Source organism: Lampetra planeri, chromosome 72 (assembly GCF_965212315.1).
Source record: "Lampetra planeri chromosome 72, kcLamPlan1.2.h2, whole genome shotgun sequence".
NCBI lineage: Eukaryota > Metazoa > Chordata > Hyperoartia > Petromyzontiformes > Petromyzontidae > Lampetra > Lampetra planeri.
Window position 1 is genome coordinate 1,808,867 of NC_136177.1, and position 72,089 is coordinate 1,880,955.

The window sequence follows — 72,089 nt, forward strand, 5'->3', positions numbered from 1 at the left end:
TTGGCAGCCGGGACGGCTGCAAGCTATGCGGGGGGGGGGGGGGGGTGATGTAGGGGTGTTAGAGAGAGAGCCGTTATGCATGGCAGCTTATGGGAAACAAACACAGTGGGCGGGGCTACGGGGGGGGGGGGGTGCTCTCAACGACGTCCGCACCAGGCAGCCCGGGGCCCCACCCCTCAGCGGGGGTTGAGTATAAAGGGGGATGTGTCAGAGGGCTCGGGGCAGAATGTTAAAGCTAAACCAGTGAAGACCGAAGATCGTCTAGCTAGAGCCCTGGACTCCTCTGGGACGCCGCCCTTGTCAGGGCCGCGCAGGACCGAGCCAGCGGCGTGGTCCCGAGAACCAGAGCTAGTGCTCTGGGACTCCGGGTACCGTAGCCCAACTTACCAGTGTCGGGCCAGACAGCCTCCCCTAGCCCGTTAGTGGAGGACTAGGAGGTAGGTCAGAGATAGCTAGCAGTGTATTCCCAGCTAGCCGGGTGAGGGGGCCGATACCCCCTCCAGTGTTGTATGTCCGCGGTTGTGACAACTGTTGCGGAATAAATACGTGTGCCTCAACCCCGGCGTCCAAGAGTCCTCAACGGTATTACACATGTTCTGAGCGTGTATGGAAAGGAATTCCGACCTACGCTTAACTGATCAAAGAACTCTGACCTTACCAAAGACCTGTTGCTCTGGTCGTCCATTATAGCGTACATCCTTACTGCCCTTTCAGGATGTCCTTTGGGATAGACTCGGACGAGGCATATCTTTGAGCAAAATCTTCATTTGAAGCCTTCTCCACAGACTTCTGTGCATTTGGTTGTGATTGACGAAGTGAGTGTGGCGGTCTCGCCTTGCTCCCCGCCGTGCTCTGCTTCGGGATCGGAAGCCTTAGTGCCACTGGGTTTCGAGTAAAATGTGTGCAGAGCAGTTGCTTGTTTGTCGCTGCCACATTCCTCGCACTTGATATCTGCCTTGCAATTCCTTGCAAGGTGGTTTGTAGAACCACAGCATTTGAAGCACACTCCAAATTCTTTCAGCATGTTCTTCCGCTCTTCCAATGGCTTCTTTTTGAACTCTCGGCATTTCTGGAGGGAGTGAGGTTTATCATTCAATGGGCATTGCTTCTCTGGATCCTCTATCTTTTTCTTTGTGGTGGTTGCCTGGACGGAGTTTGCGAATGTCGCAGGAGAGACCTCTGTCTTGTGTACGGAAATTGGCACTCTCGCTGTTCCTCGTTTCGCCATTGCTCTTTCCATTTTTGGGAGATCTGGACTGGAAATCCCCGTGGTGCCAAACATGAAACTCGGGTCATTTCTAGTCTTAGCCAGGTTGCGGATAAACATTGAGAAAAAAGAGAATGGGGGGAATGCAACCTGATGCTCTGACTTGTATCTTGAACCCGCTGTTCTCCATTTTTCCTGCACGTCAAATGGCAATTTCTCTACGATGGGGTTCACGCCATGGTAGGTATTCAAGAAAATGAGACCTGGTAAGTAGGGGTCAGACTGGGCTGATTCAAGCTCCATCAAAAGATTTCCAAGCTCCCGTAACCTTTTATTGTCTCGACCAGAGATTTTTGGAAAGTTCTGCAACTTCTTGAAGAGGGCCTTCTCAATGGTTTCTGGACTACCATAGCACTCCCCGAGCCTCTCCCACACCGCATGCAGGCTTGAGGTGGGGTCGTCAATGTTTGCTGACCGGATCCTCTTTGCGTACTCTGCAGATTCATTTCCTAACCATTTCACCAACAGGTCGAGTTCTTCACTTGCAGAGATGTCTGCATTTCGGATTGCATTCCTGAAGGTAGATCTCCAGGCTCGATAGTTATCAGAGTGGTCATCAAACTTAACGAGTCCTGTGTTGATTAGTTTGCGGTGAGCCAGGTACCTAGCAAAGTCCCCTAGTCCTGCTGATCCAGGGTGTGTCCATACTGGCGCTTGTGAGGTGGCATTATTGGCTGTATTGCCTAGCATGCCGTCATTTGCGATGGCGTTGGACTGTGGGACCAAAGGGTTTCGATCACGTTGGTTGGATCCCCTTATGTGACTGTCTGGAATGTGGGTCTGACTTGGTGCATCTGTAGTGGTGGTGTTGACGTGCGCCGACTGTGACAGTGATGGATCACGGGGCGGCGCGGGGTGCGGGGTTGGGCACGCGTTGTGGGCGTGGTGTGGACGCGCGCGCCGGGAGTGACAGATGACGGGGCGGCGCGGCGTGGGTGGTGAGGCACGCTGAGATGTAGGAAAACAGGATCGTAGCCAGCGCCCAGTGATTGGTCGAATAAGATGGGTGCTCGCAGCGACGTCCGCAGGTGGGGTATAAAGGGGGACGCGCGAGAGCACTCGGGGAGAGTTACCCAGTTGAAGACCAGAAGACGGAGCTGAAGACCTAGTGCCCCGAGACCCCTAGTCCCGCCGTCCTTGTGGGGACCGGGGCCTGTGTGGCTCGGAGGCGAGACTGTGGGACCCGGGGTCCGACGCCCACGTGGGTCGGGCTGGGGACCCACAGTCAAGACGGACACCCCGGGCAGGGAGTGTCCCGAATAGCTCAGTTGGCGTTAGTCGCCAGGGTAGCTAAGAGGGCGTTAGTCGCCAGGGTAGCTAAGAGGGTGTTTGTCACCCGAATAGCTCAGTGGGCGTTAGTCGCCAGAATAGCTCAGTGGGCGTTAGTCGCCAGGGTAGCTAAGAGGGCGTTAGTCGCCAGGGTAGCTAAGAGGGTGTTTGTCACCCGAATAGCTCAGTGGGCGTTAGTCGCCAGAATAGCTCAGTGGGCGTTAGTCGCCAGAATAGCTAAGTGGGTGTTTGTCACCCGAGATACTAAGTGAGTGTTAGTCACCCGAGATACTAAGTGGGTGTTTGTCACCCGAGATACTAAGTGGGTGTTTGTCACCCGAGATACAAAGTAGGTGTTAGTCACCCGAGATACTAAGTGGGTGGTTGTCACCCGAGATACTAAGTGGGTGTTTGTCACCCGAGATACAAAGTAGGTGTTAGTCACCTGTGAACGAGTTTGGTAAAATAAAGAGTGTGTTACCCGTGAAGTCGTCTCCCGCCGAGTTACTACATTACACATCCACGTCTGACCCCACGTGCGCGACGCTGAGTTGGCGACTAACTGCTACGGCAGGATATGCATTTCCACCATTCCTGTAGACAGCATTCATGTTCATTCGGTGTGGAGATGGCGATGCCTGAACGTCCACCCTTTGTTCAGTATCGTTTGGTGGAGGAGCATTGATGCATTGTTCAGACCAGTCCAAAATATTTTTTCTGGTGAGTTGATCACGGTCCTTGACAGGTATCTGCGTGCCAAACTCACTCCAATTCTCTTCCTTATTCAGGTTGGCTGCTGCTTCGAGCACCTCTGCCTGGGCCATTGCAGCAGCTGCTTCCTTTTTGAGTTGTAGGGTGCTTAACTTAGCATCCAGCTCAATTTTCTTCCGTGTGGCAGTAGCCACTAATGTACTCTCTTGCTCTTCAAGCTCTGCTTTTTCTTGCTCTGCTTTCTTCCGTGCGGCAGCAGTTGCTAATAGACTTTCTTGCTCTGCGAGCTCTGCTTTCCTCCGTGCGGCAGCAGTTGCTATGCTTGCTTTTTCTTGTATGCGAGCCTTTTCAATTGGCATGGCTTCCTCTTCAGCCATGTAGGCGATACGGGCGTTTGCTGCTTTCTGCTGCGGCGCGTGCCTGAGCTGCTGCCATACCAGTAGATGATATATGTGAGTGTGCTGAGGCTTTAGATCTTGTGGTGGACCTGAATGAGACAGAGTGCTGAGATTGTGTCTCTCTTAAGCCCTCCACAAGGTCCATTGCATCTTCTATCACTGCCTGCACATTATCATCGAGCAGTTCGAGGAAGTGCTCTTGTCTGCGCACTCCCTCAATGCCCTCATCTGTTTTCACCTTCATCAGGTGGGAGATGTATCTATTTGCCAGGAGCTTGTAGCTTGAGCTGCTCACATTCACTCGCTGGATGGCCCGCTGAATTGAGGCCACTGTGTCTGAGGCATTTGAAGCTTCAGATAAATCTGCTTCAACCCGGTTCCATGCCCGTTGTATCCTGGCATCCAGGTTCTGTTTCTCAGCCTCATAGCTTTCCAAGGCCCGTTGCGTCAACCTGACCTCTCTTTGGGGCCTTGAACTCCCTTGGTCCTCTTGAGGCAGGATGGGAGGTCCTGGATTGCTTAAATCACATTCTTCAGTATCTCTCCCTGTTGGACTGTGGCTGTCCATGCTGCGATGCTTGCAACACGATTTTAATGTAGACTCTTGCCGAGCTGGTTGCTTGCTGCAGGCTGACTGCTTGAGAGCACCTCTGCTTGCTGCAGGCTGACTGCTTGAGAGCGCCTCTGCTTGCTGCAGGCTGACTGCTTGAGAGCGCCTCTGCTTGCTGCAGGCTGACTGCTTGAGAGCGCCTCTGCTTGCTGCAGGCTGACTGCTTGAGAGCGCCTCTGCTTGCTGCAGGCTGACCGCTTGAGAGCGCCTCTGCTTGCTGCAGGCTGACTGTTTGAGAGCACCTCTGCTTGCTGCAGGCTGACTGCTTGAGAGCGCCTCTGCTTGCTGCAGGTTGGGAGCTTCAAGATGAGTGTCTTTTTACTGCTGCAGTATGCAATTATTTAATTTATTATTTTATCTTTATACGTGACTTTACCGAAAGAACCAAAGAATAATTCCTGCAGTCACGAAAGCTCCAAAATTAACAAACACCATGTTTGAATACAAAAATGTTCATAAGTGAATATTGTACCAAAACACCTTGGGCCGAAGGTCAATGATTGACTTTATAGTTGTGTAGTGAGTCCAACTGAGTCGCCGACGTTATCTTGGGAGCAACTCTTTATTTAACACAACAGTATGTAACATAACGCAACCTACGCTCGGGTCTCGAATACCCATCTAACCACGCTATGGCAGAACTAGACACGGTTCGCCATTCCCGGTCCGGACCACAAGCCACGCGGTCCCGGACCGCGTGGCTAGAGGCTTCTCCCTGACGTGGATCTTCGAACACCAACACTTGAAGAACCCCGAACTCCTCACGGAGTTCTTGTTATATGCTCCTGGGCTGGGGCTGGCTCCGCCCTTAGCCCTGCCCACCTTCCAGGCTCCTTGGGCTCCTTCTCGAATGTTCTCGAGAGCTCTCCCGGACCACGTGACTGCCCCTCGGCCCCCGTCCACTGGTGGCCCCCCTCCAGTATCGTCCAGTCACGTGACAACAGGTCAGCCAGAGTATCATGCCCCAGAGTAACCCTGACTGGCTGACACTCGCTCTCGCTCCCTCACTGGGAGCCGACACCCCACACTGCTCGCGGTGCCTCCGCGCTAACCAGCGCTCACCCAACCACCGCTAGTGTTGGTACTGCAGCCCGCAAGTCCCGGCACCACACAGTGATAAGTACAGTCACTACAGTTGTATCATCAGACCTAAGGACATATGTTCTGGAAATATGAGTGAAGAGAGGGGCAGAGTTGTCAACTGATCACCACCTGGTGTTAAGTTGGATCCGATGCTTGGGACACCGACCAGATAGATGTGGAAGGCCCAAACGAATAGTGCACATTTTCTGGGAATGTCTGGCAGAAGACTCGGTGCAGAAAAAATTCAACTTCCACCTCCGGGACAACTTCTCCTAAACTTCAGTGGAGGTTATGGACATTGAGGCCGAGTGGACAATGTTCAGGACCTTGATTGTCAATGCAGCTGAGAAAATATGTGGCCTGAAGGCAGTTGATACCTGTCACAGCGGCAACCCTAGGACCCACTGGTAGACACTAGTGGTGAGGGAAGCTGTCACGTTGAAGAAGGAGGCTCAATTGAGAGGTACTGGCTTGCCAATAGGGCGGCAACGGTAGCAGTCGCTGAAGGGAAAGCCCAAGCATGGGAGGAGTTTAGAGAGGCCATGGAGAGCAATTACCAGGCAGCCTCAAATATGTTTTGGCAAACCATCCGACACCTTAGGAGGGGTCGACGGGACGTGGCCCAGGCTGTTTTCAGTAAGGGCGGCATAACATTGACCTCAACTAAGGATATAGTCGAGAGGTAGAAGGAACACTTTGAGCTCCTCAACCCAGTGGACATGCCCTCCTCTCAGGAGGCAGCCCTGGAAACAGCTGGGGGGTCAGATCCAGCATGGCTGCTGAAGATTTCTGCGTCAGTCGAGGGCGTTCGGAGCGGCAACGCTGCTGGGGTGGACGAGATTCGCTCAGAGTTGTTGAAAGTGCTGGGCAGGGTAGGCCTGTTGTGGTTAACATGCCTCTTCAATGTTTTATGGAAGACGGGTACAGTACCTCTGGATAGGAAAATTGGGGTCGTGGTTCCTATTTTTACAAAAGGGGACCAGAGCGTGTGCTCCAACTACAGAGGAATCACACTGCTCAACATCCCAGGTAAAGCTTATGCAAAGAGTGCTGGAAAGAGGCTCCCTCCGGTGGTCAAGCCTCAGATTGAGGAGGAACAATGCAGGTTCTGTCAAGGTCATGGAACAATGGACCAGCTCTTTTCGCTCTCGTAGATATTTGAGGGGTTATGGGAGTATGCTTCTCCGGTCTACCTCTGCTTCGTCGACTTAGAGAAATAATATGACCGAGTTTCCTGGAATGTCATGTGGGAGGTACTGTGGGAGTATGATGGAATGGTGCCGCTTTTGTGTTTTGTCCGGTCTCTCTATTCCCAGAGTGAGAGCTGTGTCCATATTCTTGGTGTTAAATCAAAGTCGTTCACTGTGGGACTTGGACTCCACCAAGGGTGCGTCTTGTCTCCACTCCTGTTTGTGATTTTCATGGACAGGATATCAAGGTATAGCCGAGGTATGGAGACTATCTAGTATGGAGGCATGGCGGTGGCGTTGCTGCTTTTTGCAGATGACGTCCTTTTTGCCTCGTCAGTATGTGATCTCCATCGTGCACTTGAACTTATTGATGCTGAGTGTGAAGCAGCTGGGATGAGGGTCAGCACCTCCAAATCTGAGGTCGTTGTACACTCCCGGGAGATGGTTGTTTTTTTACATTCAGGTGAGGGGGTAACAGCTGCCCTTAGTGTAGAAGTTTAAGTACCTCATGGTCTCTTTCCCAAGTCATGGTATTTGGGAGCGGGAGATCGGCCAGCAGATTGGTGCAGCATCCGCAGTGATACAGGTGCTAAACGATTCTATGGTAGTGAAGTGGGAGCTGAGTTTTCAAAGAAAACTCTCGGTTTACAGATCCAATCTACGTTCCCACACTCACCTATGGTCATGAGCTTTGGGTAATGACTGAGAGGATGAGATCGCGGGTAAAAAGGGGCTGAAATGAGGGTTCTTCGCAAGGTTGCCGGGTTCACTTTCCGAGATCGGGTGAGAAGCTCGGTAATCCAGGAGAGACTCAGTCGAGCTGCTGCTCCTCCGGTTCGAGAGAAGCCAGTTGAGGTTGTTCAGGCATCTGGTGAGGATGCCCCATGGTAGACTCCCCCTTGAACTCTATTAGGCACGTCCCACTGGACAAAGACCCCGGGAAATGGTGGCAGGACTATGTCGCTCAGCTGGCCTGGGAATGCCAAGGAATTCCAAGCTGCCAGGGAAAGCGAGGTCTGGACTGACCTACTCAACATGCTGCCGCCGCGACCCTCACCAGGACAAACAGATTGATAAAAAAAATTAACGAACAGGAGGACGATTTCTCCACAACTCTGGCTGTTGCCAGAAAATGCTGCTTTTTGTTATTACTGACGAAGCGTCATGGTTATTCGACTTGTAAATGTTGTCGTGGGTTTACTCTCCAACACAACCGGTTAGTGCTGAACAAGTAACACATTGGCATGTTTTGTTTACGTGACATACCTCACTAATTGGTCATGTCGGGTGTTGGCGGAATTAACTAAACATATTTACGTGATCTAACCCAAAAACCTCTTATGCATCCGTAGGATTTCAGTTAAAGCGAGTCGGGAGAAAGGAGTGGGGCCCACAGTTGAATTTTGCATAGCCCCTCCCTCCCCATTGAATTAGGCACCGGTTGCACCGTTGTTATTGAGAGGTTACACAACACCCTAGGATATGAATAATAACGACATCCAAACACCTCGTGAATGAACACTTTCGAGTTGTGGAGCCACAAGATAAGGCAAAACCTGCCCCCGAATATATATTTTAACTTTGTATTTACCGTATGTTGGACTGCTTTCGCGCTGTATGTAGCCAACCGTGCTCATTTTAGCTGTTGTGGGCTCCAAACCCGTGATCTGCTTTTCCTCGGGTTAATCGCAGCCCTCATGCTGTCGTTTGTCGCCCCCTGCCTGTGGCTCGTTGAATGTTTGCGAAGTGACTCCGGCACCTCAGGGAGTGCCCAAAAGGAACCCACCGAGTCACGTGTTCACTGGTCACGTGATGTTGTATGTGCATCTTCTTAGGTTTTTTCGGTAAAGTCACGTAGAAAGTAAAATAAAATAAAAACAACAAAAAAAATTAACGAACAGGAGGACGATTTCTCCACAACTCTGGCTGTCTACGTGACTTTACCGAAAAAACCTAAGAAGATGATTCCTTGCAGTCACGAAAGCTTCAAATCTAGAATTAGTTGTATGTGCAGTTTATCATACATTTTCCGGCACACGATTATCCGTCTGCTTCCAACATTATCCGGCGGTCCCAGGCCGATCCGTCGAAACCGGCAAAACTGCTCCAAAGGCTTTAAGCAGTCCGGCGATCGGCACCGTGTGTGTGTGACAAAGAAAGTAGCTCCGTTTTATTTCAGTGTTAATTGTTACATACAGTACATTATACACTACATACAAAAACTTAAAAAATGAAAATACTAGACGTATATACATAATCCCATGCAGCGTCTTCGAGATTGGAGTGGTAAGTACGGTACAGTAATTAGGCACTTTTTACAGTAGGAAATTTTAGTCTATTTGTATGTTTATTGTTGCCAATTTCACATAGTAAACGAATATAAAGCACAACACCTAAAACATTATATGAGTGCAAAAACAAGCTATTTTAAATAATGATGATGGAGTGATTATCTGGCATTTTTGAAAATTCGGCGCCCCCTCCCCCCAAGCTGCCGAATAATAAATGATCAACCTTATGTAATCGATTATTTACAGTACTGTATATAATCGATGATCTACTAAAAATGGGACCTTTTTGGCAGTATCAAACTATAAAAAAAATAGAAATGGTGGTTACCATTTCTATGAATAAAACAGATAGTAAGATTTCGATTTAAAGCTTTCGTGACTAACTGGCGCGTTCTATTTATGTGACAAACCTTGCTAATTGACAGGTGGTGGCAGTTTTAACGACACTTACGCGATCTCACCTCAAAGAACACCTTCATGCATAATATTGGTGTTGAAAGCGTACTTCAAAGTGTTAAACCAGTTATATTTTTTGGTTAGCTTCAGGAAGCAACCGTAAAAGACGGAGGAAGTCCACCCAGAAACAAACTCCACAAAGGCACCCTCCGGTGAAGAATCGTAGCGCGTGATCTCCACCATACTGTGTGGCAATGTGCGTAACGTTCACGCGCTTAATTTAGAATTGAGATCACCATCTAAATACGGGTAAAACAAATCGTGGCCGTATTTTAAAACGGCAAACACTTTTGAAAAAAAATTGTCACTGTTGATAATGCGGCCATCGTCACCCACAGATGGATGTGCCTCACAAAATTTACGTGGCGAAGCCCTTACCTGATCGCAGTAGTTACAGGCTCATAACACAATAATAAGGCCACAATTTTAACTTTGTAAGTTGGTGCACGCAATGTGGTATTGTAACATGACAGCCGACAGTGGCAGCACCGATACCATGGCCAAATTTTTACGTTTTGCTCTAAATCATTTATAGAAACGTTAGAATCGATTATATATATACCTTAAATACGCGTGAAAATAAATTAAACTCCAAAAGTATCAGTAAATGACACAGACAAATCATAACTGCAATCCATTCTGTTCTTTTATTTGAAACGACACTACAGGGACTTCTACTTACGAACAGAACTCTGGAACCTAAGTCGATTTGTTTGTAAATCCAACTTACGTTTTGTCGCTTCCAAACACTTACGGCATGTACAGGAAACAGAGGGAATGGCTTTAGAAATTGTCTATCTCTTATAGATGCCGCTGGTTCTTGATGTTCTGCAGATATAGATGCCACCACCACCACTATCTATTGCGAGGCAGTTGAACATACGACCCTCGGTCCGAACATGCAACTGGACATACGGAGGTTTGTTCATATATATGCAAGTTCATTAGTAGAAATGTTCGTAAGTAGGAGTCCCCGTATTGTTTGCAACAAACAGGTGGCTTTGAGCGCTCTGGTCACAGCAGTAGCATTATGAGCTCTGAGAGTCGTTGCAGGCCAGCAGCAGAACGGTCTTCCCCACGATCTTCATTTCAGCAGAAGCTGCTGCGTTACCCAGAGTCTCTTTAACTCTGAAATGCAACGAGTAGACATTACTGACCTATTAATACCCATTGTCATATTTATCATTGATCTGTGAAGACGGATCCATATCAGTGTCCAATTGCGCAAATAAAAATCGCCTGCAGCTGCTTTTTCCATGTCTGAGCGAGGAGTAGTGCCTGGGCGTAGCTAAGCGACGTCTGGTTATGACCCTGTAGTGTCAGGGCACCGACTGGCGGCTGTAAGGGCTAATCATGGGTGGGAAAACAGCACACAGCCGAGTTATATGTGAGCGACCACGAGAGGGGGAAAACTAGGCCAAGGGTCAAAGGAGGGGATCTATCTGGAGCTCCGAGAACCCATGAGAGAGTTCTAAGAAAGGCATGGCCAGGGGCGGGGCATGGCATGGCCGCGCTCGGGGGATATAAGGGAGAGTGGAACGGGGTTTTGGGTGGTAGCCATCGCACTATGTAGTTAACATCGTCGTCGTCGCTATATAGTCAACCAGCTGTATAGTTAGACATCGCTGTTGTCGCTGTAGCTAGATAGTCAGTCAAGGGTAAGTAACAGTGACTGTCATTAAAGTCGTAGCTGTATGCCGACGAGAAATAAATAATAAGCACTCTACAGTCCGTGTCGGAAGTCATTACGTTACACCCCTTTACAGAGCCCGGCCGCATTTTAGCTCCACCCTTCCCCCACACACAAACGTCAAAAATTGTAACAGCCTATCAGTTAGCAAAACGCGAAGCATGCAGTGAAAATACGGGACTAATTTGTCCAGCAGATCGGCGCTTGAGGGTCGAGTATGCGTTGACAGTGGGCAGCAACCGGTTGTAGACGTCCATATCTAAGCGACTCTGTTGTGTACAACAGAGTTGAAAACATTCTTATTCGAGTGCAGAGCAGTTTTAAGCAGCTCTTCTAAAACGACAGGACAAAGTGTTTTAATTACGTTTGTGTGCATTCAGACTTAAATGAATACCTACATCAATGTGGGTAGGCAAATTACAGTTCGAGAGCCACAGAAGCGAACAGATGAACCAGGGAAGTCTCACCATTTAAATTCGGACATCCTCTCATTTCACGTAAAGTTTAAATGTATTCATGAAGGCAATTAGTAAAACAAATGAATATGCTATGGGTCTTTCGCTAAAGTCACGTAGATAGAAAAATTATTTTAAAAAAATATCACGACGTTTCGATCGCAACACAGCAATCGTTTTCAGGTTAATTAAAAAAAAAAATTTCTATCTACGTGGCTTTACCGAAAGACCCATAGAATATCAATTCCTGCAGTCACGAAAGCTTTAAGTCAAAACAATGAATATTAAACAATCAATGAAAAGTAAACATGGTTAAATCCAAAAATGTACATTATTCCTACCAGGGCTGGATCATGGTCCCGTGAGGCTCCTGGGCACATGTCTTTTGGAGCCCCCCCCCCCGCTTTCCTATATTGGTGTCTTTATTGCTTTCTCCCTCGCAAAATCATCTACTAGATCGTCAAAAAATAGCTGTCTGACAAGGTCGGACTCTATTGACATAAGTGACAATGAGCCGAGACGTGTTTGGCACATGCTACGCCGCAGCATATTTTTAAATATTCTGCTTAAAAGGGAAAATGTTCGCTCACCCTGGCAGTTTGTCACTGGCAAAGTTAGAAAAATCCGAAGTGCCACGAAAACATTGGGGAACACTGACTGCAGATTAAGTGCTTGCAACGTCTCAAGCAATTTAGTTGGGCACTTCTAACCGTCAGACAACAAAGACTTGAATTAGTTCGTTGACAAAGCGGTGCTTCTACAGAGATGTCAATGTCACTTTTCTGTAGGTGCATGCTTGTAGCGTGGAACCGGTCAAGTAGGACGTCCCAGAAATGTGCCATGAACACATCTCTAACGTGTCCAATTTAGCACAGGGTCCAGCGGCCTCAATTCGAGTATCTCTTCTCATTATCATCATTGCAAATACCACCAAAGGCCTCTAATGTCGGTGTAGTTTCTCCAGTGCCTCAGTTGACTCTGCCCGAGCACTCCACCGAGTACTGGACAGCGATTTTAATGTCAGTCTGACATCCGTCTGACTGCACCATGTTAAAAAAGACTCGTTAGCCTCTGGGCTACTGCCGTCGAAGGTGTTAACACCAACTAAGTTAAGTGAATGCGCTGCACAAGGCACATACTCAGGTTTTTTTTGTTTCAGGTGGGCCTGTAGCCCATTGTATTTTCCTGACATGTTACTTGCATTGTCATATGACTGACCTCTACAGTTTGAGTGGTCCAACCCAAGGCTCTCCACCATCAAAGTCACATGGTCTGCTAAACTTTTATGAGTGTCGCTTTCAATTGGCTCAAAGCCCAGGAATCGCTCCACCACATTCCCGTTGCTGTTAACTACAACTTGGTGAGCATATGTTTACGTTGATCTTTCATGGCCAAACTATTATGGGTTCTACAGTAGCGATATGTTAACTACCTTGCCTGGTATACAGGTTGTTGTGGGTTTGATCCGATCCCTGTATGTTTGGAGTCTGCGTGCTCACGTGGATTTTTCTCCGGGTACTCCGATTTTTCTTCCACATTTAGAAAACACACATTTAGAGTATTTGGCGTATTTGGACAATTTTAAATTCCACGTGAAAAGCCACTACGTTGAGCAATCATTTATGGACAGATCATTTCTGAAACATATCTAAATAGCTCAGTGGGCCTTAACTGGCAAAATTTTGTTGCTTTCGGAAGAAAACAGACGGAGGAAATCCACGTAGAAAAAAAAAACCTCCAGGAGAAAAGCACCCTAAGTGAGGAATCGAAGCACGCGATTCCCACCATACTGCGTGGCAATATACATAAATTTCACACGCTAACCTTAGAATTTAGATCACCATCATCAAAAACGGGTAAAAAAATCGTGGCCGTATTTTAAAACTGCACGCCCTTTGGAAAACGTGTCACGTTGACAATCCGGCAATTATCACCCAATGATGACTTGTGCCTTGTGGGGTTCATATGAATAAGCCTGGACGTCAATGACTATTTATATAATTTAGACTTCCGATTTTACTCTGGCCTATCGTGATTATATTTACTTTTATTATTCATGTTTCCTTCTCTTTACGAATTGTTTTTGCTCTCATGAGTGTTTCTACATGTCTTTGGAAATGTTTGGCTTTCTATTTCAACTTGTGTATAACTACTTTACCATATTCGCACTACCAAGACAAAGGTGAGTGGGGGAAAAAAAATTACGAAATGTGCAGTGGACACCTAACGGGCTATCTGCCCATAGATCGTGATGATTGTGTGGCTAAAGTTGCCTTGAGATTTTGTGGTGTGAACGGTGCTCTATAAATATTATTATTATTACTATTGCAGCTCACCTTTTCTCTACATCTTCCATGAAGGCCTGTGCAGCAAGAGGTTCTGCAGCCTTCAGCGCATGGTATTCGGCGAAGCTGCCAATTAACCCCATGAATTCCGGTAGTTTGACGAGTGCAAATACCCTGTCACCCTCCAGCCTGCGGGTGAATTAGAGAAACGCAGATGTCGATATTATTACTTCTACTTAAAGTCAACTTTGACTTTCCTGTCCACGCCAACACTGGCTTTTGTGTCGAGTTACAAAAACCTAAATTGTAATGTTATACAACAAAATGTGCGTGATAAGACGCAACTTGTTCTTTGCTCAACTTTAGTTAAATAACTGGTAACAAACTAACGCATTAGCTGTGGTCCACATTTGTTTTTTTGGGTTAGGCCACGTGGAAAATGTACACACCAGATCTAGAGCAGACATGCTTTGAATTCATTAAGGGGTTTTTAGTTATTTGCGTAAACATAAAAAAATGTCATTAACCCACCTCCCCCGCCAACCAACCAGTAAAGTTTGTCACGTGAATAACAACGTGCCGATTAATTTGAATAAAACCACGACACCATTCACAAATTATAACAACCAGTCTCATCAGGTCATTTGCCAGAATTGTGAATAAGCCTTCCTGTTTCCAGTCTTATATTGCTTTAACTGTCATGGTAAACATTACTCAGTGGCAGTGCGTGTGGTAATGTATGGCCCTTACTGTTTGAACCAGATGTCACTTGAAGGAATCTCAGAGATAGATAATTAAAATGGGGGATAAGAATGGAGAGAGACTCAAAGAGCCAGGCATCTTATACAGCATTTCCTTTCCAGCTACTTAAATTTTTAAAATGCTGATAAACCCCGCCACAGATTTGTGGTGCTAACCATAAAAAAAACTCGAACCTCTTCTTGTCCACAAACGGAATGGCTTCACACATGGCAGTATAATCTTCACGCAGGTGGTTCATCTTGTGATTCTCGTATGGGCGAAGATCTTCAAAGACCTAAAAAACAAAAGGCACCACAACGGACCATTACATTGAACGCGTTAGGACCGAGGGGGTTCAACATTTTCCTGCAACTGATAATACAATTGCCATTGGTTTGTGGGAATTGAAACAGACGTGGAATTTTCTTGTGGACGCTAATCTTTCAGATCTCACTCAGAACTAGAAGAATGCTGGTGAAGATTATGAAAACACTAACGTCCAGAATAAAATAGCTCACAGCTCCTGGCTTAAAATAATGTACATTGCAGGAGTAACTGATAATTAGCCAGAGTTTTGGAAAAAAAACAATCCAAGTGAGATTTCGCACAGATACGTAATATAAAACGAATATCCTGTACCAAACAAATTCTCGAACTTTTAAACAGGTGTGTACTGGATTAACTGCACTTGTGGCAAATGCTATGTTGGTCAGATGAGATGAATTATTTGCATAAAACTGCAAGAACAAAGTAAATATTTAATTCTCACAAACACACTTGTCGGCAGTTGCAGAACATGCTTGCCAACAAGGACATGCAGTTGTTTTGGTAACATTGATGTGTTGTTAAACACTAATTTTAATTACTGGTCAAGACCAATTAGATAATCTATTGAAATTGAAACAACTAAAAATAAATAACTATTCTGACAGCTGCAGTCTTAGTGGTGCTGGGAAGCATATTATATTATTAAGTAATACAACTTTAAATTGTTTGTCGTATCAAGGCATCGTATTAGTGATGAATTGCGATTAACCCATCTGTTCAATATTAACATAATCCATTTTTTATGATTACATGAACCCACCCCCCTTGTTATCTGCACCCGATTGGCTCGGTGATGCTACATTGCTCTATTTAAGACGGGGAAACAGGAAAACTTCTTAAATTCTGGCAAATCGCCCTCGAAACGTTTATCAACTCAAATTGGAAATGTTGTGTGTTTACTGTCCAAAAACACAACCGGTTAGTGCAGTAGTAACGAATTGGCACGTTTTGTTCACGTGACAGGTAGAGGTTTGCAAATGACATTTATATTTACGGGATCGAACCCAGCAAAAGCCTACCACTATTATTATGTATTTAACTGCACTCGCCCCCTTCATGAATGGAACATTAGAGACGCAATGGCAATTCGATTGTGGCCATGGAACCCAAAATATGGGATACACAGTAAACCACCAGTCTGCGCTCCTTCGGAGGTGGAGGAGGGTGGGTGTGTGGAAGAGGGAGGAGGACGAGCAATCTTACACCAGTCTCTTTCTTGGATGTGTGTGTGTATATGTATGTTGAGCTTCTTTTGTTACCATACATAACCAACCATGCCAATCGGAGGTTGTATATTTCCGAATGACTTACTGCTGTCTAATTATGGACGACACTTCATCACCTCTCCCTTAATTCCTCCAAGACCTAAAGCTTATTGTTTCCTGCTTCCAATTCCCCTCTCATCTATCCCACAATTTAATTTCCCCCCTTTTCCCTCACTCCGGTCCACTGTGCTCGAAACCTTGGGGGTCACCTTCGATCCCCCTCTCCACCAAACATACATGCCACTTTCATATTTTCAACATCTGCCAAAATACTAATTTATTTCCTCATCTTTGCACGTCTACTATAAAATTCCTCACCCTCATTTACAAATCGCTCCATGGTTCTGCGCCACCCTAGCTCGCTTCTCTTTTTTTTTAATTTCCCATCTAAGCCCCTGCTTTCACAATCTCTATTGTCCCTTACTACCCCCACTCCCTCACTGTGATCAGTTACGTTTCTGCTCTTTTTTTCCCTCGTGGCTCCCCTCCATTGGAATAAACCTCTCACTCCACATCAAGACAACTTCACCCAGTTTTCGTTCATCCCTTGAGACTTTTTTCAATAGTATACCCCTCCACCATTTCGTGTCCTCATCCTTAACATCTTTACTATCCTTCCCATTCCAAAACCTCGCCAGCCCTCCCCCTTTCCCCCCTTCCCCTCCCCAACACTCAAGCCCCATCCCTTTTACTCATCAGCCAATGCACCATTTATACTTCTTGGAAATCGCCTTGAAAAAAGCACTATAAATATGAATACATCAAGTCTAAAGAAATGAGACGAGTATAGCGATGTAGTATATACGTATATATGTAGAACTTTTTGCACCATACGTAGCAAACCATGATACATTGGAGCGGGGGAAGGACAAACTAATCACAAAAAGCATTTTAAAAGAAGAGTTTTCAATCTATATGATGTTTGAAAGTGCATGGCTCCAGTGGCTTCCTAATATCGTAAGGAAAAGCATTCCAGACGGTCGCAAAAACTCATCTGAAAGCGTGCGATTCTGTGACCGTTTTTGTCCAGTAGTTATTGAAGGCTGCTACTGCGAGGATGGCCAGAGTTGGGAGTGATTGATGGTTTATGCTCCTTGACGAGATCAGCAAGGTATTGTGTGGTTAATTTGTGGCATGCATTTTGTGTGTGTTGAGCGTGAAAGGTTGAAGTGAATGCAGAAAGAAAAAAATAAAATCGGGCAAAATGAATGAAGTACAAAACTCTGTTAGTGAAGTTGCATGGTATCACCTTCCACATGATTTGTGTGAGTTTCTCCGTGAAGGCTCCATACTCGACGTTCAATGGGATCATGGGGGAATAGATGACGAGGCAGCCATGTGGCTGCAGCACCCGCTTGACTTCGCGCATGAAGGCTGGCAGGTCAAACCAATGCGCCGACGTGAACGCGGTTAGCAGTGACACGGAGCCATCCTCTACGGGAAGGCTCTCGGCTGGCCCCACCCTACGATGTGGGAGGGGTGGGGGGAAGAAGGAAAACCAAAAAAATGTGCATAGCAGCGAGTTCATTTTTCACAAAGCGACACAAACAAAAATACAAAGATTCCCCTGTGTAGCCTGCAACCGACTGTTGGGGACGAGTGCTGTTAGTAGCGAGCGGCGATGCCTATGAAGGCCGGCACTGTGGCATATGAAGGGGTGGGGGTGACCAGCACAACACCCCACCGATGGCGATCTTTTTACACACCGCACCAGGTAATCATGAATCCTAGTCGACGTAGGGGGAGGCCCTGGACTGGTTCAGATAATATTCACCGTGATGGTCGTGAGCGGGAATCAAACTCGGGTTTGTAGCACAGGGCGCCCGAGAGACGATGTGTTACCATGGTCTCCTGGCTCCCCACATTCACACAGCAGGCTACCCTGTAGTAGTACGCCCCGTCGATGTTTATCCCGGACTGACAAACTGCCATCTCTTTCGGTGTCCAATCTGTCACCAATACATCGGAAGGAAAACTACTCTGCCTCATTACAGATTCTCCCCGTGAATTAAATTTCCCGCACGTGACAAGCGTGTTTTGGCAATGTAAACATACAACCAAGACTTTTTTTTGGGTTAGATCACGTAAATATGTGTCGTTAAAACCCGCCACCACCCGACATAGCCAACTAGTAAGGGTTGTCTCATAAACAGAACATGCCAATTCGTCACTAGTACAGCACACCGATGTGTTGGAGAGCCAAGCCACATATTTACACTTTGCGCAAGAGCGCAGAAGTGTGGTCACGACATCTACGCCTCTATATAAGGAACGAAACAGGTGGACTTCTCCACAAACCTGGCTGTTACCTGATGAAGCTAGTTGTAATTACTGGTGAAACGTCGTACTCAGATTGTAAATGTTGTGGCTTGGCTCTCCAGCACACCGGTGTGCTGTACTAGTGATGGATTGGCAAGTTCTGTTTACGTGACAATCCTTAATCATTGGCTATGTTTAGTTTGTATGGCATGATATAATACACAAACATCACCCTCCAAATCTGCCTCCAATCTCTCGACTCAATCCTAAAAAACACAGTATAGCCGTTTGAATGTGTCCCCATGGAAGGCCAGAGGGACTTTGTATCTGCGAGTGTGGGGTTGTTAACCTGTGGGCAGCGATTGGCACTATGAAACTGTTTACCCAAGTTCGATTCGTGCTCACGACCACCAACAGTGACGATTATCTGAACCAGTCCTGGTCCTTCTCTCGGTGAACTCAGCCTCAAATGAGTACCTGGTGCGGTGTGTAAAAACATCGCCAACGGGGAGGCAAAGGCGGTCGGGCGTGGTGCTGGCCACCCACCCCCTCCTGTACTGTACTGGCTTTCACTAGGTGCTATTCACTAACTTTGCTTGCCCCAACAGTCTGTAACAGGCTATATGGGGGATATGTATTTTGAACCTACATGTAGGTGATGTTGTTGGGATGTTTTGCGAGCATCGCTTCTTCTATCTGCGATGGGCTCACATCGATGCCCAACACGGTTTTGCTGATAGATGCCAGAAGCTCCGTGCCCTGCCCGCTTCCACAGCCAACGTCCACAACGAGGCTGGGCTTGCTCCCCGTCTACATGCATACACACACATGGGATTAGGAGGCTTAATAATATAGCCCCTTTCGCTCAGCCTTTCCACAATGGTTTCAGCTGGACGTCCGAGCGTTTTACCTGGCCATGGTTTTCAGAGTATGAGATAGAGAGAGGGGTGGGTAGGCAAGCTGGGATGTGACAGTGACAGAGCTATGGGAGAGCGGACTGTGGGTCTTGCAAAGTCGAGCTTGACGCAATACACATGAAACTTCATAACGCTGAAATGAATCCATATTATAAATCAAGCGATTGGAGGGACGCCACACCTTATATTATATCATGTATTTATATAGTGCCTTAACCAAGGTGCTATACAGTGACAGAGGCGTAGCTAGGATATTTTGCGCCCGGGGACGAACTATTAAATTGGCGCCCCCCCCCCGTTTAAATCACATTTTCCTATTACATCTGTAATGTAGTAACTCGGCGGGAGACGACTTCACGGGTAGCACACTCTTTTATTTCACCAACTATAGTTACACGGGTGACTAACACAAGCTATAGTTACTCGGGTGACCAACACCCACTTAGTTACACGGGTGGCTAACACCAGCCTAACCCACACGGTTCTCCTGGCTACACCAACACGGGCTCTTACGCCCCGTAGCCTCTCGAAACACACCCAGCCGGGGTGTCCGTCTCGACTCTGGGTCCCACAGTCCCGACCCACATGGGCGTCGGACCACGGGTCCCACAGTCTCGCCTCCGAGCCACACAGGGCCCCGGTCCTGACAAGGACAGCGGGACTAGGGGTCTCAGGGCACTACTTCTTCAACTCCGTCTTCAATCTTCAACTGGTTAACAACCCCGAGTGCTCCCGCGCGTCCTCCTTTATGTCCATCCTGCGGACGTCGCTGAGAGCACCCATCCCATTTGACCAATCACTGCGCGCTACCCACGATCCTCTTTCTCACCTCGTGTCAGCGCGCACAATCCCACACGTCGCGCCGCCCCGTACTCACTCACTCCCGGCGCGCGTGTCCACATCACGCCCACATGCGTGCCCAACCCCGCACCCCGCGCCGTGATCCATCACTGTCGGCGCACGTCAACACCACCACTACACATCGAATAAGGAATAACAATTTAAATTTTAATGAAACATTGTATTTAAAAAAGCAAATTTATAGAAATTATATTACATGGCTCACTCAGTCACTGTCGTAGACTGGTTGACAGTCTACAAAAGATACATTTTTCTTGATTTCACTGTCGCAAACTGGTAAATCACGTAATCAAAATCTGTTTTTTCCAATGTTTCTCTTTCAACGCTAAGAAGAGCAAGATCGCCGAGACGATCTTGTCCCATTGAAGCACGCAAATACGACAAAATAAGTTTCAATTTGCTGAACGACCGCTCACAGCGTGCAATAAAAACTGCTATTGTTAATAAAATTTGCAGTGAAATTCGCAAATTCGGAAATATGTCGTCTCCATAAACACAATAAAACCAAGAAGATCCAAAGGAGTTTCTGGTAGAACTTCATTCCGGTTACTGAGCAGCATTTTGCAATCTCCAATTTCTGTGAAAAGTTTGTGGCCATTGATGTCGGTGTCATAGAAATTTCCAAAATCTGTGCAATTTCGACGAATTGCATCGACATCTGTGTCGGATAGAAGAGTTTTGACGTCCAGCAGAAATCCAAATTTTGTGTTCAGGTCTTTTAGCCGTAAAAACCGTGTTGACATCTCCTGTTGATGTCGATAAAATACACTCTTCATAACGCGTACAATTTCTTCTTCTGCTGAAAGTCCTGCATCTCTTGCCAGTTCTCCTGGCATATTCCGATGTCGCCTAATTCTTCTGTCCACATCGATCCCCCAGGCTGTGCATCTTGTTTTGGCATTTTCTACAGCAACTTGGCTCAAATCATCACGATGCTTGACAAATGCATGCTTCAAAGATTCAAGATCAGTTGCTGTTTCCTTGAAATTCATAGTAGGATCATGTAAGCGTTTCTGAACACGATCAATTTTTCCAAGAATGACATTCCAGAAATGTAATAAAACTATGAAGTTAAAATTTAATGCGCATGCCTGTAACTGTTCTGCATCACTTCTGGTTTCAGGCGTCATAGTTACGTCCTCCGAGAATGTCTAGCAGCCCTACTAGTTCATCCAGTGCTTCACAGATAGCTTTAAAAGCTTCTGATCGTGCACTCCAGCGTGTTTCAGGCCGTCGTAGTTTCCGCCACCAACAAATAGGCCAGTGACTAAGGCTGAAAGACTGCGCCTTTGTTGTTTGGGACGTTCTTCCATGTAAGTTGTTAATAGGTGCGCGTACCAAAATGTAATTACATGACATGTAGGTTGTTTGTGGCGGGATATATAAACTTTTAGGTTGAGGTGTAGATTTGTGCAGTAGTTTCAGGCTGCCGCGCCTGCTGCAATAAGTTATAATGTAACGTTGTAAGCCTCATTTTGGCGCCCCTTTACCTTGGCGCCCGGGGACATATGTGCCCCCCTGCCCCCCCCCTAGCTACGCCTCTGTACAGTGAACTTACTACGGAACAAGATGGTTGGCAAGATGAAATGAGACGAGTTGATGGGATATATGCAAAATGATGGTGACGATGTGTGGAATAAACGAAGATGGAAATGAGACGAGTGGATTGATGATCGGTGACCATGGGGAGTTGGGGACAGTGATGGCGTTAGTACGAGTGGGGAGGACAGCAAGTGGAGAAGGAAGGGTGGGGCAAGAGAGAATGCATGGATTTTAAAAAGAGAATAGCATATGGTAGTGAGAAAGTGATTGTTTGACATGCAATGGTAGTTCATTCCAGTGAGGAGGGGCTAGGAGAGAGAATGAGCGAAACCTAGACTGTGCGCACGGAGGGAGAGAAAAGAGACGGCAAAGATTTAGAATGCAGCGAGCGGGCAGGAAAGTAAAGTCGGATGAGAGAAGAGAGGTAAGGAGGAGCCAGGCAATGAAAGAGATTTATAAACTCAGCTAAGGAAGTTAAAAGGAGGCAACGATATTGAACGGGGAGCCAGTGTCGCTGAATGAGGAGGGGCGATGTGTGGGAATGGAAGAAGATTAAAATATTATAGGGGCAGCTGCGTTTTTAATTTGTTGGAGTGGTTTGAATGCGTATTATGGTAGACCATCATAAGATAATAGCAAGGCGAGTGAAAATAAGAAGTTTGGTGGCAGTGATTGTCATGAAACCGTGGATTTTAACGAATGTTGTAAAGGTGAAAACGGCACGATTGAGTCGCGGAAGTTTGTGGTCAAATAGGGAGAGAGTCGTCGAAGATTACACCAAGGTTGTGGACCGACTCTACTGGAGTAAGATAAAAATGGGAAAAGTAAGGGACAGAAAGGATGAAAATGTGAAGCTGGAAAGAAGAGGATGTGTTTTTGAACGGTTGATGGAGAAAAAGTGTTGGGTCATCTAAGAATGGATAACACAATACAGTAGAACCCCCTCTTCATGACCACCGCTGTGAATAACTAAATGCTTAACGACGGGCCTCCATAGAGCCCAATGTCTGCTTAACGACCATTCCACTGTCAATGACTGGCTGTTGTAGGTACAGTAAATGTTAATTAATGCATTGATTGACCATGTTTATTTTAATATTATGCGTTTATAATGTTAGTATATCTATGTATTAATATCCATTGTTTAAACATCATACATTACACGTTTTTGGGTGAAAGGTAACTTTTGATGCTATTGGAACAAATTGAGCTTTTAACATGTATTTCCTATACTCGATAAATGACCAAAACAGTCGAAAATGTACAGCTCGCAAAATTCACTGTACAACTCGCATTTCGCACATGCGCCACAGTCATCTCAGTCCTATCGCATTGTCTCACGTGCGAAGCTGCAAGTGCTTCTTGTAAATCGGCGTGGACTTTGTTACAAATATCATCGAAAACCTTCAACGGTGAGTAGCAAGTGAAGTACCGTTGATGACTCTTGGACACCGTTGGTGAGGCACACGTATTTATTCCGTACAAGTAGTCACAACTGTGGACATACAATACTAGAGGGGGTATCGGCCCCCTCACCCGGCTAACTGGGAATACACTGCTAGCTATCTCTGACCTACCTCCTAGTCCTCCACTAACGGGCTAGGGGAGGCTGTCTGGCCCGACACTGGTAAGTCGGGCTACGGTACCCGGAGTCCCAGAGCACTAGCTGTGGTTCTCGGGACCACGCCGCTGGCTCGGTCCTGCGCGGCCCTGACAAGGGCGGCGTCCCAGGGGAGTCCAGGGCTCTAGCTAGACGATCTTCGGTCTTCACTGGTTTAGCTTTAACATTCTGCCCCGAGCCCTCTGACACATCCCCCTTTATACTCCACCCCCGCTGAGGGGTGGGGCCCCGGGCTGCCTGGTGCGGACGTCGTTGAGAGCACCCCCCCCCCCCGTGCACTCACGTAGCCCCGCCCACTGTGTTTGTTTCCCATAAGCTGCCATGCATAACGGCTCTCTCTCTAACACCCCTACATCACCCCCCCCCCCCCCCGCATAGCTTGCAGCCGGCTGCCAACATACAAAAAAACGACAATAAAAGCGCATTTAGCCCCTGACCGCACGTGTGCCTCACTATTTTTCAACATAACGCGAAGAGAACAACAACAAGAACCAGAAAACCCCGAAGGGAAAACAACCCGACGCACCCCCCCCGAATAAATACGAATTCCGTAAAAGCAACGTATATACAAATCGCAAGGAACCCCCAACACACACACCACAATGTGCCAGGAGCACACCACCGACGCAGCGCACAGTAACCATACACGTGAAAATAAAAAATAAAAAAAATTCTTCTTTTTGTGCATCACAAGAGTCTGCGCATTCTTGCGCGCGTCCTTGCCGCAGGCCCGTCACACAGGGCAACCCCGGATGGCGGACCATCCGGTGGCAGCTGTCCATTTCGAAGTGAGTCTGCGCTTGATGTCGCGAGACCCTCGGCATCCCCCGTAGGGGTTGTTGGGCGGGAGCCCGTCATTCCAGGTGCACCTGGGGGCGGGACAGCCGGCAACACGTCAGGCGAGAGCAGCAGAGACGGACCCTTTGAGTCGGCCGACCCCCCACATGTTTGGCCACGCGTGTGTGGAGTGGGGCCTCGCACCGCAACGAAGGGTTTCAGCCTAGAGGGGTGCACAAACCACCGGCACTTCCCCCATTTGATGCGAACGCACTGAGGCCGCAAAACCTCGACCACCTCGACGGGGCCCCGCCACGGCCGCACCAGTTTTGAGGAGGTCGCGAGTGGTACCTGGGGGACAGTGCAGCCATGCCCTGTCCCCCGGCTTCCACTGTAGCACGTGCGCGCGACCCAGTCTGAGGCGCTCATTCGCTTTCTGACGCCTGTCGGAATTTAGCATGGCAGCATCCCGTGCCTCAGTCAATTTCGCAAGGTTAAATTTAACATGGTCGGCCAATTTAGTTTTTCCCAGCGGCGCGGGGATCTGCAGCTGTGCCCGAACAGGTGGGTCAGGTTCGCGGCCATACATGAGGAAGAAGGGTGAAAATCCCGTCGCAGCATGGGGGGCCAATCTGTATGCTGCCAGGACCCCTTGAATTTGCAAGTCCCAATCGGTCTGTGAGTCCGAAACCTGCTGCGACAACATAGACGTGATGGTTCGATGCAGACGCTTGACCATCCCGTCAGTTTGCGGGTGATAGGGAGAGGTACGAATTTTTTTCGTTCCCAGGAGCTCACAGACCTGTTGGAGGAGTTTGCCGGAAAAATCTTTTCCCTGGTCGGTCAGCAGCCGCTCCGGAGCACCTTTGTCCATGACGTAACCTTGGACAAAGGCCTCCACGATGGCTGCTGCCGACTGGTTGGCCAGGGGCCAGGCCATAGGCCAGCGCGTAAAGTACTCCACCCCGGTCAACAAATATCTATTGCCCCTAGGGGTGGCGGGAAATGGCCCCAGAATATCCAGCGCGACAAGTTCATTCACTCTGGAGACTCTGATAGACTGCAAAGGCGGGTTTGACTCCCGTGCTGGTGGTTTTCGCTGCGCACACCGAGGGCATGATGCCAACAGATCTGCGACATCCCTCGTCATGCCTGGCTAAAAAAGAATCAAGCTGGAGCAAGGCGAGGGTCTTTTGGGTACCCAGGTGGAGGAGGCGCTCATGAGCAGCCCACACCACCCTACCCCATAACCCAGAAGGGACCACCAGCCGATGTCGATGGGATTTCCCGTCCCAATGCATCAGCAACCCCGCGTGCATTTCCCATGCGTCGGCATCACCCGTCCCCCGCCCCGCCTCCCCGGCGCGACGCGACGAGGGAGGTATCCTCCATCTGGAGGCGCCCCCATTCATTAACAGGCAAACCCAGCAGGGAATCTTTTCCCTGTTGTGCGATAGAATTTGTAAGCAATGTTTCGTCGTCGGCGGCGGCCGCCAGGACCGGAACCGGCATGTCCCCTGCTGGCTTGCAACGTCCCGACCCCAGGAGGCATGCACATTCGGAGGTGGTTGGCATGCGCGACAGAGCGTCCACGTTGGTGTGGCGAACGCCCTTACGGTAGGTGGTTTTGAAATCAAAATCCTGGAGGACCTCCAACCATCGGGACAATTGTCCCGATGGCTGTTGAACTCGCAGGGCGTACTGCAGTGCCGCATGATCTGTGCGGACGGTGAAATGCCGACCGTACAGATATGGGCGATACTGTTGGATGAAATAGACAATTGCCAACAGTTCCCTACGGGTGACACAATCTTTGCTCCGCTGGAGACAACACCCGACTGCCGTACGCAACCACCCGTTCCACGCCGTCAACCACCTGGGAAAGCACGCCCCCAATACCCGTGTTGCTCGCATCGGTGTCGAGCAAAAATGGTTCCGAAAAATCGGGGTAAATCAAGGGAGGAGCTTTTACCAGGGCGTCCCGAAGGGAGCAGAAAGCAGCCTCCTCCTCCTGACCCCAGTGGAACCGAACCCCTTTTGATGTTAAAGCGTGTAGGGGTTTGGCAATCGTCGCAAAATCAGCGACGAACCGTCGGTAATACGACGCGAAGCCAATGAAACTCCTGACCTCTCCCACCGAGGTGGGAGTCGGCCAGGAGCTGACACACTGCGTTTTGGCGGGATCGGTAGCAATACCTGAGCGCCCCACGATGTGCCCCAAATAACGCACCGAATCGCGTAACAAATAACATTTTTGGGGTTTGAATTTCAAATTAGCAGCCCGCATCTTTAGGAAAACCGCCCGCAACCTCTGGAGATGTTCGTCAAAAGTTTTACTAAAGACGATAACGTCATCCAAATAAATCAGGCACGACTCCCATTGCAATCCAGCCAAAACCAATTCCATAAAACGCTGGAAAGTTGCCGGCACTGAGTGTAAGCCCATCGGCAACCGGTTGAATTGGAACAGGCCGTGCGGTGTACGGAAAGCAGTTTTAGGCTTTGAATCATCGTCCAGAGGAAGCTGCCAGAATCCCGAAAGTAAATCCAGTGTGGAGAAGAATCGCGCTCCCGCCAAGGCGTCCAGCGATTCGTCCATCCGTGGGAGCGGGTATGTGTCGGCAACCGAAATTTTGTTAAGGCGCCGAAAATCAACGCAAAACCGCAACGCGCCGTCCTGCTTTTTAACCAGGACGATCGGCGCTCCAAGGGCTGGTGGAAGGAGAAATGATGTCGGCGGCTAACATGTCATCAATAGCAGATTTGACATGGTCCTTTTCGGCGGGACTTAACCGAAACGGATTCTGGCGTATTGGCGCGCTGTCACCCGTGTCAATATGGTGACGCAGCAGATGAGTGCAACCCAAATCGTATTTGTCCCGACTGAAAACGTCGGAAAATTCCCGCAGTAGCGTTCTAAGCTGTTGGCGCTCTGAATTTGACAGGTCCGTCGATCCCGCACAAAGCGCATCGAGCCACCCTTCATCGCTGTCCGAATGTGGGTGCGGCCGGGGAGCAGTGCCGACGTGATTTGCAACAGGTTCCTCGCAGGGCACCGGCGTCGCGTGAGCAAGCACCGTCCCTTGAGGAACTACCACTGTCTGCGACCCCACATTGAGGACCGCGATGAAAGGGTCCCCGTCCCCTCTTACGACGGTCTGGGCCGGAATCAAATGAGGTCCACTAACCCCGGCCCTAGATGGTCCCAGCAGAATTCCCTGGTCCCCAATGCCCTCAGCGAAGGGCCGACGAAGTTTTAGAGGCACCAACATTTGAGCTCCCGGCGGCACACGAACGGTTTTAACGACGGATGCTGGTACTGTTACGAACGCCGTCCGAGCCGCAGTAGGGGAAGGCAGGAACGCCATGCATCGTCCCGACGGGAGCTCAATGCATCCCTGGTCTATTAAAAAACGAATCGGCATTTTGCCCAAGAAGTCCGTCCCCAGCAGGCACGGAACCGCCAGCGAGGAGGAAACAAAAATCGGGCCCGACAATTTGATATCCCCGATACAAATTTGCGCTCGAATCTGTCCAATGATGCCAAGAGAGCCCCCGCTAGCGGCATAGAATGGGACGTTAACCGGCAGTAAAGGACGGCTCTGGACAGGTAGAATATTGTAAATTAGTTCAGAAATGATGGTCGCCGATGCCCCCGTATCGACCAGGATGCGTACCTCCACCCGTCAATGTGTCCCACCACGGCCGACGACCCCGACGACGCGGCCACAACGCGATGGGCCAACATGGACCACTGCCTGGGTTCGATTTGAGTCCCCATAGTGGTGCGTGTTGGCCCGTCGCAGCGCAATGTCGGGCCCCCCGTTCGTTGCGGTGTGCGAGTGTGTGACGAGTGTGTGCTTGGGCCAAACATGAGGGGTGCCGCGACTCGCCGGATTATGTTGATGGAGCTTGGGAGGAGGAGGGCCGGCGTCCTGTCGAGGCATCGTCCCGCGCTGCCGAGGAGAGCAGCACCCCGAGGCGACATGGCCCCGGACGCCGCAGTTGAAGCAACGCGGGAGCGTCGGCGGCGATGACGGACGGTCGAAGCGGCTTGACCCATCCCGGCCCGACCGTGCTCCCGTCCCCGGTCGACGGCATAAACCTCTTCCGCCGGGAGGGTGGCTGCAGCCATCGCACGCCCGGCCGCTGCCCTGCTCGCTTTCCGACGCTGTGACAGCAGGTTGGCATGGAGGAGCCGCGCAGCCTGGAGGGAACTCATCTCCGTGTCCTCCTGTGTTAACGACGGCGATGTCCAGGTCGTCTGCCAGCAGGAGGATTTTTTCTGTGACCATGGCGTCCACGCCGTCGTTGTCCATTCGAGGGAAGGCCATCTTCGCCAGTGCCAGGAGACTCGTCCTGTACGCCAGGGGCGACTCCTTTGCACCCCGCTGGCGATTGTAAAACTGCTGCCTGCATTCGGCTGAAGGTCCGTAGACCCCGGCCAGCAACTGCAGCGCCATCTGTAGCGTGGAGCGCTTCTCCCTCGGCGCCGATGTAAGGGCAGCGAGTGCGTCGCTGTCGAGGAGCGCCGGCAGCGCGCAGAGAGCCTCAGCATCCGACCACCGTGCCATTTCTTGGTGGGCGAGGAAGCGTCGCTGGAAGCCGCCCCAGTCGCCCTCCGCGCCAACAAACTTTGAGCGGAGGCAGCCGTTGGTGCAGCGCAGCGGTCGCCATGGAAGCTCGCAGGCTGCTGTCCCCGTAACTCGGCTGCGCTTCGGCGCGAACGGCAGATAGTATCGCCTGTCGCAGCTGTGATGACGCTCCCTCCGCTGGCGGTGACGCGGCAGCCCCAGCGAGAGCGATGTTGGACCCGAGGTTCAGGCCGGCCACGCCCTCAGCAGCTGCTGCGGCGATGGTGGGAGATTCAAAGTTTGAATCCGTTGAGATGGTGGGAAGGCGCATCGGACGTCGGTTCTCCTCGCCCCGTGGTGGTCCACCAGCCCCCAGCCGCGTGATGTGTTCGAGTGTGGCGGCAGCGGCGTAAAGCAGCTCCGCCAGCCTCGCGTAAGCCAGCCTCAGCCCTTCTGATGGCGGCTCCTTTTCATCCTGATGCCCCGGTAAGAATGCGTCCGGCCCCGGCTGCACGATGTCTTGTTGAGCCGTCTCGGGCTCGACAATTTCAGCGGTGTCCTCCACCTGCGGTACTCCTGCTCGAGCTGTCCGGCGCGTGTCCATGTTCGTAGTTGTTCTGACACCAGATGAAGCACCGTTGATGACTCTTGGACACCGTTGGTGAGGCACACGTATTTATTCCGTACAATTAGTCACAACTGTGGACATACAATACTAGAGGGGGTATCGGCCCCCTCACCCGGCTAACTGGGAATACACTGCTAGCTATCTCTGACCTACCTCATAGTCCTCCACTAACGGGCTAGGGGAGGCTGTCTGGCCCGACACTGGTAAGTCGGGCTACGGTACCCGGAGTCCCAGAGCACTAGCTCTGGTTCTCGGGACCATGCCGCTGGCTCGGTCCTGCGCGGCCCTGACAAGGGCGGCGTCCCAGGGGAGTCCAGGGCTCTAGCTAGACGATCTTCGGTCTTCACTGGTTTAGCTTTAACATTCTGCCCCGAGCCCTCTGACACATCCCCCTTTATACTCCACCCCCGCTGAGGGGTGGGGCCCCGGGCTGCCTGGTGCGGACGTCGTTGAGAGCACCCCCCCCCCCCCGTGCACTCACGTAGCCCCGCCCACTGTGTTTGTTTCCCATAAGCTGCCATGCATAACGGCTCTCTCTCTAACACCCCTACACAAGCATAGTGTGCCAGTGACAGTTCAGGTGGTGAGTGGAAGAAAAGTCTCAGCCGGAGTATGCTCGATGTTAAAATGTGAGTGATAAAGTGTAGCAGGGCAAGGTGAGCGTGTGGTTGATATTGGGCGCCATTTTAATCTTCCTCCAACGAGTGTACATGTACGATCATGAAGAAATTAGAGGCCAGCTTGTTTAATAGTTGAATAGTTTAGTTTGTGTACCACTGCTACAAAGCAGCAGAGGTTAAAATGACGTGGCAAATAAAGTGTTATCATAGAAAAAAAATGTAATGATTGCTCGCATTATGGATCGAGGATCTACACAACAAAAACTCCGATCAGCCGAGCCCCTCATTCAGGAGAAGGCCCTAAGCTTGTGTAGTAGAGTTACCCACTCGATATTCACAAACTCGGAGAGCAAATCGTTAACAAGGTTTTCCCGCTCAAACTAACGGTCAGGGTCTCACAAACTGTGAGAGCTGACCGTAAACAAGGTTTTCCCGCGCGACCAAACGGTCAGGGTCAGATAGGGTGAATTGGGATCGAAAAGCATATTGGGAACGACCAATCACAGGGTTCCACAAGGTGGCCGGGGATTGGACAACCCGGCCACGAGCAAGTATAAAGCCAGAGCGCTCAGAGCTCTCGGGGAGTTGAACCACACGAAGACCCAAGACAGCGGAAGAAGCTTAGGACCCTGGACCAAGCCCTCCAGCCCTTATCAGGGCTAGGGTTCAGTGTAACCAGTGGTCGGGAGACATCTCCCTAGGTCCAGTCAGAGGACACTGAAAGAGCGGGATATTGAGTAGCCTGTAGGGTACGGTGCTTGTACGTTCTGAGTGTAACGGGTGAGGGGAACGTATATCCCTCAGTGCATAGGGACCGTGTTAATAAAAGTGTGTGCTACAAAAGACGTTGAAGAGTCCGTCTGTACAACACTACACTTGTATGGAGGAGACTAGAAAAAGTAGTTGGGAGAGGAAGAAGTAGCGAAAGGGAACCCATTCAAGGTCGCCCATAGATGGCTTTACAGTTGTCTTCAGGCATGATGTAGCTCACAGAACGTAAGTCCATGATGGCTGGAGTGGATGGCACCAACAGAGAAAGGAGCCTTGTTGCTTGCTCCTACACAACCTTGCAGTTTGTTGTTTTTAGTGTTTTTTTATTTTTACTCATAATGTCTTTGCTATTATTTCTTATGACCACAAAGCACTTTTAGGTCCCTTTGTTCGGACCACCCCCCTCCCCCCAAAGCAGCTCCATTTATCTTACCTAGTGTTCTTCTTCAGAGATACCAGCGCAGACCAGGCAGGGGAGCCGGCGCTCTAGTGAGGCTGAGAAGATAGGCTAATCGACCCCCAACCGGCTTCCCAATCTTAGTAGCCAATGTTCAGTTCCGTGAGAAAAAGCTGGACGAGTGAAGATCGAGAATCTTCTACCAATGAGATGTGATGGAGTAATGTCCTTCGTTTGACCGAATCATGGCTCTCCATACTGGTGTTGGAACTCGCAATTCAGCCCACTAGATGTTTCATCGACCGGGGGGGGGGGGGGGGGATACAAAGCCCTCCCCCGTGGCCACCGTTCGGAAAATCAGATCACACTTCCATCCTGCTCCTACCCATCTATTAGGCAGACGCAGGAATTGCCTGTTACTAGAACTATTCAACACGGGTCTAACTAATCGAAATTTGTGCGTCAGGACTGTTTTTCTTCCGTGGACTGGGAAATGTTCCAGGTCACCGAGAATAACAATCGACAAGCACAAAGACTCAGTTACCGGGTTCATCAAGAAGTGCACAGAGGATGTTGTTCCAACAGTAACGATTCCTACATATCCCAACCAAAAACCGTGGATGGTAGTATTCATGCAAAACTAAAAGTGCGAACCACCACATTTAACCATGGTAGGGCGACTGGGAATCTTTGTGTTCATTCATCCCATGCATACAAGCACATAGTTAGTGCCATTTGGATTTCTTCGGATATTTTCGTGATTTCTTTTTTAATCTTTCCAATGTTTGTTAGACATTCTATTGCAATGTTGTAGAGCTGACAACCTCAAACATTTCGTTGCACCTACAATAACATCAGCTTCACTGTGTCTGTGAGCAATACACTTGACTGAATACAGGGAGTCAGCCAACGTCGAAGTGGATGATGCAGAAACGTTTCTAGAAAAACTAAAAATCGTTAAAGTACGGGCTTGATCAGGTGTTTAATCCTCCCAAGACCTCCAAATCCAGCATACATCATCCATTCAAGCCAAGATCATAAAAGTTATAGGTTAAGGAAAAAATATTTGTAAATGCCGTTTAATAGTGCTTTTCTTTTTTACTCTAAAATGTTTTCAGTCATTGTTTAAAACCTGTCACAAATTATATGTCTATTAAAAGGAAAAACTTTTAAAGTGTATAGGGCTGCTTCTAAATGCTCATAAAAATGGTTTTCAATTAAGTGTTTTGTAAGTATAATAAGTCCAGTTCAGACGACGTCTTGACTTCAGAGTTGTTTATTCGTTTTTCCCATTTACAGCCTTCCACCGCATTCATACACTCGGTTCCCTTGCCTCCCTCTCCGCTCCCTCACGCTGCTGGCAGACAGCGTGAGAGAGACTGCCACGGCCCGCCACATGGCTGGAGCGGGACCACGGCACTAGCGTGGCTTCCCCACCTTCATTCCTCCGCACACTGACCACGTGCTGTCTTTCTCCACCCCTCAATACCTGGCCAACGTGATACCACGTAGCCAATCCTCAGCCACACCGCTGGAAATTTCTCGAAGATACTGTCCAGCTCCAGGGATACGCCCCTGGCTCGAATCCCCATTGGCTGTGGGCTGAGGCCGGCAGAACCCTTAACTATCGCCCAGGTGTAACCTCATTACATAAGTATAAATGCTGTTTGAAGATTAAAACGCAGAATTGGTTAAGTGTACATTGTATTTGTAGGCGCAGCTTTTTTGTACCAAAAATAAGCTACGCATGAACCTAAATGGAGCAATAAGTCTGACACGTGTTTGATATGTCTTAAATAAAACTACTGTTTCTCATTTCTTATTTCCACAACGAACGATTTCCATATTTATATCTAGTCTTTTACTTTATCACGTTATCACACTGTCAAAGACTTGTCTACTCGCTCCATCTGGTTCTTCTCCTGGCATCCCTTTTATGCTGCCAGACCGGAAGTGACGTCATGAGTTCAACCAACAGTGTGTCTAACCAAGGGGGATTCTAAACGGTTGGAATATTGAGAATAGGTATCCCCCCCCCATTGTTTTTCCAACAAAAAACAACGCTGTCTGATAATAGGTTCCCATTTTTTCTGGCAACAAATAGGTGTTAAGATGTTAAAACACCAAACTGATACCTTTTACAAGGAATCATGTCCACATTAACCACAATGCTTGTGGTCAGAATGCAAACAAAAAAACATATCATAAAATTGCATTGTCTTTTAAACTGATTGGTCCACACCAGACAGCTTTTCTTTTAGCCTAGTCTCAAAATAGTGTTATACAAGACTAGAGGACAAAAGGCGCCCTCTGTTGCCAGAAAAAAAGGGAAAATCCTATTCACATATTTTGGTACTGGCAACGGTCCCATGAAGTTGGAATATTCCAAGTCAAGTATTCCCAAGCTTCAAAAAATGTATGACAGATGTACATAAAAAATGCATTCACTGTCTAATGGCTCTTTTCGTGCTGAACTGTACAGTTCAGGTACTGCAAATGTACAGTACGTATTCTCCTATGGGAGAAATTTCCCCAGCTTCCCGTTGGATCGGTAATGTATACATTCTTACGGTTCCCATCACCTACCATTTCCATATATTCACATGGGGGAGCGAATTCCTCGTTATACATCGTCTCGTTATAAGGTCGCAATTTTCTGGTCCCCAACCCCAATGTTTATATCGGGAACACTTCTGAATAACATTTAATGTCAACCATTCCTGGGCCCCTTCCCCCCCTCAAGTGGAGTGACTTTCAATTGCTCAGGCGGAAGCATTGTTCCTGGGTTGTCATTTGTAGCAAGCCCTTGTGTAAATAAGCACGACTTCATAACAATGTATTTGTTTGGCAACTGGAAGCCAATGCAGCTCGGTGAGCACTGGACGGGCATGGTCAGATCTTACAGCAAGTCACGGCTCGTGCCAAAGAGGCCTGTACACACGCTGCAGTTTGATATTGTTTTTGCCAGACGTCCAGTCTGGGAACAGCCCTCGCTGAATGAAAGATTTTCCAGGTGGAAAATCAGTGGCACAAGCACGTCCGAGCGCGATTTGAGAATCGATGTGTGTATGTAGTAGAGCCATGTGATGAATAGACATCTGCTGCCGACGTTAGTGTCAGGGTCGAGTTTTACATTGATTCTCGGTTAAATCAAACTCAAATGGCAGACAGGGAGAATGCGCTGCCTTGCAGTTAGAAACCGCAGACTTGATCGTCATTATTATATTGGCGAAGAATATTTACAAGTACTGTGCACAGACCGGTTTTATTGGTTGATGGGTGGTTTGAGTGAGGAGGTGGTTGGAGTGGGGAGGGTCAACTCAATCTTTAACCCCTTTTAGGTCGATAAAGTACCTCCCTGGTTGGATAATTGACCGATCAGTCTACGTTAGTCGTAAACTTATTGGAATTCCACCGCCCTACCCCGTAAAGGTCTCCTGGCTTGTGTTCTGGGTTGTGAGACTTGTTTCACCTCTCAATGACTCGTTGTCATGGTTATTTTTGTTTTCATTAAATTTTTTTACTTCCTGCAGGATTTAAATTTGCTTGCTAGTTGCTATAAAAAGGAGGGATGTTTTTCCTCTTTGTACAATTAATGTGCAGTGTTGCAAGATCAATTTATGAATGACGCGATATAAAGTATGATTGCAGGGACTCCTACTTACGAATATTAGACTTCGGAACTTTCAGAGATACGACCAAACTTGTCCACATGTCCAGTTGCCCGTTTGGACCGAGAGTCATAAGTTCAACTGCCGTGCAATACATGGAGGCTGTTGCATCTACATCTGCAGAACATTAAGTGACATGTACATCTACAGGAGATTATACAAGTGTAATTGTAACTCAGAGACGCCGTCTTCTCTGTGTGTTTATTATCAAATAAATTTCAACCAATAACGCAACATGCAACTACGAGTAACTATATACACACGGGTGTTTCACACGACACTATTCTAGGATAACATAACTTCTTCTTGTAAGACAACTCGCGGGCGATGAAGACGGCCCGGTTATTTAAAAGCTTTTATTCCAACTATATACAGTCACCGTTTCAAACAGTTTCAAAACAATAACAACAACCCGCAAGGGGGACATTGCCGCGAATACAGGATCCCCTACAGTTCCATAACACATGGAGTGTACGGATAACAACAACTTTGCTGGTCCATCCAATACATATCAAACAAGAGTCCGCGATTGCCGAACCGAGTCTCGCTCCTCAATTCCCGGTGCAGTGGCAGAAAACTCTTCCAAGTGCCGCCTGTGTCAACGTTTGATACTTAGCAAAACAAGTCCCATAGATACCAATGGACATATTACAAACGTGGTGTCTCAACAGGCCCCGTGGTGTCCAGCTCTCGTTGGCTTCTCTATTTGCGGTGCTACGATTCAGCTTTGTATGGTCTTGCAGCAATGTACCTGCGGGCCCTGAATGATCTGCCATACGACCGGGGTGTATATACTACTACCACGCACTTCAGGAGCAGGACGTACTACTCTCCCAGCCCTCGGCTCTTGCACTCGACGCTGGGGAAGGGGAGGTCGAGCCTTCTCAAGCGTTGCCCCAAGGATCTGGAATGTCTATCCTGTAGTGATCCGGCACCCTACATGCCTCCGTGTTGTTTAGGAGGAAGTGTAAGACTCGTAGATTTTACTTGAACATAACATTTTTTCCTTTTTTGGTCTTTGCATTTTATTTGAGTGCACAATGGTTTTGATACCCCTTGAGTGGAGGTAATATTACATTTAAATAAATACGGTATAAGCTACTGAACTAAAAAATAAACTACGTTTTTATTTTTATTTTACCAGGTAAGGCCCCACCTAGCTGTTTTAGTCTGCCTCGGCAGCAGACCAAGCTTTCCCACCTGATGGACGCTTGCGTTGCGCCAGAAACGACGCGATTTATTGTATACCTACGTGACTTTACCGAAAGAACCAAAGGAGTATCTTTATAGCCACTATAGTTGGCACTCCAACGGAGAAGCAAAACTACTTCTTGACCAGCAGAACTCGACATTGGCATTCAGCCCCCGAACGTATTGCTGCCATACGCAGGAATACAATCCACGTGACAAATAGGAATAAATCCACGCCTATGCGATGACTGTTAATAGGCAGTGCAGTAATGTTGTAATCTCCCCGTATAACCTGGTGGGTCCGCAGTCAAATTCGGCAAGAAAAACATCAAGCACGACCCACACGAAGCCGCTACGATCTCGTTGCATTGCGGTGAATGCGTGGGCGGTGTTGTGTTGCATCCGAGAGTGAAGCCACGCTCCAAACATACAAAATTCGAGAATTAAACCGCACTAAACACTCACGTACCTTTACATACACGTAGTCGGTTAGGGTTGTCAAGACGTCTGCCGGCAGGGTGGGCCGGTAGCACTTGTACAGGTGGGCTAGTTCAGCGCCCTCAAACACGCGCACGGACATTGCTGCTGTGAGAAGGTGGAGCAGGTCTACGCGGGACTTATCTGGTTCAAGGTGTCGAGGAAGAGGTGGTGGGGGAGGAAGAGGTGGTGAAGGAGGAAGAGGTGGTGGTGGAGGAAGAGGTGGTGGTGGAGGAAGAGGTGGTGGTGGTCCGGAGAAGTCCCGACGGCTCTCGACGAGAGAGCGAGACCCGTTTTATAGAGAAGCCAACGACAAAACCCCACCCATGTGTGTGTTTGTGTGTGTGTCTTTGTCTTCGTTGTGTGTCTGTGGGAGTGGTAGTGTAACAGTTAGCGAGCTGCACTATGAAACTGGCCACTCAATTTCGATTCCCGCTCATGGACAACAACAGTGCCGATTTTCTGAACCGGTCCTGGGCCTCCCTTAGGTCGACTCAGCCTCAAATGAGTACCTTGTGCGGTGTAAAAAAATCATCACTGGGGAGACAAAGGCGGTCTAGCGTCGTGCTGGCTCATACTTTTACAATAATTAACATATAAAGAGTGGCATTGTGTATTATGCAAGTAATTAGCAGCAATTAGCATTAATTAGCAATTACAGTAAGGAGTGAAAATAAGAGGTTATGATGAGACCAGCTTGATTTAAATATTTTTTTTTTTACCAAAGCTGATGGTCTTGCGAGGCTGTGAAACTTTTTTCTCCAACAGTGGAGAAGGGGGGAGGGGGCAGATTAATGGGTGGGGCCGGTGGTTGGGGGGTGACTACTAAAAACCAATGAACAAAATGGCTCTAACAGTCGGAGATGAACGCGTAAGTTAAATTCAAGGGGGTGGGGGGACCCAGAACAATACAATTAACCTGACGCCACACCGAGCACACAGTTTGGACAAAGATACGAATAAATGTCCTCGCGATCTCAATGCCGGTCCCAATTAATGAGCCCCCCGTGGCGTTCGGAGAATGAAAAAGTTGAATAATTACACTACTCAGTTCAACACGTGGTAGGGGTTTCGCGACCAATATCATCCATGATAGAGGTTAGTTGGGTTATATCGCATAAATATAAATGCGTCGTTAAACCCGACACCACTCGACACAGCCAATTTGTTAAGGTTTGTCACGTAAAAAAAACGTGGTCAATTCGATACTAGTTCAGCAGTAACGGGTTGCTGTGTTGGAAAGTAAACCCACTGCAACATTTACAATTCGAGTACCGTAACGTTTCGCCAGTAATTACTACAATAACAAGCAGCATCATCGAGCGACAGCCAGAAGTTGTGGATAAATCCTCCTGTTTCCGTTTGAAATAGAGGAAGGGATATATGTGATGTCGTCACTTGTGCGAAGGCCATTACCGGTTGGGTTAATTACAACTACCACAAAGGAATATTCTTAAACATCATCATGGTTACTACAACGATGCAACCTATGGCCCGACAGGATTGACGTTACTATTTTTGCATTCCCTTAACAACCACTGTTGACACATCCGGTCCGGGTTAATTATGGGAGCTCGTGTTGAAGTGTTGAACCTCAGGATCATTCTGGACAACAATAGCTATCTATATTTATCTTATCTATGAAAGTAATTTTTATGTGTTTGTTTGCCTGTGCGTGTCTGCCTGCTTGTGACGCGTTTAACGGACAAACTATTGGGTTTCAAATTTAACAAGTAGACAAATACAATAAATTAAGCTTCCAGATGAACATTTAATTTTTTTGGCCCCGAGTGCAGTGCAAATAAAAGTATGGAAATCAAACTTTGTAGAATGTATGCTGATCTGCGTAATGATACATTAGAGCTGTGCGCACATCTGCGCATGCGCGGAACTCCGACTCGCGGTTGCACCAAGCAACCCAAAAAACTTTGCTTAGCGAGAGTTGTCTTCAGGCATGATGTAGCTCACAGAACTTAACTCCATGATGGCTGGAGTGGATGGCACCACCAGAGAAAGGAGCCTTGATGCTTGCTCCTACACAACCTTGCAGTTTGTCGTTTTTAGTGTTTTTTTATTTTTACACATAATGTCTTTGCTATTATTTCTTATGACCACAAAGCACTTTTAGGTCCCTTTGTTCGTACCACACCCCCCCCCCCCCAAAGCAGCTCCATTTATCTTTCCTGGTGTTCTTCTTCGGAGATATCAGCGCAGACCGGGCAGGGGAGCCGGCGCTTTAGTGAGGCTGAGAAGATAGGCTTATCGACCCCCCACCCGGTATCCTAATCTTAGTAGCCAATGTTCAGTTCCGTGAGAAAAAGCTGGACAAGTGAAGATCGAGAATCTCCTACCAATGAGATGTGATGGAGTAATGTCCTTCGTTTGATCGAATCATGGCTCTCCATACTGGTGTTGGAACTCGCAATTCAGCCCACTAGATGTTTCATCGACCGGGGGGGGGGACAGAACAAAGGCACCAGTGAAAAGCAAAGCAGAAGATTTGGGGTACGCTTCACGATTAACCACTCTTGGTGGATACAAAGCTCTCCCCCGTGGCCACCGTTCGGCAAATCAGATCACACTTCCATCCTGCTCCTACCCATTTATTAGGCAGACGCAGGAATTGCCTGTTACTAGAACTATTCAACACGGGTCTAACAAATCGAAATTTGTGCGTCAGGACTGTTTTTCTTCCGTGGACTGGGAAATGTTCCAGGTCACCGAGAATAACAATCGACAAGCACAAAGACTCAGTTACCGGGTTCATCAAGAAGTGCACAGAGGATGTTGTTCCAACAGTAACGATTCCTACATATCCCAACCAAAATCCGTGGATGGTAGTATTCATGCAAAACTAAAAGTGCGAACCACCACATTTATCCATGGTAGGGCGACTGGGAACATGGATTAATACAAACAGGCCAGCTACGACCTCCGAAAGGGAATCTTTGTGTTCATTCATCCCATGCATATGTAATGCAGGCGAAAGCGACCTTCCGGATGTGACGTCACGAGGAGGCGGAGCCAGGTGACGTGGGTGAAAGGTTGGGGTCCTTAAGCGGGTAAACCGGAAAGAGAAGGCAGTCGGGGTGTGAATGGAAAGGTGTGGGGCCACGCGGGCGTACGAGCCGAGGGGGCACCGTCGAAGCGGGAGCCAACCCCGGGAACAGTAGGGAGCTACTGGGAGGTGTAAAGCTGCAGATAGAGATAGGCAGTAAGGCTGTGTGTGAGGGGCAGCGGGGTGGCTGCCAAGAGTCGCAGGAGCGACGAGGAGGCGAGACAGCACGAGGCTGTCAGAGCTGCAGCAGGAACAGCCAAGGGAGCTGTGTGAGATTACAGCAGCGGAGCTGCTGTGGGGCTGCAAGAGCGACAAGAACAGCAGCGGGGCTGCTGATGGTGACTGGAGTGACATCGGAACCAGCACTGAGAGAATAAGAGAGACAGCCGTGTGGGAACGCAGTACGGACGGAATAAAGGACACTGAGCCAGAGATCGTGGTCAAGTCTTTTATTACACTGGGGTCAGAAGTGAAACGGCATGTCTAAGCAAGTAAGGAAGAAAATTCCCCCGGCGCCAGCATCGGCTTCTTCGTCCGACGACGACGAATTCCCTCCGACCACGGATTCTGCTGGGGTGGTGGAGGAGAGCCCTGCTGAGGCGAGCACGGGGACGGGCGTGGAAGATGTCGGCGGGATGGCGGGTCCGTCAACAACATCGGACGCTGATCAAAGATGGCAACAGGTGGCAGAACAACTGGAGACACTCAAGGACGTCCTGGCGCATCTATGTCACCTCGTTACGCCAAGGACGACGACGGAACGAGAAGGTGCTCCACGGGCCGCCACGTTGCCTGCCCTGCCGCCGCCATTGGCCACGCGGCAAGAAGACGCCATCTTGCGCGCTCCGCGGCGCCAAACCGCCATCTTGGCCACGCCGCGGGCCGACGCCATTTTGAATTTGCCTCCAGAACAACCATCATTGGAAGACGGCGTAAAGAGGAGTCGGAGTCGCCACCTTACTACAGTTAAGGAATTCTCTATCGGGGGCGATTGGAGCGCTTTCGCCTGCCGATTTTTGGCGGCGGTTCGTTCAGCAAGATGGACCGATGCGGAGGCTTTGGAAGTGTTGCCGACTCTACTGGACGACGAATCTGTTCGATTTTTCCGTTCCATAACGGCCGATAAGAAGAAGACTTTATGTGGAGTTTTTGAGGAAATGGCCGACGCCTATGAGCCACCTGACGACGCGCATCGGCGATTCGCTCAACGACAACGAGCACCCGAAGAATCGCCCGTGGCGTTCAGGGGTGCGGTGTTGGAGCTGGCCATGGCAGCATATCCTGACACGCCATAGGATCTGCTCGAGCCTCTCATATTGGGAAAAATGCTGGAGCTGTCTCGGGATCTGGGGATCCCCATGCCTGTGTGTGGGCATGAGAAGCTCACGTCCCGGGCGGCAGCAAAGTGTCTGGATGCGCAGTTTAATCTCCGTCGCTGGAAGCAAGTGGCGGCATGGACGGGTGGGCCCGTCAAGGAAGGAGGCGCGATGGGGTGGGACCCCACAAGGGCGATCTATGTGCCGGATGAGCGGGGTCCTCGGGAGCTGACGGCCGCCTCCTCTCCATGGTCGGGACGCGGAAGGCCGGGGCCGCGCGCTACGCCATCGGAACGGGGCCGCCGGGATGCAAGACCTGCGCTTCGGCGCAACGAGGCCGATTGCTTCCGCTGCGGCCGTAGGGGCCATTACGCCAAGGATTGCTGGGCCCGCTTCCCGGGTCCGCCGCAGCAGGAGCCCACAACACCGGACAAGCCGACCAAGGAACCTCCGAAACAGGCATGTCGGCACGCACCAGACACTCGGCAAGGCTTTACACCTCACCCACCACCTTTGTTGCGCGATCCTATTGTTGTTGTTAAAGAAAGGCCATCGACGGGGCCTTGTCATTCAGTTACGCAGTGGCGCAAATTGGCACGGAGAGTTGTCGCGGCCGCTACGGGTTCGTCCACTGTACCGGGGTCTATACAAGGTGTGGACGTGCGCATTTTGGTCGACTCGGGAGCGTCTGCGACTATTATATCGGATGTCATTTTCCATCTGTTGGGCATTCCGCCGGGGGCTGTGCGTCCGGTTTATGGGTCTTGCGTCGCTGCGAACGGGGGTAGTATGGGTATCGTGGGACAGGTGGATGCTAAGATATCTATAGGGGATGTGTCGGCTTCGGGCGTTGTGTTAATATAGAGATCTTTGGCGGTTCCTTGCTTACTAGGCACGGATTTTTTGGCTAAGATGCCCATTTTGATTAAAATCAATGAGAATTGTATTGAATTGCCGGGGGGCCGTCGAATCTCGTTTCTGCCGTCGCCCTGGGGGCGACCTGCTTCGGCCGTACAGGTGCAGGCGCTGTCCGTCGCATCTGTGGACATCCCACCTGGTTCACAGATGCTTATACCCTTGCGGTATCGGAAGCCCCTGCCCAATCGGCTAGGAGCAGTAGGGGTCTTGTTGTCGCCATCCGCCACGATAACAACAGGATTGGCGTTAGTTGGGGCACAGACCATCGTCCGGCCGGATCAATTACCGGTTTTACAGGTGCTTAATGCGGGGGTGGAAAACATCCGTGTTCCGGCCGGTACGGTTGTGGCACATGCCACTACGGCGTTTGCGACGCACGATTGTCCGCATCGCCGGGGAGTGGTCGCTGGTGTTTCCGAGCCAAGGGGTTCGGATAATCGTTGGATCGCTACCTTATGTGACGAAAATTCTTCCCTGTCCGTGGGGCAACGTGATGCGCTGCGTAAATTGTTGCTGACGTATTCGGATGTGTTCAGCTCCGACGATTTGGATTTGGGACGCACATCGTTGCTTTCCCATCACATTGAGACGGGCGACGCTGCCCCTATTCGGTTAAATTCGCATCGGATGAGTCCAGCGGAGCGAGAACACGTTCGGGGGGCGGTGGAAGACATGTTGGCTGCGGACATTATATCGCCATCTAACAGCCCATGGGGCGCTCCTGTGGTCTTGGTTAAGAAAAAGGATGGCAACTTGCGATTTTGTGTTGATTTCCGGAAATTGAATAAGATATCGGTGGCAGATGCGTACCCCCTGCCGCGTATGGACGACTCCCTTGACGCATTGTCGGGGGCTAAGTTCTTTTCCACACTGGACCTCTCTTCGGGATTTTGGCAGCTTCCCCTTGACGAGTCCTCACGGGAGAAAACCGCATTCCGTACGCCGCAGGGGTTATTTCAATTCAACTGCCTCCCGATGGGATTGAATGCGGCCCCTGCTACGTTTCAAAGGTTGATGGAGCTCGTTTTGACGGGGTTGCAGTGGGAGACGTGTCTTATATATTTGGACGATATTATTGTGTTCAGCCGCACATTCGAGGAACATTTAGTGCGGCTGGAGACAGTATTCACGAGGATGCGCTCTGCCAATTTGAAATTCAAACCAAAGAAATGCCACCTACTGCAACGGTCCGTCCGTTATTTGGGGCACATTGTGAGTGCAGAGGGGGTGTCCACGGATCCGGAAAAGACGGCGTGCGTCCGGGATTGGCCGACTCCGGCCTCCGTGGGGGATGTTCGGCGGTTTTTGGGATTTGCCTCGTATTACCGAAGATTTGTGCCGGGGTTTGCGACGATTGCGAGGCCCTTGCATCTCCTTACGGGTAAAGGACGGAAATTTGTTTGGGGAGAGCCGGAAGAGGCGGCCTTTCGGAGTCTGCGTGATCTATTGGCTACGGCCCCGACATTGGATTATCCCGATTTTGATCGCCCTTTCATTCTTGATACGGACGCGAGTGACACAGGTATTGGGGCGGTATTATCACAGTCTAAAGGGGGCGTAGAGCGCGTCGTGGCGTATGGTAGCCGAGTCTTGTCGCCTGCGGAAACACGCTACTGTGTCACTCGTAGAGAACTTTTGGCGGTTGTTTTTTTCCTACGCCAATTTCGACCGTACCTTTACGGTCGTTCGTTTATTGTGCGTACGGATCATGCGGCCTTGCAATATGCACTCAAAATGGACCAGCCATCGGGACAGTGGGCACGTTGGTTGGACACGCTGCAGGAATTTTCCTTCCAAATTCAACATCGGAAGGGAGTGCGCCATGCGAACGCTGACGCACTTTCCAGATTACCAGGGCGCGCCCCTTGTAAATGTGCGTCGGGGACGCATAGGTGTTCGCCGATTCTGAACCCCCCTCCCGCTCTCCGAGATGGTCTGCTTATGTGGCAAGAAAGGTTCCAGGAAAGCTGGCGTGTGGTGGTACCAACGTCCTTGCGATTTGAGTTGATTAGAACTCTCCATTGTGACACACTATTGCATTTAGGGGTGCAGAAGACTTTGTTGACGTTACAACGTCATTATTTTTGGCACGGCATGGCGACAGATGTCGTAGGGCACGTGCGCGCGTGCCCTGAATGCGCCCGGCGTAAGCCGCCTAAACATCCTTACGTGCCGCCTCTCCAGTCGATTCAGGTGTCTCGAGTCAATGAATTGGTGGCACTGGACATATTGGGACCCTTCCCACCATCGGCGAGGGGAAATAAATATTTGCTGGTAGGGGTTGAGTATCTCTCCCGTTGGCCGATGGCCTGGCCGTTGCCCAATCAGTCGGCCGCGGCCATCACCGACGCCTTTTTGTTTGGGTACATTATGGACAAGGGGGCGCCTGAGAGACTCCTCATGGACCAGGGCCGAAATTTCTCTTCTAAATTATTGGCTGAAGTGTGCGCAGGCCTTGGGACTAAGAAAATACGGACATCTCCATACCATCCGCAGACGGATGGTATGGTTGAGCGGCTGAACAGGACATTGTCTGCCATGCTTTGCCATACTGTGAGTGAACAGCAATCAGATTGGGATCTGCACATCCCCGGAGTGCTTTCGGCGTACAGGATGACGCCCCATGCGGCTACAGGGTATTCGCCGTTTTACCTTATGTATGGTCGGGAAAACGTGCCTCCGGTGGATGTGCAATTGGGTACTGGGGTGAAGGGACCTCATAAACCACTCCCTGAATACATTCAGGACACGGTTCGCCGGGTTACGGAGGCGCGGGAAAACGCCCGCGTGGCTACGGCCAAAGCCCAGGCCCGGAACGAGCGGTATGCTCGGCGGTCTGAGGGGGAGTGCCCCTGGAAGGTGGGAGACCTGGCCTGGCTCCATTGCCCGCAGGTGCGGCCGGGGACCTCTCCTAAATTGCACAAACCTTGGCATGGTCCTGTGCACCTCATTGAGGTTCCCAATCCACAGTCGGCGCGCGTTCAGATTGGGCCTCGCCGTTGGTTTGTTCATACGTCGCGGTTAAAACCATATGTTGCTCCCCTACGTGATGCGTCATCTCCCAATGTTGCCTTGCCGGGGTCTGTTGCTGCTGACTCTGACTCTTCCCCGCCTGCGTCCATTGATCTTGCTAGAGCGCCTGTCGTACCTGTTCCAGACAGGCCGACCGTGACACCGCGGGGGAGGAGTGGGCCTGTTCGGAGGGCGCCTGCCAGGGCTGCGGGACCTTCAAGCCCGGCGACCCTTCCGACCCCGCTGCAGGCGCATTCGCGGAATACGACCAAGACTGATTCGTCAGGGACACGAGACGTCGGTGGACTTCCAATCGCAGCAGGGGAATTACCCCCTGTCATTCCTCGTGTTCCATCGCGTCCCCGTTCTACAAGTGGGCCGCCGACCGTCCGGGACGGGCCGGCGACCCGCACTCGTTCCAAATCGCTTACGGTTCGTTGATTGTATGTTGTTATTGTTCTTGTTCTTGCCGTCGTATTTATCGCATGCTTTCGTACGTTCGTCGATGTTACTTGTGTTGTTGTTCTTGTTGTTATATTGCATGCTTAGTGTCCTTTAAGGGGGAAGGTCGGTTCACCGCATTACGCTTTGGTATTGTTCAGCAGAGGTCGGCTGGGTTTTTTCTATGGGGGAGGGTGGTGTAATGCGGGCGAAAGCGACCTTCCGGATGTGACGTCACGAGGAGGCGGAGCCAGGTGACGTGGGTGAAAGGTTGGGGTCCTTAAGCGGGTAAACCGGAAAGAGAAGGCAGTCGGGGTGTGAATGGAAAGGTGTGGGGCCACGCGGGCGTACGAGCCGAGGGGGCACCGTCGAAGCGGGAGCCAACCCCGGGAACAGTAGGAAGCTACTGGGAGGTGTAAAGCTGCAGATAGAGATAGGCAGTAAGGCTGTGTGTGAGGGGCAGCGGGGTGGCTGCCAAGAGTCGCAGGAGCGACGAGGAGGCGAGACAGCACGAGGCTGTCAGAGCTGCAGCAGGAACAGCCAAGGGAGCTGTGTGAGATTACAGCAGCGGAGCTGCTGTGGGGCTGCAAGAGCGACAAGAACAGCAGCGGGGCTGCTGATGGTGACTGGAGTGACATCGGAACCAGCACTGAGAGAATAAGAGAGACAGCCGTGTGGGAACGCAGTACGGACCGAATAAAGGACACTGAGCCAGAGATCGTGGTCAAGTCTTTTATTACACATACAAGCACATATTTAGTGCCATTTGGATTCCTTCGGATATTTTCGTGATTTTTTTTTATCTTTCCAATGTTTGTTAGACATTCTATTGCAATGTTGTAGAGCTGACAACCTCAAACATTTCGTTGCACCTACAATAACATCAGCTTCACTGTCTGTGAGCAATAAACTTGACTGAATACAGGGAGTCAGCCAACGGCGAAGTGGATGATGCAGAAATGTTTCTACTCAAGCCAAGACAATAACAGTTATAGGTTAAGGAAAAATATTTTTCAATGACGTTTAATATTGTGCTTTTTTTTACTCTAAAATGTTTTTAGTCATTGTTTAAAACCTTTCACAAATATTATTTCTATTAAAAGGAAAAACTTTTAAATTGTATAGGGCTGCTTCTAAATGCTCATCAAAATGGTTTTCAATTAAGTGTTTTATAAGTGTGATAAATCCCGTTCAGACGACGTCTTGACTTCAGAGTTGTTTATTCGTTTCTCCCGTTTACAGCCTTCCACCGCATTTGTAGTGGTGGTATTGACGTGCGCCGACTGTGACAGTGATGGATCACGGGGCGGCGCGGGGTGCGGGGTTGGGCACGCGTTGTGGGCGTGGTGTGGACGCGCGCGCCGGGAGTGACAGATGACGGGGCGGCGCGGCGTGGGTGGTGAGGCACGATGAGATGTGGGAAAAGAGGATCGTAGCCAGCACCCGGCGATTGGTCGAATAAGTGGGTGCTCGCAGCGACGTCCGCAGGTGGGGTATAAAGGGGGACGCGCGAGAGCACTCGGGGAGAGTTACCCAGTTGAAGACCCGAAGACGGAGCTGAAGACCTAGTGCCCCGAGACCCCTAGTCCCGCCGTCCTTGTGGGGACCGGGGCCCTGTGTGGCTCGGAGGCGAGGCTGTGGGACCCGGGGTCCGACGCCCCCGTGGGTCGGGCTGGGGACCCACAGTCGAGACGGATACCCCGGGCAGGGAGTGTCCCGAGTAGCTCAGTGGCGTTAGTCGCCGAGTAGCTAAGTGGATGTTGGTCATCCGAGTAGCTCAGTGGCGTTAGTCGCCGAGTAGCTAAGTGGGTGTTTGTCACCCGAAATACTAAGTGGATGTTGGTCATCCGAGTAGCTCAGTGGGTGTTAGTCGCCAAGTAGCTAAGTGGGTGTTTGTCACCCGAGATACTAAGTGGGTGGTTGTCACCCGAGATACTAAGTGGGTGTTTGTCACCCGAGATACAAAGTAGGTGTTAGTCACCTGTGAACGAGTTTGATAAAATAAAGAGTGTGTTACCCGTGAAGTCGTCTCCCGCCGAGTTACTACATTACAACTGGCGTCAGAAGTAAACCTGTCTTCAAGGAGTATGGACACGAGGAAGACTACCCGTACCCACGAGCGAGGTCGGGACGACGACGGCGTACCGGGGACACCGACCTCGGGAGTAGAGGACGAGGAGTTGCCGCCGATGCAGCACTTCGCGGTGATGGCCGACGCTCCGCTTGCCTCCGACACCAGCCTCCAGGACGCGCACGCCCGGTTGGCGGAGTTGCTACTCGCCGCCGCCGCTGTCTTGGCCGACATCTCCGTTCCGGCGAGCGGAAAAAACGGCTGCGGGGGTCGTGGAGGAAGCGACGGTGGAGGATTCCCGCCAAAAGGCGCTTCGCGCCAAAAGTCTGGAAGTTGCCGCCGTTTTTGGGGGGCCGCCACCGATTGGCGGGAAAGACGGACGCCACGTGGCCGGACACCTCCGCGCAGCGCAGCCCACGTCATCAGCGCGCGCCGGAGCCCTCCATTTTGCGCCTGACAACCGAGCCGACATTTTACACAGCTACAGCGGAGCGCGGGAAAATCTCTCCGACGTCGACGACGATCGGGTCCTCCAGCAAAGATTGCCCGCGCTGTCGGCGTTCAAGGCGGATGGGGGCGACTGGGGAGCCTTCCAACGAAGGTTCCTCGCTCATCAGGAGATGTCGGGGTGGTCCGACACCACTGCCCTGCGTGCGTTGCCAGCGATGCTTGACGACGACGCGCTTGCAGCCTTCACATCTGCTGCAAGGTCGTCCCGCTCTACGCTCCAGGCCGCACTACACCTGATGGCGAAGGTGTTCGGGCCGCCCTCCACGTGTCGCCACCAGTTCTACGATCGGCGGAAGGTGGCTGGAGAAACGACACTCGCCTACCGCACGGCACTACTCGCCTTGGCGGACGCAGCTTTTCCCCGCATGGATAAGGAGGGGAAGGACGCCATGGTGACGGAGCAGCTGCTGGTGTTGGCCCACGAGTTGGGGGTCCCCATCAACGTGGCGGACGAGATGGATATCTGCTCCCTGGCGATCGCCACGAGCATTCACGCGTACGAGGTCCTCAAACGCAAGCCGGGGGTCGTCTGCAAATGGGCGGGGAACGCGGCACTGGCCGCCACGATCGCCGAACCTCAGCCAGCTGCGGTGCAGGAGCAGGCCTTCGCTGCATCGCGTCCGGGGGAGTGGAGAACGGGAGGTCGTTCGCCCACACGTTCGCCCCGCAAGCTGGAGCAACCGAAACCTACGACGTCCGTCGTCTGCTACAACTGCGGCCTTCGGGGTCACGTCGCAGCCGGGTGCCGGGCCCCGCGTCAGCGCGCCACAGGACCACGTCGGGACGACGACCAGGGCCACAAGTCATCCCAACAAAACCCGGCAAGTCGCGGCACCTCACACGTTCGGTCCACAAACACGGCACATTCGGGTCGCCGCTTCGCGGTGGGGGGTTCGCGGCTGGGTGCCGGGGGTTCAATTCGGCGAGGGGGGTCCGTACGCGGCCCGCAAGCAGTCGAGTGGTCCGAATTGGCCTCACAGGATCGTGGCTGCGTCGGCCGGGTCGTCCGTGGTAACGGGGTTCATTGACGGGGTTGAGGTCCGGGTGCTTGTTGACACGGGTGCGTCGGCCACCATCATCTCGGACCTTATTTATAACATTCTTCCCGTCCAAAGTAGACCCCTTCTGCCAGTAGACGTGCCATTTTATGCGGCGAATGGGGGATTCCCTGGGGATCATCGGCCAGATTCGGGCGACTATTTGCATTGGTGACATTAAATTGGCGGGCCCTATTTTTGTATCATCATCGCTGGCCGTTCCCTGTTTGCTAGGTACGGACTTTTTGTCCAAAATGCCCATCAAAATTCTTATAGATCAGGCCTGCATAGAGCTTCCGTCAGGTCGGAGGGTTGCGTTCTTGTCGAGCCCTACCAAAGTGCGCACGGTTTGTGCGACGGTGCAGGCGCTGGCGACTCACACTGTACGGGTGCCCCCGGGATCGCAAATGTTAGTACCCCTTCGGTTCAGGAAGCCACTCGAGGTGGGTGCGGAGGCACAGGGGGTGCTGTTGGGGCCGTCAAACAGAGCCAGTAAGGGCCTCGACTTAGCGGTTGCTCAAACCATGGTGAGAGGGGACAGTGAGCCGTTCGTAATGGTCCTGAATACGGGGTCGCGGCCGGCCGTAATTGCGCAGGGAACGGTGCTGGCTCACGCCGCGCCGCTACCCGTTGAGGAACGGCTCGTGGCTCAAGCAGATTTCACTGTTAAGTCGCATCCTCAAAGTGATGAGGGGACTGAGTGGTTGGACTCGCTGTGTGCCGGTTCTGCTAACTTGTCCGGGGTGCAATTGGGAGCATTGAGGGGTTTGCTAATCGAGTTTGCTGACGTGTTCAGCAAACATAAGTACGATATCGGCTGCACTGACCTGTTGCGCCACCACATAGCTACAGGGGACGCGGCCCCTATTCGTCAGAATCCCTTCCGGCTCAGCCCAGCCGAGAAGGAACATGTGCAATCGGCGGTTAATGATATGTTGGCGGCCGATATCATTTCGCCCTCTTCTAGTCCGTGGGGTGCTCCTATTGTCCTAGTAAAGAAACAGGACGGGTCCTTGCGGTTTTGTGTCGATTTCCACCGCTTAAACAAAATCTCGATGGCGGATGCGTATCCGCTCCCCAGGATGGATGAGTCGCTGGATGCCTTGGCGGGAGCGCAGTTTTTTTCCACACTCGATCTGCTTTCTGGATTTTGGCAATTGCCACTCGATAACGAGTCAAAACCTAAAACTGCTTTCCGGACACCTGGGGGCCTATTTGAATTCAACCGTTTGCCCATGGGCTTACATTCCGCTCCCGCCACGTTCCAGAGACTCATGGAATTGGTTTTGTCAGGCCTCCAATGGGATACCTGTTTGATTTATCTCGACGATATCATCGTCTTTAGTCGGACTTTCGAGGAGCACCTCCAGCGACTGAGAGCGGTGTTCCTCAGGATGCGTTCCGCTAAGCTTAAATTTAAACCGGCTAAATGTTTTCTGCTTCGGGAATCGGTCAGGTATTTGGGCCATATCGTGAGTCGTTCAGGGATCTCGACGGACCCTGCTAAGACGCATTGCGTCAGCTCATGGCCAACGCCAACCTCGGTCACGGAGGTTCGTAGTTTCATTGGTTTCGCCTCCTATTACCGTCGTTTTGTCAAGCAATTTGCCACCATAGCCAGGCCCCTGCACGCTTTGACGGCTAAGGGTGTGAGGTTTCACTGGGGGGCGGAAGAGGAGGCTGCGTTCTGCTCCCTCCGTGACGCCTTGGTGCAGGCTCCCCCCTTGTGTTACCCCGATTTCACACAACCGTTTTTGCTTGACACGGACGCCAGCAATACGGGTATCGGGGGGGTGCTCTCACAGGTGGTCGGGGGGGTTGAACGGGTGGTCGCCTACGGTAGTAGGGTTCTTTCCCCCGCCGAACAACGCTATTGCATAACTCGTCGTGAATTGTTAGCCATTGTGTTTTTTACACAGCAATTCAGGCCGTATCTTTACGGCCGTCATTTTACGGTCCGGACGGACCATGCGGCTCTACAATACGCTATGCGCGTGGCACAGCCATCGGGCCAATTGTCCCGATGGTTGGAGGTCCTTCAAGACTACCAATTCACGACGATTTACCGCAAGGGGTTGCGACGCTCAAATGCGGACGCCTTGTCGCGGTTGCCGCCGTGCACGGACTGCACATGTTTGTTGGGATCGGCGCGGTGCAAACCCCCGGTCGCCGGCACCCCGGGAGTTGCGCTCGCCGCCACTGACACCCCGGGAGAGGACGCCCCCACGGGGAGGGATTCGCTGTTGTCGTTGCCCCTCATTGAGTGGGGCCGCCTCCAGATGTCCGACAGCTCCCTACTTACGCTACGTCGGAAAGTTGGCGCTCCCGAAGAAGGGGAGGCGCGGGTCGGTTCCTGGGTGTGCAGACAGGGCCTTTTGATGAAGTGGGACAACATGTCCCGGCGTCACGTGCTCGTTGTGCCTGTTGCTATGCGGGGTAGGGTTGTTCTGGCAGCTCATGAACGGCTCATGCATCTGGGTTTTCACAAAACGCTCGCCCTAATCCAGCGAGACTATTATTGGCCGGGGATGGGTAACGACGTGGCGAATATTCTTAAGGGATGCGTAGGGTGCGCCAAAAGGAAACCGCCACCATTGGCAGCTAATCCACCGCTGCAATCCATTCAGGTTTCGCGTATAAACGAATTGGTAGCGTTGGACATCTTGGGGCCCTTTCCGGCTACACCAAGTGGAAATAGGTTCCTGCTGGTTGGCGTGGAATACTTCACCCGATGGCCTATGGCATGGCCGCTCGCCAACCAGTCGGCTGCGGCGGTGGCGGACGCCTTTGTCCAGGGTTATGTGTTGGACAAGGGCGCCCCCGAACGCTTGCTGACGGATCAAGGAAAGAATTTTTCGAGCGTTTTGTTGCGCGAGGTGTGCGACCTGTTGGGTACAAAGAAAGTGCGTACTTCCCCCTACCACCCGCAGACTGACGGGATGGTTGAGCGTCTGAACAGGACGATTACGTCTATGTTGTGCCAACAGGTCTGCGACGATCAGGTTGATTGGGACTTACAGGTGCCGGGGGTACTCGCGGCCTATCGAATGGCCCCTCATGCGGCGACGGGGTTTTCCCCATTTTTTCTTATGTATGGGCGGGAGGCCGATCCGGCCATGGACGTCCAACTGGGGATTTCCCAGCCACGTGCAAAATCTAAATTGGCAGACCACATCAAATTTAATATCGCCAAATTGACTGAAGCGCGGGAGGCGGCAAGGTTGAATTCGCGGTCGCGGCAAATTGCGAACGAGAAATTGCATGAGCGGAGGGTGCATACGCATGATTGGAAACCAGGCGATAAGGCCTGGCTGCATTGTCCACATGCACCGTTGGCTACGTCCCCCAAGTTGTTGAGACCTTGGAGGGGACCGGTGGAAATTGTGCGGGTTGCACGACCCCAGAGTATACAGATTAAATGGGGGAAACGCCGTTGGTACGTGCACCCCTCCCGACTGAAGCCCTATGCGGCACCGTGTGACCCCGTTCTGTGCCGTGACGACCGGGCGTGTGATGTGACCGTCGACTCGGGGAGGGAGGTGTCGCAGGCTGATCCTCACGTGTCTCCACCTGACCCACCCCCAGGTGCCTCGGGCTTGACGGCTGCTGACCGTCGAGAGCCTGAACCCCGGGGCACGCACGGGTCCTCGTTGCCTGGCCGATGTCTTCCTGAACCGCCGGCACCACCGGACGTTCAACCGCGTCTGCTGCCGTACGACGGACCGGCAAGGCGGACTCGGGCTAGGTCTCAACAATTTTCATGAAGACGTTTTTTCTCTACACCGAGCTCGCCCGGTGTTCCCCTCTGCCGGGGTACTGTCCCGTTGTAGGGACGCTCGGAAGAAGAAGGGGACACTGCACAAGTCGAAAGAAAAAAAAAAAATTTTCCATTTATTTTCCTTTTTGCATATACATTGCTATTGTCACTCGCCGGTTTGTATATATTGTTCTATTGTCGCGGTGGCATTGGTTGAGGGTTGCGGATGGTAGTGTTCGCGTCGTGTTGTGTTGTTAAGTTAGTTGTTGTTCTTGTTGTTGTGTTGTGTTACGGGGCACACAGGGCGGTTTGTATATTTTTCTAGCAGCCGGGTCGGCTGCGAGCTATGTGGTAGGGGGTGATGTAGTGGTGGCATTGACGTGCGCCGACTGTGACAGTGATGGATCACGGGGCGGCGCGGGGTGCGGGGTTGGGCACGCGTTGTGGGCGTGGTGTGGACGCGCGCGCCTGGAGTGACAGATGACGGGGCGGCGCGGCGTGGGTGGTGAGGCACGATGAGATGTGGGAAAAGAGGATCGTAGCCAGCGCCCGGCGATTGGTCGAATAAGTGGGTGCTCGCAGCGACGTCCGCAGGTGGGGTATAAAGGGGGACGCGCGAGAGCACTCGGGGAGAGTTACCCAGTTGAAGACCCGAAGACGGAGCTGAAGACCTAGTGCCCCGAGACCCCTAGTCCCGCCGTCCTTGTGGGGACCAGGGCCCTGTGTGGCTCGGAGGCGAGGCTGTGGGACCCGGGGTCCGACGCCCCCGTGGGTCGGGCTGGGGACCCACAGTCGAGACGGATACCCCGGGCAGGGAGTGTCCCGAGTAGCTCAGTGGCGTTAGTCGCCGAGTAGCTAAGTGGATGTTGGTCATCCGAGTAGCTCAGTGGCGTTAGTCGCCGAGTAGCTAAGTGGGTGTTTGTCACCCGAAATACTAAGTGGATGTTGGTCATACGAGTAGCTCAGTGGGCGTTAGTCGCCAAGTAGCTAAGTGGGTGTTTGTCACCCGAGATACTAAGTGGGTGGTTGTCACCCGAGATACTAAGTGGGTGTTTGTCACCCGAGATACAAAGTAGGTGTTAGTCACCTGTGAACGAGTTTGATAAAATAAAGAGTGTGTTACCCGTGAAGTCGTCTCCCGCCGAGTTACTACATTACACATTCATACACTCGGTTCCCTTGCCTCCCTCTCCGCTCCCTCACGCTGCTGGCAGACAGCGTGAGAGAGACTGCCGCGGCCCGCCACGTGGCTGGAGCGGGACCACGGCACCAGCGTGGCTTCCCCCCCTTCATTCCTCCGCACACTGACCACGTGCTGTCTTTCTCCACGTCTTATAACACCTGGCCCACGTGATACCACGTAGCCAATCCTCAGCCACACCGCTGGAAATTTCTCGAAGATACTGTCCAGCTCCAGGGCTACGCCCCTGGCTCGACTCCCCATTGCCTGAGACCGGCAGAACCCATAACTATTGCCCAGGTGTAACCTCATTACATAAGTATAAATGCTGTTTGAAGATTAAACACAGAATTGGTTAAGTGTACATTGTATTTGTAGGCGCAGCTTTCTTGTACCAAAAATAAGCTACGCATGAACCTAAATGGAGCAATAAGTCTGACACGTGTTTGATATGTCTTAAATAAAACTACTGTTTCTTATTTCTTATTTACACAACGAACGATTTCCAAATTTATATCTAGTCTTTTACTTTATCACGTGATCACACTGTCAAAGACTTGTCTACTCGCTCCATCTCGTTCTTCTCCTGGCTTCCCTTTTATACTGCCAGACCGGAAGTGACGTCATGAGTTCAACCAACAGTGTGTCTAACCAAGGGGGATTCTAAACAGTTGGAATATTGAGAATAGGTATCCCCCCATTCTGTTTTTCTAACAATAAACAACGCTGTCTGATAATAGGTTCCCATTTTTTCTGGCAACAAACAGGTGTTAAGATGTTAAAACAACAAACTGAAACCTTTTACAAGGAATCATGTCCACATTAACCACAATGTTTGTGGTCAGAATGCAAACAAAAAACATATCATAATATATACATTGTCTTTTAAACTGATTGGTCCACACCAGACAGCTTTTCTTTTAGCTTAGTCTGAAAACAGTGTTATACAAGACCAGGACAAAAGGCGTCCCCTCTGTTGCCAAAAAAAAGGGAAAATCCTATTCACATATTTTGGTACTGGCAAAGGAGGTCCCATGAAGTTGGAATATTCCAAGTCAAGTATTCCCAAGCTTCAAAAAATGTATGACAGATGTACAGTACATAAAATGTCTACACAGAAATAATACATTCACTGTATAATGGCTCTTACCGTGATGAACTGTACAGTTCAGGTACTGCAAATGTACAGTACGTTTCCTGTACATGTACAGTACGTATTCTGGTTAGGTAATAAACATTTCCCTAATGGTACAGCTCCTATGGGAGAAATTTCCACAGCTTCGCGTTGAATCGGCAATGTATACATTCTTACGGTTCCCATCACCTACCATTTCCATATATTCACATGGGGGAGCGAATTCCTCGTTATACATCGTCTTGTTATAAGGTCGCAATTTCCTGGTCCCCAACCCCAATGTTTACATCGGGAACACTTCTGAGTAACATTTAATGTCAACCATTCCTGGGCCCCTTCCCCCCCTCAAGTGGAGTGACTTTCACTTGCTCAGGCGGAAGCATTGGTCCTGGGTTGTCATTTGTAGCAAGCCCTTGTGTAAATAAGCGCGACTTCATAACAATGTATTTGTTTGGCAACTGGAAGCCAATGCAGCTCGGTGAGCACTGGACGGGCATGGTCAGATCTTACAGCAAGTCACGGCGCGTGCCAAAGAGGCCTGTACACACGCTGCAGTTTGATATTGTTTTTGCCAGACGTCTAGTCTGGGAACAGCCCTCGCTGAATGAAAGATTTGCCAGGTGAAAAATCAGCGGGACAAGCACGTCCGAGCGCGATTCGAGAATCGACGTGCGTATGTAGTAGAGTGGCGATGTCTTTATTTGGCAGCCATGTGATGAATAGACACATCTGCTGCCGACGTTAGTGTCAGGGACGAGTTTTACATTGATTCTCGGTTAAATCAAACTCAAATGGCAGACGGGGAGAATGCGCTGCCTTCCAGTTAGAAACCGCAGACTAGATCGTCATTATTTTATTGGCGAATAATATTTACAAGTACTGTGTACAGACCGGTTTTATTGGTTGATGGGTGGTTTGAGTGAGGAGGTGGTTGGAGTGGGGAGGGTCAACTCAATCTGTAACCCCTTTTAGGTCGATAAAGTACCTCCCTGGTTGGATAATTGACCGATCAGTCTACGTTAGTCGTAAACTTATGGGAATTCCACCGCCCTACCCCGTAAAGGTCTCCTGGCTTGTGTTCTGGGTTGTGAGACTTGTTTAATCTCTCAATGACTCGTTGTCATGGTTACTTTTTGTTTTCATTATTTTTTTTACTTCCTGCAGGATTTTAATTTGCTTGCTAGTTGCTATAAAATGGGAGGGATGTTTTCCCTCTTTGTACAATTAATGTGCAGTGTTGCAAGATTAGTTTATGAATGACGCGATATAAAGTATGATTGCAGGGACTCCTACTTACGAATATTAGACTTCTGAACTTTCAGAGATACGCCCAAACTTGTCCACATGTCCAGTTGCCCGTTTGGACCGAGAGTCATAAGTTCAACTGTCGTGCAATACATGGAGGCTGTTGCATCTACATCTGCAGAACATTAAGTGACATGTACATCTACAGGAGATTATACAAGTGTAATGTAACTCAGAGACGCCGTCTTCTCCGTGTGTTTATATCAAATAAATATCAACCAATAACGCAACATGCAACGACGAGTAACTATATACACACGGGTGTTTCACACGACACTATTCTAGGATAACATAACTTCTTCTTGTAAGACAACTCGCGGGCGATGAAGACGGCCCGGTTATTTAAAAGCTTTTATTCCAACTATATACGGTCACCGTTTCAAACAGTTTCAAAACAATAACAACAACCCGCAAGAGGGACATTGCCGCGAATACAGGATCCCCTACAGTTCCATAACACATGGAGTGTACGGATACGAAAAACTTTGCTGGTCCATCCAATACATATCAAACAAGAGTCCGCGATTGCCGAACCGAGTCTCGCTCCTCAATTCCCGGTGCAGTGGCAGAAAACTCTTCCAAGTGCCGCCTGTGTCAACGTTTGATACTTAGCAAAACAAGTCCCATAGATACCAATGGACATGTTACAAACGTGGTGTCTCACCAGGCCCCGTGGTGTCCAGCTCTCGTTGGCTTCTCAATTTGCGGTGCTACGTTTCAGCTTTGTATGGTCTTGCAGCAATGTACCTGCGTTCCCCGAATTATCTGCCATACGACCGGGGTGTATATACTACTACCACGCACTTCAGGAGCAGGACGTACTACTCTCCCAGCCCTCGGCTCTTGCACTCGACGCTGGGGAAGGGGAGGTCGAGCCTTCTCAAGCGTTGCTCCAAGGATCTGGAATGTCTGTCCTGTAGTGATCCGGCACCCTACATGCCTCCGTGTTGTTTAGGAGGAAGTGTAAGACTCGTAGATTTTACTTGAACATAACATTTTTTCCTTTTTTGGTCTTTGCATTTTATTTGAGTGCACAATGGTTTTGATACCCCTTGAGTGGAGGTAATATTACATTTAAATAAATACGGTATAAGCTACTGAACTAAAAAATAAACTACGTTTTTTGTATTTTACCAGGTAAGGCCCCACCTAGCTGTTTTAGTCTGCCTCGGCAGCAGACCAAGCTTTCCCACCTGATGGACGCTTGCGTTGCGCCAGAAACGTCGCGATTTATTGTATACCTACGTGACTTTACCGAAAGAACCAAAGGAGTATCTTTATAGCCACTATAGTTGGCACTCCAACGGAGGAGAAGCAAAACTACTTCTTGACCAGCAGAACTCGACATTGGCATTCAGCCCCCGAATGCATTGCCGCCATATGCAGGAATATAATTCACGTGACAAATAGGAATAAATCCACGCCTCTGCGATGGCTGTTAAATGGCAGTGCAGTAATGTTGTAATCTCCCCATATAACCTGGTGGGTCCGCAAAGTCAAATTCGGCAAGAAAAACATCAGGCACGACCCACACGAAGCCGCTACGATCTCGTTGCATTGCGGTGAATGCGTGGGCGGTGTTGTGTTGCATTCGAGAGTGAAGCCACGTTCCAAACATACACAATTCGTCGTGATTTTTTATTTTATATTTTATTTTTTATTTTACTTTTATTAATTTTAATTTTTTACCTACGTGACTTTACCGAAAAAACCTAAAAATGGCTCTAACAGTCGGAGATAAACGCGTAAGTTAAATTCAAGGGGGGTGGGGGACCCAGAAAAATACAATTAACCTGACGCCACACCGAGCACACAGTTTGGACAAATATACGAATAAATGTCCTCGCGATCTCAATGCCGGTCCCATTTAATGAGACCCCGTGGCGTTCGGAGAATGAAAAAGTTGAATAATTACACCACTCAGTTCAACACGTGGTAGGGGTTTCGCGACCAATATCATCCATGATAGAGGTTAGTTGGGTTAGATCGCATAAACTATAAATGCGTCGTTAAACCCGACACCACTCGACACAGCCAATTTGTTAAGGTTTGTCACGTAAACAAAACGTGGTCAATTCGATACTAGTTCAGCAGTAACGGGTTGCTGTGTTGGAAAGTAAACCCACTGCAACATTTACAATTCGAGTACCGTAACGTTTCGCCAGTAATTACTACAATAACAAGCAGCATCATCGAGCGACAGCCAGAAGTTGCGGATAAATCTTCCTGTTTCCGTTTCAAATAGAGGAAGGGATATATGTGATGTCGTCACTTGTGCGAAGGCCATTACCGGTTGGGTTAATTACAACTACCGCAAAGGAATATTCTTTAACATCATCATGGTTACTACGACGATGCAACCTATGGCCCGACAGGATTGACGTTACTATTTTTGCATTCTCTTAACAACCACTGTTGACACATCCGGTCCGGGTTAATTCTGGGAGCTCGTGTTGAAGTGTTGAACCTCAGGATCATTCTGGACAACAATAGTTATCTATATTTATCTTATCTATACAAGTAATTTTGTCTGTTTGTCTGCCTGTGCGTGTCTGTCTGCTTGTGACGCGTTTAACGGACAAACTATTGGGTTTCAAATTTAACAAGTAGACAAATACAATAAATTAAGCTTCCAGATGAACATTACATTTTTTTGGCCCTTAGTGCAGTGCAAATAAATGTATGGAAATCAAACTTTGTAGAATGTATGCTGATCTGCGTAATGATACATTAGAGCTGTGCGCACATCTGCGCATGCGCGGAACTCCGACTCGCGGTTGCACCAAGCAACCCAAAAAACGTTGCTTAGCGACAGTTGTCTTCAGGCATGATGTAGCTCACAGAACTTAACTCCATGATGGCTGCAGTGGATGGCACCACCAGAGAAAGGAGCCTTGATGCTTGCTCCTACACAACCTTGCAGTTTACACTATGGGAACCTCATTTGCCAGTAAAAATATGATAATTGGTTCTTTACCCTTCTATCTGGCAACAAAACTGACACCTTTTTTACAAGGAGTCATGTTTGCATAGACCGCAATACCTGCAGTCATAATACAAACAAAAGAACATAACTCTGATAATGTGCACATTATCAGAGTCATGTTTGCATAGACCGCAATACCTGCAGTCATAATACAAACAAAAGAACATAGTGTAGATGCTTGCCCCGAGCTCTCATACTCTGATGGTGCATTGTCTTTGAGTTGTGCGCCTTTTGGCGTCATTTGGTCCAACCCATATGAGACTAGGCTCTAAGGAAAGCTGTTTCGGGTGTGGATCAATCAACTTTAAGGACAGTGCACATTATCAGAGTTATGTTCTTTTGTTTGTATTATGACTGCAGGTATTGCGGTCTATGCAAGCATGACTCCTTGTAAAAAAGGTGTCAGTTTTGTTGCCAGATAGAAGGGTAAAGAACCAATTATCAACCTTGCAGTTTGTCGATTTTAGTGTTTTTTTTTATTTTTACACATAATGTCTTTGCTATTATTTCTTATGACCACAAAGCACTTTTAGGTCCCTTTGTTCGTACCACACCCCCTCCCCCCAAAGCAGCTCCATTTATCTTTCCTGGTGTTCTTCTTCGGAGATACCAGCGCAGACTGGGCAGGGGAGCCGGCGCTTTACTGAGGCTGAGAAGATAGGCTAATCGACCCCCCACCTGACTTCCCAATCTTAGTAGCCAATGTTCAGTTCCGTGAGAAAAAGCTGGACAAGTGAAGATCGAGAATCTCCTACTAATGACATGTGATGGAGTAATGTCCTTCGTTTGACCGAATCATGGCTCTCCATACTGGTGTTGGACCTCGAAATTCAGCCCACTAGATGTTTCATCGACCGGGGGGGGGGGGGGGGGGACAGAACAAAGGCACCAGTGAAAAGCAAAGCAGAAGAGTAGGGGTACGCTTCACGATTAACCACTCTTGGTGGATACAAAGCCCTCCCCTGTGGCCACCGTTCGGCAAATCAGATCACACTTCCATCCTGCTCCTACCCATCTATTAGGCAGACGCAGGAATTGCCTGTTACTAGAACTATTCAACACGGGTCTAACTAATCGAAATTTGTGCGTCAGGACTGTTTTTCTTCCGTGGACTGGGAAATGTTCCAGGTCACCGAGAATAACAATCGACAAGCACAAAGACTCAGTTACCGGGTTCATCAAGAAGTGCACAGAGGATGTTGTTCCAACAGTAACGATTCCTACATATCCCAACCAAAATCCGTGGATGGTAGTATTCATGCAAAACTAAAAGTGCGAACCACCACATTTAACCATGGTAGGGCGACTGGGAACATGGATTAATACAAACAGGCCAGCTACAACCTCCGAAAGGGAATCTTTGTGTTCATTCATCCCATGCATATGTAGTAAGTTGCAGGAGGCTCGGACGATGTCGTTGGAGGCACACGTATTTATTAACACCAACGTATTTACAGAGCCGGGGATACACAACACTTGAAGGGGTGTCAGCCCCTTCACCCGTCTAACATGGAGGCCCCACGTCTACCCCGGCTAGCCTGCTCCCAGGTCCTCCACTACAGAGCTAAGGGAGGCTATCTATCCCAGGCCTGGTCAAGCTGGGATTCCCGGCACCCTGAGTCTCCAGACCGGCTCTTATAAGAACATCAGTCTGGGCTCTCGGGGCCACGCCACCGGCTTTCCCTGGTCGGTCCTGATAAGGACAGCGAGCCAGGGGAGTTCCGGGGCCTACTCTAGCTGGTCTTCACTCTTCGCTGGTTAAAGCTAACACTCGACCTCGAGCCCTCCGGCTCACCACCTTTTATAGCAATCGGTGTGAGCACCTTCTCTGTGTACGGCCATAACCACGCCCCTTGTGTTTGTTACCCATTCGCGCCAATACACCTTTACAAATACACAACATATATACAAGTGCCCAGGACGTCCCCCCGCAAGGTCCCCACCAGCGGCCGGTCTCACAAAAGTCTGCGCGTTTTGGCGCGCGTTCTTGCAGTGGGGCCGTCACAAGGTGCAGCCCCGGTCGGACCAGTGGTGGGTGTCAACAGTTCGGGTGCGGGAGCGTCCGGTATGTCCAATGAGCGACCCCCGACCCCCCCGGGTGGGGTCGCAGGACTCGGGCGCGTCAATCCCGGTGCACCTGGAGGCGGAACAGTCGGTGACAAGTCAGTCGAAAGCAGCGAATTCGGGGAGTCGGTGGACCCCTCACACGTTTGGCCACGCGTGTGTGTGTGAGGAACATGGGGCGCAATGAATGACTTCAGCCTGGAGGGGTGCACGTACCACCGACGCTTACCCCATCGGACGCGCACACATTGTGGCCGCAAGACCTGTATGACCTCCACTGGCCCCCGCCATGGCCGTACCAGCTTAGACGAGGTCGCCAGTGGCACCTGGGGACAGTGCAACCACGCCTTGTCCCCCGGTTTCCATTGGAGCACATGCGCCCGACCCAGCCTAAGCCTCTCATTCGCCCTCTGGCGGAGTTCCAAATTCTGTATGGCCGCCTCCCACGCCTCTGTCAATTTATCAATGTTAAATTTGACGTGGTCGGAAATTTAGAGTTTGCATGCGGCGTCGAGAGCTTTAGCTGAGCTGCAACAGGCGGGTTAGCCTCGCGGCCATACATGAGGAAGAAAGGCGAAAATCCGGTGGCCGCATGAGGAGCCATTCTGTAGGCTGCCAAAACCCCCGCAATGTGAAGGTCCCAATCGGTCTGGGATTCAGAAGCCTGTTGGGACAGCATGGACGTGATAGTCCGATGCAGCCGCTCCACCATCCCGTCAGGTTGCGGGTGATATGGGGAGGTTCGAATTTTTTTCGTACCCAGGAGGTCGCACACTTCGCGGAGGAGTTTCCCTGAAAATGTTTTACCCTGGTCAGTCAGCAGCCGCTCCGGAGCACCCTTGTCGAGGACGTAGCCCTGGACAAAGGCCTCCGCGATGGCTGCTGCCGACTGGTTAGCTAGGGGCCAGGCCATAGGCCATCTCGTGAAATATTCAACCCCTGTCAATAAGTACCTATTTCCCCTAGGTGTAGCGGGAAATGGCCCGAGAATATCCAGTGCAACGAGCTCGTTAATCCGCGAAACCTTTATGGACTGCAGCGGAGGGTTGGACCCCCTCGCTGGTGGTTTCCGCCGCGCGCATTGCGTGCACGACCCCAAGAGATCGCCCACGTCCCTTGCCATGTCCGGCCAGGAAAAATCGAGTTGGAGCATGGCAAGGGTCTTGTGAGTCCCCAGGTGAAGGAGCCGCTCATGCGCAGCCCACACCACTCTACCCCTCAATGCGGAAGGCACCACCAGCTGGTGGCGGCGGGATCTCCCGTCCCAGTGCATTAAAAGCCCCTGGAACAACCCCCACGAGTCAACTCTTTCCGCCCCCTGACCAGCCCCCCCGATGCGACGGCGCAAAGCGAGGAGGGAGGTGTCCTCCACTTGGAGGCGTCCCCACTCCGCCACGGACAACCCCAGCAAGGAATCCCTCCCTTCTTGCTCGATAGGACCCAAAGTCGAAGGCGCATCGGCGGCCACCGCAAGGACCGAATCAGCGATCACATTCGGAGGTCTACAACGCCCCGAACCCAAAAGGCAAGCGCACTCGGAGGTGGGCGGTAACCGCGACAGAGCGTCAGCGTTCGTGTGGCGGATGCCTTTACGATATGTGGTGACAAAATCGAAATCTTGGAGAATCTCCAACCATCGAGACAACTGTCCCGATGGTTGTTGAATCCGCAAGGCGTAATGCAGCGCCGCATGATCTGTACGGACGGTGAAACGTCAACCGTACAAATATGGGCGGTACTTCTGAATGAAATAAACGATCGCCAATAGTTCACGACGGGTAACGCAGTATCGTTGTTCCGCCGGAGACAACACCCGACTCCCGTAAGCCACCACATGCTCTATGCCCCCAATGAGCTGCGAAAGCACGCCCCCAATGCCCGTGTTGCTTGCGTCTGTATCGAGCAAGAAGGGTTGTGAAAAATCTGGGTAACTCAATGGCGGAGCCCCCACCAGGGCATCCCGGAGGGAGCGAAAAGCAGCCTCCTCCTCCGGTCCCCAATGAAACTTGACTCCCTTGGACGTCAAGGCATGCAAGGGTTTCGCGATTGTAGCAAAATCAGCTACAAACCATCGGTAATACGACGCGAACCCAATGAAACTCCTGACCTCTCCCACCGAGGTGGGAGTCGGCCAGGAGCTGACACATTTTGTTTTGGCGGGATCCGTGGCAATCCCCGATCGTCCGACAATGTGACCCAAATACCGCACCGATTCGCGGAGCAAATGACACTTCTGTGGTCTGAATTTTAAATTGGCAGCCCGCATTTTGAGGAAAACAGCACGCAACCTCTGGAGGTGGTCATCGAATGTTTTACTAAAGACGATGACATCGTCTAATTAAATTAAACACGAATCCCATTGCAACCCCGCCAAGACCAATTCCATTAACCGCTGAAAAGTTGCCGGCGCAGAATGTAGCCCCATCGGCAAGCGGTTAAATTGAAAAAGGCCGTGCGGTGTACGGAAAGCAGTCTTAGGTTTAGATTCCTCGTCCAGAGGGAGCTGCCAGAATCCAGAAAGCAAATCCAAAGTGGAAAAGAACTGCGCCCCCGCTAAGGCGTCAAGCGATTCATCCATTTGAGGAAGCGGGTATGCGTCGGCTACAGAAATTTTGTTCAAGCGACCAAAATCGACGCTAAACCGCAGCGAGCCGTCGTGTTTCTTCACCAAAACGATCGGCGCCCCCCAAGGGCTGGTGGAAGGGGATATAATATCCGCGACTAGCATATCATCTACGGCCGATTTGACATGCTCCTTTTTGGCGGGACTCAACCGAAAAGGATTTTGGCGGATTGGCGCGCTGTCAACCGTGTCAATATGGTGTCGCAGCAATTTAGTACAACCAATATCAAATTTGTGTTGACTAAAAACGTCGGAAAACTCGCGCAGGAGAACTCGAAGGCTCTCACGCTGTGAGTCGGACAGGTCCACTGATCCCGCGCAAAGTGCATCCAGCCATCCTTCATCACAGCCCGAATGCGGTCGCGACGGAGGATCGGTGCTCACCTGACCCACGACTGGTTCCTCACAGGGTGCCGGCGTTGCATGCGCAAGCACGGTCCCTTGAGGAACGACGGCCGTTCGCGATCCCACATTAAGGACCGCAATGAATGGGTTCCCGTCCCCTTTCACCATGGTCTGAGCCGCTATTAAATCAGGTCCATTGACCCTGGCTCTAGATGGTCCCAACAGGACCCCCCGATCCGCAACTCCCTTAGCAAACGGCTGACGCAACCTAAGAGGCACAAGCATCTGAGCTCCCGGTGGTACGCATACAGTCCTCGCCACGAGCGCCTGCACCGTCGCGAATGCCCGACGCTCAGTAGCGGGGGAGGACAAAAAGATTATACATCGGCCTGACGGGAGTTCGATGCAACCCTGGTCGATCAATATACGGATAGGCATTTTAGCCAAGAAGTCCGTCCCCAACAGGCACGGAACCGCCAGCGAGGAGGAGACCAATACCAGCCCGGATAATTTTATGTCCCCAATACAAATTTGCGCGCGGATCTGCCCAATTATGCCCAGCGAGCCCCCGTTAGCAGCATAGCATGGAACCACCACGGGGAGCAAAGGACGGCTTTGAACGGGAAGGATGTTATAAATCAAATCAGATATAATAGTCGCCGATGCTCCCGTGTCAATCAAAACCCGCACCTCAACCCCATCAATGTGACCGACCACGACCGACGACCCCGCCGACGCAGCAACAACACGATGGGCGAGCTCCGACCACTGCCCCGGTTGGAGCGGCCGCCGCATTTCGGAACACACTGACGCAACACCTGGCAATTTGCGACCCCTGTTTGTTTCAGTGAGTGAGTGTGTGACAGGTGTGTGCGTAGGCCAAACATGTGAGGTGCCACGACTCGCCGTATTCTGCTGCTGGAGCTTGGGTAGAGGCGGCGCGGCGTCCGGACGAGGCGTCGCTCCGCGCCGTCGAGGAGCCCGGCATCCTGACGCCACGTGGCCTTGAAGGCCACAGTTGTAGCAGCGTGTGAGCACCCCAGACGGCCTGGGCTGCTCCTGGCAGCTCGGTCCGTTCCGAGCCTGTGGTCCCGCAGATCTCCACTCCCCCGGCCGCTCCACCGCGCAGACCTCCTCCGATGGGAGGGCGGTAGCCGCCATGGCATGGCCGGCCACCCCCTTGCTGGCCTTGCGACGCAGGGACCGCAAGCTCACGTGGATATGGCGCGCAACCAGCAAGGAAGACATCTCTGTGTCGTCTTGTGCCAAGACGGCAACATCCAACTCGTCCGCCAGCAGCAACAGCTTTTCCGCCACCATGGCGTCCACTCCCTCCTCGTCCATCCGCGGAAAAGCTGCCTTCGCCAGGGCCAGGAGAGCGGTTCGGAAAGCCAGAGGGGATTCCTTGGCGCCCCGATGGCGATCGTGGAACAGCTGCCTGCAGTCCGAAGGCGGGCCGTAGACAGCAGACAGAAGCTGCAGCGCCAACTGCAGCGTGGCGCGCTTTTCTTTTGGCGCCGAGGTGAGGGTAGCCAGGGCGTCGTTGTCGAGCATCGCCGGCAGCGCGCGTAGTGCTTCGTTGTCCGTCCAATTCGCCATCTCCTGATGAGCGAGGAACCGTCTCTTGAAGCCACCCCAGTCCCCGTCCGCACCCACAAACTCTTTGAGAGGCGGTAGTCGCTGCTGTAATGCGATGTCCGTGGTCGTGGATCGCACCCCGTCGTTCCCGGCACTCGGTACAGTGTGGGCGGGCCGAGCGTATGGCATCGCCGGTCGCTCTGTTGGCGACGCGCTGGCCGGTGTTGATGACGTTGCAGCTTCTGCTTGGCACTCGGCGGTCACCTGACGCAGGCCGGCCCCACCCTCTGCTCCCACTGTAGCGATGGCGGGAAATTTGACCGCGAGCCGCGTCGAGGTGGCGGGAAACGGCGCTGCGTGTCGGCCGCCGTCGCCCCGTGCAGCTTCTCCAGCCCCAAGCCGCATGATCTCTTCCAACATGGCGGCCGCCGCGTAGAGCAGCTCCGCCAGGCGGGAGTGAGCCAGCCGAAGTCCCTCGCCGACGCTCCCCACCCTTCCTGTCATTGCGGCGCGGGTGTACTCGGCCCCGGCTGCTCGGATCCGACTTCGGCCATTTCTGGTGCCGAGTCGGCCGAGGTATCCTCCATCTTCGGCTCCCTGGTACGAGTCGTCCCTCGTGTGTCCATCGTTGAACGATCACTTCTGACACCAGATGTAGTAAGTTGCAGGAGGCTCGGACGACGTCGTTGGAGGCACACGTATTTATTAACACCAACGTATTTACAGAGCCGGGGATACACAACACTTGAAGGGGTGTCGGCCCCTTCACCCGTCTAACAGGGAGGCCCCACGCCTACCCCGGCTAGCCTGCTCCCAGGTCCTCCACTACAGAGCTAAGGGAGGCTCTCTATCCCAGGCCTGGTCAAGCTGGGATTCCCGGCACCCTGAGTCTTCAGACCGGCTCTAATAAGAACATCAGTCTGGGCTCTCGGGGCCACGCCACCGGCTTTCCCTGGTCGGTCCTGACAAGGACAGCGAGCCAGGGGAGTTCCGGGGCCTACTCTAGCTGGTCTTCACTCTTCGCTGGTTAAAGCTGACACTCGACCTCGAGCCCTCCGGCTCACCACCTTTTATAGCAATCGGCCCCCCCCCCTGGGGGGGGCCGTGGGGGATGCAGGTGCGGACGTCGGTGTGAGCACCTTCTCTGTGTACCAGAGGTGGGACAAAGTCATTGTTATGCAAGTCACAAGTAAGTCTCAAGTCTTTGCTCTCGAGTCCCGAGTCAAGTCGAGTCAAAGATGAGGCAAGTCCAAGTCGAGTCTGAAGTCATCAAAATCATGACTCGAGTCTGACTCGAGTCCAAGTCGCATGACTCGAGTTCACACCTCTGAGGTGGGACAAAGTCATTGTTGTGCAAGTCACAAGTAAGTCTCAAGTCTTTGCTCTCGAGTCCCGAGTCAAGTCGAGTCAAAGATGAGGCAAGTCCAAGTCGAGTCTGAAGTCATCAAAATCATGACTCGAGTCTGACTCGAGTCCAAGTCGCATGACTCGAGTCCACACCTCTGCTGTGTACGGCCATAACCACTCCCCTTGTGTTTGTTACCCATTCGCGCCAATACACCTTTACAAATTCACCTCTACACATACAAGCACATAGTTAGTGCCATTTGGATTCCTTCGGATATTTTCGGGATTTTTTTTTATCTTTCCAATGTTTGTTAGACATTCTATTGCAATGTTGTAGAGCTGACAACCTCAAACATTTCGTTGCACCTACAATATCATCAGCTTCACTGTGTCTGTGAGCAATAAACTTGACTGAATACAGGGAGTCAGCCAACGGCGAAGTGGATGATGCAGAAATGTTTCTACTCAAGCCAAGATCATAAAAGTTATAGGTTAAGGAAAAATATTTTTAAATGACGTTTAATATTGTGCTTTTTTTTTACTCTAAAATGTTTTTAGTCATTGTTTATAACCTGTCACAAATATTACTTCTATTAAAAGGAAAAACTTTTAAAGTGTATAGAGCTGCTTCTAAATGCTCATAAAAATGGTTTTCAATTAAGTGTTTTATAAGTGTAATACATCCCGTTCAGACGACTTCTTGACTTCAGAGTTGTTTATTCGTTTCTCCCGTTTACAGCCTTCTACCGCATTCATACACTCGGTTCCCTTGCATCCCTCTCCGCTCCCTCACGCTGCTGGCAGACAGCGTGAGAGAGACTGCCGCGGCCCGCCACGTGGCTGGAGCGGGACCACGGCACCAGCGTGGCTTCCCCCCCTTCATTTCTCCGCACACTGACCACGTGCTGTCTTTCTCCACGTCTTATAATACCTGGCCCACGTGATACCACGTAGCCAATCCTCAGCCACACCCCTGGAAATTTCTCGAAGATACTATCCAGCTCCAGGGCTACGCCCCTGGCTCGACTCCCCATTGGCTGAGACCGGGAGAACCCATAACTATCGCCCAGGTGTAACCTCATTACATAAGTATAAATGCTGTTTGAAGATTAAAACACAGAATTGGTTAAGTGTACATTGTATTTGTAGGCGCAGCTTTCTTGTACCAAAAAAAAGCTACGCATGAACCTAAATGGAGCAATAAGTCTGACACGTGTTTGATATGTCTTAAATAAAACTACTGTTTCTTATTTCTTATTTACACAACGAACGATTTCCTAATTTATATCTAGTCTTTTACTTTATCACGTTATCACACTGTCAAAGACTTGTCTACTCGCTAGATCTGGTTCTTCTCCTGGCTTCCCTTTTATACTGCCAGACCGGAAGTGACGTCATGAGTTCAACCAACAGTGTGACTAACCAAGGGGGATTCTAAACAGTTGGAATATTGAGAATAGGTATCCCCCCATTCTGTTTTTCCAACAAAAAACAACGCTGTCTGATAATAGGTTCCCATTTTTTCTGGCAACAAACAGGTGATAAGATGTTAAAACAACAAACTGAAACATTTTACAAGGAATCATGTCCACATTAACCACAATGTTTGTGGTCAGAATGCAAACAAAAAACATATCATAATATATACATTGTCTTTTAAACTGATTGGTCCACACCAGACAGCTTTTCTTTTAGCCTAGTCTCAAAACAGTGTTTTACAAGACCAGGACAATAGGCGTCCCCTCTGTTGCCAAAAAAAAGGGAAAATCCTATTCACATATTTTGGTACTGGCAAAGGAGGTCCCATGAAGTTGGAATATTTCAAGTCAAGTATTCCCAAGCTTCAAAAAAATGTATGACAGATGTACAGTACATAAAATGTCTACACAGAAACAATACATTCACTGTCAAATGGCTCTTACCGTGTTGAACTGTACAGTTCAGGTACTTCAAATGTACAGTACGTTTCCTGTACATGTACAGTACGTATTCTGGTTAGGTAATACACATTTCCCTAATGGTACAGCTCCTATTGGAGAAATTTCCCCAGCTTCCCGTTGGATCGGCAATGTATACATTCTTACGGTTCCCATCACCTACCATTTCCATATATTCACATGGGGGAGCGAATTCCTCGTTATACATCGTCTCGTTATAAGGTCGCAATTTCCTGGTCCCCAACCCCAATGTTTATATCGGGAACACTTCTGAATAACATTTAATGTCAACCATTCCTGGGCCCCTTCCCCCCCTCAAGTGGAGTGGCTTTCACTTGCTCAGGCGGAAGCATTGTTCCTGGGTTGTCATTTGTAGCAAGCCCTTGTGTAAATAAGCGCGACTTCATAACAATGTATTTGTTTGGCAACTGGAAGCCAATGCAGCTCGGTGAGCACTGGTCGGGCATGGTCAGATCTTACAGCAAGTCACGGCTCGTGCCAAAGAGGCCTGTACACACGCTGCAGTTTGATATTGTTTTTGCCAGACGTCTAGTCTGGGAACAGCCCTCGCTGAATGAAAGATTTGCCAGGTGGAAAATCAGCGGGACAAGCACGTCCGAGCGCGATTTGAGAATCGACGTGCGTATGTAGTAGAGTGGCGATGTCTTTATTTGACAGCCATGTGATGAATAGACACATCTGCTGCCGACGTTAGTGTCAGGGTCGAGTTTTGCATTGATTCTCGGTTAAATCAAACTCAAATGGCAGACGGGGAGAATGCGCTGCCTTCCAGTTAGAAACCGCAGACTTGATCGTCATTATTTTATTGGCGAATAATATTTACAAGTACTGTGTACAGACCGGTTTTATTGGTTGATGGATGGTTTGAGTGAGGAGGTGGTTGGAGTAGGGAGGGTCAACTCAATCTGTAACCCCTTTTAGGTCGATAAAGTACCTCCCTGGTTGGATAATTGACCGATCGGTCTACGTTAGTCGTAAACTTATTGGAATTCCACCGCCCTACCCCGTAAAGGTCTCCTGGCTTGTGTTCTGGGTTGTGAGACTTGTTTCACCTCTCAATGACTCGTTGTCATGGTTATTTTTGTTTTCATTATTTGTTTTACTTCCTGCAGGATTTTAATTTGCTTGCTAGTTGCTATAAAATGGGAGGGATGTTTTCCCTCTTTGTACAATTAATGTGCAGTGTTGCAAGATTAGTTTATGAATGACGCGATATAAAGTATGATTGCAGGGACTCCTACTTACGAATATTAGACTTCGGAACTTTCAGAGATACGACCAAACTTGTCCACATGTCCAGTTGCCCGTTTGGACCGAGAGTCATAAGTTCAATTGCCGTGCAATACATGGAGGCTGTTGCATCTACATCTGCAGAACATTAAGTGGCATGTACATCTACAGGAGATTATACAAGTGTAATGTAACTCAGAGACGCCGTCTTCTCCGTGTGTTTATATCAAATAAATATCAACCAATAACGCAACATGCAACGACGAGTAACTATATACACACGGGTGTTTCACACGACACTATTCTAGGATAACATAACTTCTTCTTGTAAGACAACTCGCGGGCGATGAAGACGGCCCGGTTATTTAAAAGCTTTTATTCCAACTATATACAGTCACCGTTTCAAACAGTTTCAAAACAATAACAACAACCCGCAAGAGGGACATTGCCGCGAATACAGGATCCCCTACAGTTCCATAACACATGGAGTGTACGGATAAGAAAAACTTTGCTGGTCCATCCAATACATATCAAACAAGAGTCCGCGATTGCCGAACCGAGTCTCGCTCCTCAATTCCCGGTGCAGTGGCAGAAAACTCTTCCAAGTGCCGCCAGTGTCAACGTTTGATACTTAGCAAAACAAGTCCCATAGATACCAATGGACATGTTACAAAGGTGGTGTCTTACCAGGCCCCGTGGTGTCCAGCTCTCGTTGGCTTCTCAATTTGCGGTGCTACGATTCAGCTTTGTATGGTCTTGCAGCAATGTACCTGCGGGCCCCGAATTATCTGCCATACGACCGGGGTGTATATACTACTACCACGCACTTCAGGAGCAGGACGTACTACTCTCCCAGGCCTCAGCTCTTGCACTCGACGCTTGGGAAGGGGAGGTCGAGCCTTCTCAAGCGTTGACCCAAGGATCTGGAATGTCTGTCCTGTAGTGAACCGGCACCCTACATGCCTCCGTGTTGTTTAGGAGGAAGTGTAAGACTAGTAGATTTTACTTGAACATAACATTTTTTCCTTTTTTGGTCTTTGCATTTTATTTGAGTGCACAATGGTTTTGATACCCCTTGAGTGGAGGTAATATTACATTTAAATAAATACGGTATAAGCTACTGAACTAAAAAATAAACTACGTTTTTTTATTTTACCAGGTAAGGCCCCACCTAGCTGTTTTAGTCTGCCTCGGCAGCAGACCAAGCTTTCCCACCTGATGGACGCTTGCGTTGCGCCAGAAACGTCGCGATTTATTGTATACCTACGTGACTTTATCGAAAGAACCAAAGGAGTATCTTTATAGCCACTATAGTTGGCACTCCAACGGAGGAGAAGCAAAACTACTTCTTGACCAGCAGAACTCGACATTGGCATTCAGCCCGTGAACGTATTGCCGCCATATGCAGGAATATAATTCACGTGACAAATAGGAATAAATCCACGCCTCTGCGATGGCTGTAAAATGGCAGTGCAGTAATGTTGTAATCTCCCCGTATAACCTGGTGGGTCCGCAAAGTTAAATTCGGCAAGAAAAACATCAAGCACGACCCACACGAAGCTGCTACGATATCGTTGCATTGCGGTGAATGCGTGGGCGGTGTTGTGTTGCATCCGAGAGTGAAGCCACGCTCCAAACATACAAAATTCGTCGTGATTTTTTATTTTATATTTTATTTTTTATTTTACTTTTATTATTTTAAATGTTTTACCTACGTGACTTTACCGAAAAAAACTAAAAATGGCTCTAATAGTCGGAGATAAACGCGTAAGTTAAATTTAAGGGGGGTGGGGGGACCCAGAACAATACAATTAACCTGACGCCACACCGAGCACACAGTTTGGACAAAGATACGAATAAATGTCCTTGCGATC

The 72,089-nt window shown here is 50.2% G+C and overlaps 1 protein-coding gene across 1 annotated transcript; it reads right to left on the reverse strand.

Moving 5' to 3' along the window:
• Window positions 1-9,903: 9,903 nt before the first annotated feature.
• Window positions 9,904-36,846, reverse strand: LOC144737688 (uncharacterized). The gene is made up of 6 exons (XM_078620514.1): window positions 36,337-36,846; window positions 18,947-19,107; window positions 17,288-17,501; window positions 14,641-14,741; window positions 13,757-13,894; window positions 9,904-10,403 (listed from the first exon to the last, which is right to left on the reverse strand). Exons 1-6 carry the CDS (start codon window positions 36,445-36,447, stop codon window positions 10,304-10,306), a joined length of 825 nt encoding a protein of 274 aa, XP_078476640.1. The 5' UTR covers window positions 36,448-36,846; the 3' UTR covers window positions 9,904-10,303.
• Between the last annotated feature and the right edge of the window lie 35,243 nt (window positions 36,847-72,089).

Bases quoted from the DNA above. Each gene is read 5' to 3' on its own strand.
- LOC144737688 (XM_078620514.1), bottom strand. From the start codon at position 36,447: ATGTCCGTGCGCGTGTTTGAGGGCGCTGAACTAGCCCACCTGTACAAG. The intron at 17,502-18,946 runs GTAGGTTCAAAA...CCCACATCGTAG, and splicing joins CCCAACAACATCACCTACAT to GGTGGGGCCAGCCGAGAGCC. The intron at 13,895-14,640 runs GTTCGAGTTTTT...ATTCACCCGCAG, and splicing joins CCGTTTGTGGACAAGAAGAG to GCTGGAGGGTGACAGGGTAT.